The sequence below is a fragment of the Anopheles bellator genome, chromosome 2, assembly GCF_943735745.2.
Source record: "Anopheles bellator chromosome 2, idAnoBellAS_SP24_06.2, whole genome shotgun sequence".
Taxonomy (NCBI): Eukaryota; Metazoa; Arthropoda; class Insecta; order Diptera; family Culicidae; genus Anopheles; species Anopheles bellator.
Genome location: NC_071286.1, coordinates 22362661 through 22432784, shown reverse-complemented (window position 1 = coordinate 22432784; position 70124 = coordinate 22362661). Strand labels below are relative to the sequence as shown.

Genomic DNA, 70124 nt, shown 5'->3' with positions numbered 1-70124 from the left:
TTTTTCCCGCACAGTACAGCGGGAGTCGCTGCTAGCTGTTCCGGTTGTGAATGGGCCCGAAATTTAAAACCCCACTCCAACCGGTATCCGACTGTCTTATTTATCACCCTTAAACTGGACAGCTCCCGGCATGTCTCTGGTACCGTGCAGGCATAGCCAGTTTGGTGGAAAGAACGGCGCTACTTCACGCTTCGACGCACGAGCTTCGAGGGAGAGCAGAACCGGGCACCGGATACGGGTCAAGATGCTTGGAAAAGCTGGTCGAAAGGCAACACTTCGCCGGTTGCAACGGGAAAAGCTCGTGCTGCGCGGGCCCAGAAGCCCGAAATCTGCCAGAAAAGCGGCTCTCTCTCTCTCTCATGGCTTCGTAAGCTGCCGATCGTTGCCGATAAAACAAATAAGCAACGAAGCAACACGAAACAGCAGCAGCGCTAACGGTGCCGAGTGCGGAACCTTAATTCGTCTCCCCTCAACCCCGGGGCAAAGGATCGGTTTGCCCGCGCCACGGATCGCGGCCGATCCCGGAGCGAGAGATTGGTTCTTGTTTCAAGACCAAACCCGCAAGACCCCGTTAGGGGTCCGAAATCGCTCTCGGTGCGCCCGGCCGTGGCCCAATAAAAAACAAAACCGTGTGGAACTTTCCCGGATCAGCGCTGTGGCACTGCGCGGAAAACAAATAATTCGCTAAGCATCGGATGGCTCTCCGGTTCGCTGGCGGTGGATGTTTCGTCGAAGTGGAACCCTTGCGCTAGGAGTACTTTTATGTGCAACTGATGGAACTGCTCAAAATTTAAATCCCCTCCCCGGGAGCGCTTAAGAATCGAGCCGCTTGTGGCCCAATTTCGCACTGAATACGTCAATTGAAGTTGACTAGGAATTGAAGTTTTCAACCAGAAAAGTCAAACAGGTGCCCTGGTCCAATTGTGTGATTTTCCTGTTTTCACTTAATCCAAGCTTTAAGCAATCCGGCTCAGTCCAGGTCGGCTGTCGAGAAAGAAAGCCTAAAGTGGCACACAAAACAGCATACCACTAACCGAAGGATTAGAAGTAAAAACGAAACAACGCGCCTCGTGAGCCCCGGTGACAGGTGTTTCGCTGGCTGCGCAACTCCCCGAGCTGAGTCGGTGTTTTTTAACCCCATCGTTTGCCGGCTTCGATGCCGATTGACGCAATCCGCCCTCGGTTGGGTGTGTTCCTAACCGAGGACCGCTGCCTGCAGTGGCATTTCACCCACTCGCTGAAAGAACGCAACACGACAACGCGCGCCTATTGCGCGCGCGCGCACCTTGGCGAGCAATTCTAAAACCCAACATTTTTCTTGGCGAGGGCTCGGTGTCGTCAGGTGAAACCACCGGTGCATAGCACCGCTGGGCACGGGCCCTGCCAACGAGGTACTGGCGTTATCGCTCCGCTCGGCAGCTCCGTAGATCTCGTTCGGTGTAGATCATGCGAAATGTGCTCGGAGATTGTTGATCATCCGGTCGGTCGGCGGGCAGGGGCACGGTTTGTTTGTCTGGGGCCTGCCGCCTGCGGACTGGGACCTCTTTTGGACCCCGAAGGGGCGAGGGAACTCCCTTAATGGAGCAAATATTCAGGTGATGCAATTTCCACGGTTAAATGTCGGATTCGGTGAGCTTCGGTTGGGATGGGCGCAATGGAAAACCACCACGATAAAGGTCACGCCAGAGATGTTTGTCAATGGCAGAACTCGTGATTTCGCTCCGTTTGGTGGCCCGGTTTTGTGTGTCTTTCTATGTTGCGTTTTCCCGGTGCACTCGAATGGTTGACGGTACTGTACCGCTTTGTTTCCGTCTTAAGTTTTATTATTTTGTGTTTAATTCCGCCAGTTTGTAGATTCTTCACCACATTTCATTTATCTTCTCAGTGTTTCTGTTTTGTTTTTACATTTTGTTTTACAATTTGTACCTCACTTACCGTGTTTATCTTCTCCATGATAACGTTGAAGTTGTTTTTGCTGCACATGTTGAAGGCAAAGTATTTTGTGCTTTCTTTCTCACTTTTTCTTTCTATTCAATAGTTAACCGAACACCAAACACTAGCAGCACACACCCTCACCGACGACGTAATATTAACCGTGGGCTGTTTTTTCCCTCGTTTTGCTCGGTTTTATTACCGACTTCCACTAATCACTAATCACTCCAACGTTGTTGTTAGGCGCTGCGTTGAACACGCCGTTTCCCTGTTGCTGGTGTTGCTGCTGTTGGGCACGAAGGAAAATTGATCACCACTTCCCACTTTGCGACACCGAAAAGCGAATTAAAAGGGCTGCGAATAACGAAAAAACAGCGACTAAATCGATCGCAAATTTTTCCGCCATAATGTGCATCAAGCGGCACCAAGGCGTTCGATCAGTCTTCCGGTGTGCGCCACAACTGATGCAACGCATGGTGCCAATCCGGCGTAGCGCAATTGCGATCGGAACTAAATTCGAGTGACGGCCCCGGCTTAGGCTAGGGGGCCCGTGTCTTGTTTTCATTTCAAAGTGGCAAAAAGTTGGAAAAAGTGAAAAACTTAATTTCCAGTCGAGCTCAGATTGGCGTGAATTAGCTTCCGGTGACAACACATTTCGGACTTGTTGCTGGGCGCCAAATGAGGCAGGTTACATCAACAGCGCAACCGGCAGGCGTCCGCTTACATGTTACGTGCTGGTCGAAAATAGGTTAAGTTTTCCAAACATTGTTGGCCAGCGAGAAGTTTTCTTCTCGCTCCGTAAGATACTAGTTTTGAAAAGGGGAAAAAACGACAGTAAAACTGGCCCACAAGGGCCCCAAGTGGTTGACAACTTCGTTACTCAACCACCGGTCTGGCTGGGCCAGGTATCCAACAACGGCCAAAAAGGCTGCCCGTCTTTACGGTGATGCTAACGATCGGGTTTGTCTCGGTCGATAAAAAATAACTAATGTTTCTGACCGCCCCCCGAAAACCTGGGACCAGCATGGGGCGACCGGTGTTTGTTGTTTCTCCAACCGCTCAACCGTCTGGTGTCTTCTCCACCTTATTGGAATACGATCACATCGGTCGGATCACAACAAGCCAGCTAGCCAGCTCCACCGTCGCCCCATAATCCGGTTTCCGTTTTTGGGCGACCACGGACCATCGTGTGGCGCCGCGTGGATTAGCGCTCCGGTTTAACTTTTACTTTCGTCCTATCAGCAGGAGGCCCGCGTACGGCACAACCGTCACCGCCGACACGCACCGATCGAACTTTCTTCTGCTCGCGGAACCAACGGAAGCCGATCGCTAGGGATCAGATGTCAAACTTGTGGCTCCGCGGACGAGGTGAATAAATTTGCCAACCGATGGTGGCCACTTGAACGCCCGAAACGGATATCGATGCTTTCACACACTCTCCGGACAATATATTGCTTGAATATCGATCACCATGGCGATCGAGGGGCAACACTTAGCGCAGCTGTCACTTAGCGATCACAGTTGAGAGAACTTCGAGAATCGCAACTTACGCAAATCGTCAGGTAGCTTCATTACCCGAACAACACGCTTTCAGGTCACATTCCCGTGATGTGCCTGGAACTGTCAGTGCACTATGCTGTGGATCGTGTCACGGTTTGACTATGTGCTTCGCAACATTCGCGCCACACTTCGCCGCAGGTTGCGAATAAAAACAAAGGTGGTCGGAGCCTCGAGGCCGCCAACCGCGATGCGATGCGTACGGAGCCACGGATCACAACCGAATGGCGTGTGGTTCCTCGATCGCATTCACCGTCGCGAGTTCAACCCTGTTTACGATCGCCCCAACCCCTTCGAGGCTACAGGTGGTCGCCGAGGGCGCCCGCACTGAGTACCGTTCTACACTGCACCGGTCGCTCTCTCTCTCTCCTTCTGCCTTGGGAAAATGCTTCGACCGAGGAGTGTTCACGCGACACTCACCGACCGATCGCCGAAGCGCGAGTGTTCATTGGGCGATGGGGCTGATCGCGCGCACAGGGTGACCCTGTCGTCCTGAGAGCCTGAAGACAATTTTATTGTTTACCAGGTGATTCCAAATGATTATTGTTAAATACATCGACACTTTAGATTTTATTTTTTCAAATATGAAATGCATCCATATCAAATGCGACGGTCTTGTGAGGAGGTGCACCTGCTCGTGTAACAAAAACATCTCCTTATCCATCGTGTATTCAGGTTGTTAAAGTTTTAACCATAATCGTTTCAGTATTTTTAATTCGTAATGCTCGTTGGCCGTTTCGCCTTCAGGAACGAGTTGCTCGTGAATTAAACCCTTCGAATCATAAAAAATGATCGACATTGTTTTTATTCTTGACTTGCTTTTTGCTTTGTTTTTGTTTGTTTGTTTGTTTGTTTGTTTTTGACTTCGTTTATGCCACACGAAAACTCTTGCTTTACTCATCACCATCAACATGTTGTAACAAATTATAGGTCTCAGTGTATGTTTAACCAAATTCAAAATAAATTTTACTATTGGCTCTTTGTTCCTTTGTTTAATTTTTGAACGCACGTCATACGTCTACTGACACATAAATACGCATAACATTTTAGTCTGTCATTCGATTTGCATACAACTGGATACGTTTGAAAGAGGAAGAACGTACCTTTTAAACCATGTTACTAACTAACATATACTAACTAGTAGATATGAGTGCATTTGATATTTTTTTTATTTAAAATATCATTATTTAAAAGACATATTGTGTATATACGTATCGTCGATGAATGCACCGTGAGGACTTCTGGTGACGAACGATTAACTGGAGACGATTGAGTTCTCCGGGCCGCCATTCAGTTTGTTTGAAGTAATGCAACGTGTGCTGCGCTGCCAGCCGGCCTCCCTTCCAGGCGAGCTGCTTTTCGCAACTTCAAACTCAGTGCAATGCTCGATGCAATCACATAACCGGACCACGGCGGAGACGATCGACGGTTTGCTGATTGTGACCCCGAGCCCTGGAAGGCATGATGATGCATCATCGCTGCTAATTGGTTGCTTTCTTTCGACCCATGCCAAAAGCCCGCCGGACTGACCGTGAGAAGCATAGCACGGTCTGTTCGCGGCTTTTCCTGGCCTGGTCAAAAGCCAACGAAGGGCGTACGTCCCGTACGTTTCGGAAATGGTCGCCTTTCTCACCGTTGGATCTGATTACTTTGAAAAAGGCGCGTGAAAAGCTTTCAGCCGCAGCGGTAAGATGGAGGTGCAGGAGTACCAATGGAACCGCGATAAACATCTCCGACGACCGGTATGACACGATGCGATGGCATGACGACGCCGGCCAACATAATCTGGTGACAAACTCGTTAACGGCCGTGTACTTACGCCCCGGTACCATCTTTCTTCTTAATCGGCGGCGGCTGCTTTCGTCCGCAGAAGGATGATGTACCGATGAGCGATGAGAGCACCGATCGTGTCACGATGTACCGACGACGGGTGGCCCATTGCGTCAAACTCTCCGGTTTCGGGGGAAGGAAAGGTTCCATTGATGGGTCTTCGAAGTGGAGAATTAATTTCTTCATTGCCCTACCCGTTGAGGTTGAGCTCGAATGACGGATTATGAAATGTTCCGGCCGTTTCGTTGCATGTTGAAATTGACAATGTGTATTAAAATGTTTTGAAAGTGAATGGAGGGAAAACCCTGGAGCATCCACAGGAGGTGACACCTTGGGAATTTTGATTCGCATTTGCCAAGCGGCCAAGAAACTTGGGCAAGCGCTTTCACCCAGCGCAATGTGAACCACCATCATACGAAATGTTTATCCAAAATCACCGGAAAGGGCACCACAATAGATCGTTTCCTCGTTTCTTTGACAGGGCGCCGTAAACAATCGTACAAACGTGCCCTGTCCGGCACTTTGATTGAATCACTCGGTGGTGTGGCGGCCCTCGAAAGATGTACCCCCGATGTGTAATCAGCGATCAGCGATCAGCATATTCCCGAAAATAAAAAAAACACGAAGCCCTTTAAAGGGGTTAGTGAACCGAAAAGTATAGCCCACCGTGTCGGGCTCGAAAATGTGACAATATCGGGGCGTAAAAAATGGCAGCTGACGAAATTGTGCGCTCTTTCGCTCTTTCCCTTTTCGGACGAGAAAATTGAAATTAATGTACGCGACGACAGACGAGAGTGTCATTTAGGTCCACTCATCATACCGGCCGGATCCCCGGTACACGGTGCGTTTCGCCCTGTTTTGGCGCGTAATGGTGACCGCGTGAAGCGAAAGCGAAATGGGAGAAAAAGTACCAAACCACCGGTGATCGGAATAAAATCATGCGAAAGCCCGAAAGCCATGAATATCGCGCCAACGGTCTGCCGGAAATTCACGGGTCACCAAATAAAACGGTTTTGCCAACGGAAACGGGACCGAACGGAACTGATAAGCTCAAGGAAGCAATCGTCGAGTGGTCGCCGCGAAAAGTTGGCCATGAATGCGTTTCTTTTTGTAAGAAATGCACTGCGCCGATGATCGTGGTGAAGGGTTTTAAGCTCACGAAGCTGACGGGTTGGCTCCCGGTGCCGGCGAAGGATCCATCAGAAGGAGGGCATCGAAAGTCTTGGCTCGTTTTGTTGACTTTATTTCACGTCAAAAGTTCCAATAAAAAAGGGGGGAAATCGGCGAACGTTCAAAGCCTTATTTACGAGGATTGTAACATGAACCATGTCGCTTTTCTTACTAAAGAAAACACAATTGTAGTGCCGCTCTACAAGTGAGTGTTCCATGTGCGGTTCCATGTGTTCCAGGTGCGAACTAATAATTACACGATGGGGCCAGGCAGCGATTATTATTATTATAAATACCAATGCTGGGATATTGATTCTCAATTAAAGGTTTATAGTGTGCGGTTCGCATTAAAAATGCACTCCCTAAGGACACATTAAGTGCCTCCACCAACGTTTTTGTGGTGGCCTGCACTGTCCGCTGCCAACAACGTCTACAAATCCTCGTCCTCAAAGCTTTCCGACCACCGGTGATCCGTCAGCGATCCTATGCCCAACGTGTTTGACCTCATGTTTTTCCTGGCGGATGTGTACGGATGTGCCCGGTTACGTTAACCAATTTTTACACCACGAGCCGAACAACTGTCACCATCTGCTTAGTTACGTGCCGAGGAGCAGAGCAATCAAGGAAAACGAATTGTCACGAAAAGCCGATCGACAAGCCAGTCAAAGAAAAAGGAAAAAGAAACATCACCAAACAGCAAGGCAGGCAGCAACCGTCAGGTACGGGGCTATGTTCCAATTACTGGATTAATTGATGGAAAAGTGCGCCCGATGGAGCGGAGACATGTCCGCGCCGTGGTGTGTGTGGTGTTGCTGCTGCTGCTGCCATGCTCCGCGGGTGCACCACTCGGGCATTTCGAGCGATTCGAAGACTCCAAGCCACCCCAACAACATCCAAGGAATGCAACGGAACAAACCTCACAAACACAAAACTCATTGCAAATAATCACCTGCGCTTTCTTTTGACGGGTGGGTTCGTCCGGCCAGGCCGTTAAAGTTCAGGCCCGAGTCCGAGAGCATGGGATGCTGCCCGCCCAACATACCGCGACAACCGTGACAGGCGACAGGTTTTTTTTTTTCGGCGGCCCAGCACTTTGGGCACTCTCGAGAAACTTTCTCCCATGTGGCGTATTTTCTTTGTTTGGAGTTGTTTTATTTTCGGTCCAACAGTCGAACGGTGCAGTCTGTGCAGAAGTGCAATGTGCTGCAAAGTCGTTTCGGTGCTTCTGTGTTTATTTCTGTTTTATTTTTGTTTTACGGTTGATGTTTTGCCGGTTTGTTTCGTATTTTGGGTATTCGGTCATGTTTGTTATCTTGTTTTACTGTTGTTTATACGTTTCCTCGTTTTGAATACGAAAAGTGCCGTACAACTGTTCCATTTCTTTATTGTTTTGTCGTGTTTTAATGTGATCTTAACTCATTTCTTTGAATTTACTAGCATTTTTCGGTTTTTCTTTGATTTGTTTCAATTCCATCATTCATTTTGCTGCTTAGTTGAGCACCCTTGCACATAACCTCACGGACGGCCGTGTAGAAACATCGTCAAGTTCCCCCGTTTCACGGGATTTGGGGCCGGTCGACAACTGTTCCGTCCGCATCCGGCATCCGAACCAGGAGAGGGAATAAATCTCTCAGCGGTCATCGCTTAATTTCCAAAGATCACGACCGCGATCGGCGTTCGTTCGCTCACCTGCCGCCCACCGATGCCTGTTGTGATAAATTCTGATGTGTGTTTCCCCCAACGTCCAACTCTAAACCTCACCAACGACGACGACGGTGACGCACCCGCATCCGCCCTCCAAGAGAGGACGACTTTCGCTTTCTTCGCCGGCTAAACCTACGATCCTCGCTTCGCTTCCTCGACCACTTCTTCGCGGCTATTTCTTGATTTCCAACTCCGAATTCTTTGGGCCGCTATTCGTTCGTTATCTCATCCATTTTGGCCGGCATCCCGATTATCGATGTTTCTGTCCGCCTTTCTGCTGTCGCGATCCGGTTGGGGCTTTCTTTCGCCCATTTCTTCGTTTCCACTTTGACACGTCGTTCATTCATATTTGGTCTTGGGCGTAGTCAACGGGTGGCGGGTGGGCGGTCTTCCGCCTCACACCCGCTTCCGCGGTCAATCGTTTAGCGCGGTCCCGCGCGAGGTATCGCGTCCATTTATCCAAACATTGTCCCCGTGGCTATCGCCGGCATGGTCGGTCGTGTTTGCGCATTAGTTACGCACGGCTTCGATTTCGCGCCATTCGCGAAACAACGCGCCGATCGTAAATATTTTGATAAATGGATGTCATTCAACAGTCGGCCGTCGCGTCGACGGTCGCGTCGGCAAAGGAGCCCTCCCGGAATCGCCCCGGTCCAGTTAAGTCCAGTGTTCGGGTGCGCCTAAATGGGCTCCGCGTGCCCTCGTCCTGTGGAATTTGCCCGGCTTGGTACTGGTGCTGATCTGTGTGATTTGGAATTTATGATGTTTTTTCGCTCGCTCGCTCGTTCGTTTGCTGCTTGCGATCCTTGCGGAGTACGCCGTACGTAGTGGCCCGGGGCCCTGGGCCAGGGCTACTTTCTCTCATTTGTCGGTTGAGGTTACGTAAAGCAGTGACGATTGCCACAGTGGCCCGAGAGTGCTCCGTTCTGGAGCGGCCCCTTTCCGCGGTCCTTGGCTTTCGCGACCCGTGCCCGTTATCCAAAAGCGTCCTTTGACATCACCGAACCGTCCGGTCTGTCCAGGAACGAGTGTTTGAATAATTGTCACGGAGCAACGAATGACTGAACCTTTTTAAAGAAATTAACTAAATCAGTTCAACCGCCCAGCCGGCCAGTCGGCAACCCAGGACCCCTCATGTTGTAAGCAAATGTTTGCAGGGTCGTTTCAAATTCTTTGGCATTAGGACACTGGCCCGTATGGGGAAAAAATCACACATAATCGAATCATCCGTTTTTATACTTGAATGCTATCGGATGACGTTTGCCTTTATTAATTCATATTCAAAACTCGTATGTAATTAATGGTCCCATAGAAAAAACTCCTTGTTCTCTTTGAGGTATTTTGATGTAAGGCATTGGTCTATATGCATGTCCAGATTTTTTATCGTACTGTTGAAGAGGATTCCAGTATTGCCTATTTTAATGCAATCGTTCGGGACACATCCTCCGCTACAAAGCAAATCCGCCGTCCGAGAGTAGAGTAAATGGCTTCTAATTTAAAGTTGTCTAGACTGACAGCTAAATATTGATTGGAGAGATTGCCTTACGGAACAGCAGGTTTGGGATAGATAGCTTCGAGCTGCTGCCTTTATCGTTTTTTTTTCGACCCTATCTTCAATAAAGGATTTTATAATCTTCACCAGATACTGAGGAACATCCCACTCGAGTAGTTTAAGTAATGGACCTTTGTGCCAAATTGCATCAAATGTTTTTTTTTCTTGGTATGGGCTGTCAAACCCAGTCAATAATTTGTTTCCTCTACTTACCACTCTGTTTTCGGTTAGTCCGTGTAGCTCACAAACTAAGTCAAGTTATGGTTGCATAACCGTGAAAGTAAGCTTCACTGAAAAATCCCTTTCTTTAAGACCTTTACTTCAAATCCGGCATTATGACAAATGCCATTTTTTCTCTCCCTATGTTCGATCGTGTCTCCAGTTGGGTCCAAAAGGGTCCCCATTAGCAGAGCATAACTGCGAAAATGGTTTACGAAACCGCTCTCGGTTTGAAGGTGTCCCATCAAACGTACCGTGAATGGTTTAATGTCTGCGCAAAAAAGGACACCTAATTTGCCGGTCGCAGCGGGACACCAGAGTCCGTCCGTCCAGAGAAAGGAGATATTCGGCGTCGAGATAATTTACGACGCTCGACCATTAGCAGTTTGGCCGGCCACAGACCACAATGGTCAGTGGAAATCGATCATCCGGTGGGTGATGATTTAACACATTTCTTTGGCAGAAGCCAAAGCCGAGGTCCCACAGCAGAAGGCGTGTATCGTAAATCGCCAATCGAAATCGGTGAAAACTTAATCACAAAACCCCCCAACCACCTCGGATTTATTGATCGGATCAGATAGATTCACCCGCCAACAGGATGTGCGGGGAGGACACTTTCGTTCGGACGTTTTGCATGTTTTTTTTTGCATTCATAATTATGCGGAATCCACACGAAGAGGTGACAGGAGCTGTAGCATTTGGAATTTGAGCCACTTTACGTAACGTGGCGGGAGAAAGATTTTATGACCCTGCAGACCCGGATACCTCGACGAACGCACGCACGAGGTCAGCTAGAAACACGGGATAGCCAGAAAGGCGAATAGCGAGCTGAGGAACTTTAGCAAAGAGACACACGGTGACACGGCGTCTTAAGGTTTCGATTTTCTCCGCGAATGTAGAGGCCAATTCAAACCAGGATGTTGTTTTATGTCGATTTAATACGATCTTTGGCGTGGCTTTGGCTTTTAATATCTCACCTTTGGGGGTTGATGGTATCCTGTGTGCTAAATAACCTGAGCTGCTTCGTCGTTTGCACTCCCGGGTGGCGTTGGAGCACGACCGATTATCGATTAGCGATCGATCACAAAAAGGCTTCACTTTCGGTTATCTCACTTCTAGGGAAGGAGAAAGGTCGACACGGTTCATGGCACGTGACTTTCAACACACACATGCACTGATCGCACACTTCACATTGATTACACTTAAGACACCGACAGTACGTTCCCGGTGACACCACAACGTCTAGAGGATCGTGTTCCGCGGTGGACTGCCTAAGAACGTTCGATGCGTTACGATCTGTGGCATCTAGCACGGTCGTTGACATGCGGCGAGTCGAAGTGAGTCGCCAGGGTCGATCTGTAAATAGGTTTAACGAAGAAAATCAAATTAGACAGACGAGCATACGGGAGCATCATATAGAAGAGTGTTATCATTAGATAGTTTGTGTTCAATAATTGACTTTTCTGGAGATTGATTTATAAGGGCTTTGGTTAGATTAAAACTTTAATGGTTTCGAAATAAAATTTAAAAAACATTTTAATTTTTTTTAAACATTTTAAAGCATTAGTGCACGACCCGAACAACATTAGTGTCCCAACACCGGGCCGAGGTCATCCTACGGTACCTTTTTTTTTTGGTTGCAACTCACGGCCCCGTTATGGATCAGCGTATGAAGTGAAAAGCATAACCCCCTACCGGCGGTGGCCAAGACCCGACCGTCCCCCTTAATTTGTTCCATCAGGATCATGCACCGTTTCGTGCACCAATTCACCCATATTGTGGCCATTTTTGTTTTTACTATTTTCTGCTGCATCGCTATTCCTGACTTGCAATCGACTCAAAACCAGCGGAGAAAAAAAACACAAAACAAGCTGCACTAAAGAGGAATGCTGCACCTCTGCACCGTAACCACACTGGCCGGCCGGCCGGCCTGCACGGAGAGGGATCGACAATGGAACGTGACATTTTCGAATTATGCTCGCGACGAGCGTGCACTTTGGATTTCCTCGTTTCCCGACTCGTTGCCCGATGGGGGCCCGACGCGCTGGAAGCAACACGATAAACCGTCCCGTGGAACGAAAGCAACATAAAAACAGTAACAGCACATTCAAAAATAAAAAAAAATCCCATCATCATGCTGCTGGCACGACGGCGGCGGTTGCGATTGGTGTCGCAGCACGGTGGAGAAGCAACCGTCACCCGGAGTCGCCTAACGGAGTCGCGGTTGAACTACATCCATCCTGCGCCGGCCCGACGGGGTCGAACGGTTCTGGAGTTTATGTCATCGTGGTGTGATTTTTCATGTTCGCCCATTCCAGGCGCTCGGTTCCGAGCATTCCGATCCCGTGCCGGTGGTCTCTCTTACGGTAAGCCCTGCGCTGGCTGGCCTGCAACGGACTCCATTTGTCTTTATGGCTTAAGTCGGTGAAATCTTCGGTGTCACATTTTCGTGACGTTCTTTGTACGTTCAACCATCGCCTCCGGCTGCTGTGGTTCAATTTTCCTACCCCGTTTGACAGTTGCTAATGGTTACGGACATTAAGAACAGTGCGTTAGCTGAGAGGCAACGCATTACCGATCCACAAATTAAGTCCGGTTGGTGCAAGTGTATGAAAATTATTGGCCCCATTTCAAGGGTGGAAAGTGAACGAAATAAAGCAGTCAACTGTGGTAGGACAAGTGACGGTCCAATGCGGCCACAATGAGCTGTAACATACATGTTTCGATTCGAAAACGCTTTCTCCCACCCAATGTGGCGCACACAAATCATGATCAACGCCGATCATCAACCCTTTTCGGGGGCCAAACATAGAAACCAAAAAAAAAGACAGTAAAACGAACCACGTGAACAGCATTGACAACGGCGTTTATTAGCAATTAATGGTGCCATTGATTTATGGGCCACACTCTCTCACTGGGCCACCGTGTCACCGAGACACCCGAAGACACGAGCATAACACAATGCTCAGTGCCACTTGCCCGACGGCAGCAGTGCCAGTGTCTTCGGCATGAAAGCCCCCTCCAAACAACTTCGTACGATCGCCAAACCATCGTTCCGGTGAAAATGGCCCAACTAGTGAGCCGATGTAAATCACACCACCCCAGCTCCTTCCGGGAAGGGGTTGCCCTCCGGGTCCGGGAGGCAGAGCGCATACTAATGGCCTGGCGGCGGATGAAGCGAAAGTGTGCAGGCTCTCGATTTGTTTCAGCCACAAGAAAAGTTTCTGTCCGAAGTTTGTCACCAGGCCCCGGGTTTGATTTATGCCATCCAGCCCGCAGATGGCCGTGAATGTCATACGAATCGATTTCCGAAACCTTTGAAGCGTGGCCGCCCAAAAACTATGCCACCCCCGAAAGAAAACCCGTCGCCGCCGCCGAAGTTGTTTACAAACTCCTTCGTTTGCGTTGACCACCGTTGGCGGTGACGCGTGTTTGGTTACGCGCTTTATTTTCGGCCGGCAAGGGGACTTGTCGTCGTTGTTGTTGATTTGTTGAAACAATAGACACCGCGGGCGCAAAGTGAAATTCGGTAGACCCTCGGGCGCGACCAGTTGTGCCCAATAGTATGTTGCGGGCCACCGGATATTGTCATCCGCCCGTTGGTTTCGATCTTGAAAGATTGCCGGTTTCGAAGCCAATGTAGGTCAATCGGGATGTCGCAAGCCCGCAAAATTTGGATAATCGAAAGTACGGCGAACCTGTGTACTAGAACACGGTGGTGGGCATCGTAAACGTTGGAAAAATGGGGATGAAAAACTGAACCAAACACATACGCGGACATCCTATTTGTTTGGCGTTAATGAAACAGAAACATTGTTTACCATGTCTGGTTTTGGGGGTTTTTTTAGTGGGGCGTGTTTTCGGCGGTAAAGGTCGAGTTCGGGCGGAAGGTCCCAGTTGTCAGGGATGTGATCGCTTCGAGAGCAACTGTGTCGGTTGCGGTGCTAACTCAAGCGGTCTTGAAGAATAATCGAGCGCAATTTGCAGAACGCATTCGACGTATCTTTTGGTTAATTCTTGATTCGAGAAGCGTCGAATGTGTTAGGCTAAAAATTTAAATTTCTATTCTTGAATCTTTAATTGGCCGCGATACTTTCTAAGTTCTTAAAGGCACAGTACGTTGCTATTGTGAACAATTTTAGACCAACCGGCAATAAATGGTTACCTATGCTGGAATTTGACATTTTGATTTGAATACACGCAACATAAACAACATAACAAACATATCTCGACGATCACGGGTACATTTTGTGTTTGTATTGAGTCAGTTGTTCACGCGATCTAATGATAAAATGTCCGTCCCGTGTCGTCCAGCCGCAGAAGGCACCGGACACCGAACCGAAATATTTAAATGGTTGCATTGTCACATGTAATATTGTGGAACCCACGTAAACGTGGAATTGTGTTGGGCAGGATCACGGTACTGGAGCTCGCTGCCTTCAAAGTTTTGGTCAATTCCTGAGATAAACGCTGACATTGCCCAACGCGTCACGTTTACGATACCCAACAGCCAACATTTACAAAACCCGGGATACCGGGTCACAATTTACAATCAAACCCCTCACAGCGTGCCGATGCCTCACGAGCCCTGGAACGGGCCAACTATTGGAACATAAATTTATTAAAATGGCCTTAGTGAAACGGGGGCCGCCCCGGGGGCGCGCTGATTGTACAACATTTCAACGCACACACGTGGGTCTGGCAAATGGCTATTGTTTTACCGCTGCAGATGGCCACGCGTAACACCCCAATGGAAGGGTATAAAAATGCAAATGCATCGAGAAAACGGGCCGGTTACATCGACATCTCCGGTGGCCGGTCGGTCTATGGCGGCGCAGGTTAACCAAAGGGGGCAAGTGACGCAAATTAGCGTACGTAGGTGGGCCGCGCCCGAACATGGACGGATCATGATGAGTGCATGTTGCCTAGAAACAATAGGACCCGCAGGTCAGCCGTCATCCACAGAATCGAACATTTTTGGGGGGTTCAATTAATTTCAATAAAACCGATCTCACGCAGGTTTTCCAAGGCGTAATGTGTAAAGGAAGTTGATCATCTCAGATCAAATACACGCTTGGGCATGGTCCCAACCACAGCGCCGCCCCGCCAGGGTTTGCGTTGGGTATGATAAATTGTAAATTGCACCAATTGCGGCGCCAGCTACCGTTTCTGGGTCCGACTTTGACGAAACGAGAAGACACCGCCCGGCCGCATCACCGAAACGCTCCGTTGAGCCTGAATCGATGCGTGACGCTATTCAGATTCGTTACCGTCTGCTCTCGACAGCGACGCGTCTGACGCGATGCACGAGTTCTTTTGCCAATTTATTGAATCGCCGGGATGGCTCCCGGAAACGGGCCTAAAGCAATAAACCAACCCCGAAGAGTTCAACCGAGTACGGGTGCGTTGCGTGTTTACTGTAACGGTAGTGGCGCACTGACTGCATCGTTCATCTGTGGAGAGAGTGCGATTCTTTGGCAGCTTCTTCGTCTCCGTAGTAACGAGATTAAGTTCTCAGCCCCGGCCCTGCCCTGTAGGCGTATCAATAAACCATAGGATTTATGGCAGCACCAGGGCCTGGGATGGTGGCGCAAACTGTCACTGCACTGCGCTGCCGTGTTCCGGTTCTTGCACGGACCCAAATCCTGAAACACTGTTGCCCTGTTCTTTGGATACCGTTTGCTTCCCGCATCTTGACGCCAACTCGCGAATCAGTTGGGCCAATCGTTCATTGACACGCACTCCGATTGGCAACTCCTGGGCCGTGCACGTTTTATGTAAACACTTCTCTGAGACCCTGAGATCGGAGACGCCTCAGAGACAAGCCGGGCTGGGTCTTCTTCTAGCTCCAGCTTCTTATGCCGCACACAGAAAGAGCTCAACGATTAATAATCCCTTCGAACGCCTGCAGCGCGCGTCCTCCGCTTGGAAAGAGCAACAAATAATGTTACCACCTTTCTCCCCATAACTTGAGTGGCACATCGTGCTAATGACGCAACCGGAAAGTACCTCCCGGCTTCTTGTTCCCGATCTCTCTCAAAACACGCACGTATCAAGAGTAAACCCTCGAGAGCTCCTTCCCCCAGAGGATCACACGCCGGTGTCCGTCCGGATTCGTGGCCACCCACGGTGAGCATATTTTGTGGTGCAGAATGATGACATTAAACCCAGCACCGGGTGGCATGAATTTGCGTTTTATGTAGCTTTACCTCTCGGGAGCACTGTACCCCCGTGGGGTGGTCCATTTCGTGCAAAGTGTTTTTATTGCACGAATTTGGGGAAGATTCCTGAGAGAGCAAAAAAATGGCGGGATGACAGCTGTCCGAGTTGTCAACTATTTCACAGCCCCAAAGGACAAAGGTTAGGCGGCAGCATAAAGGTATGATGAACCGAACGGAGCAGGCTCTGGGATAGGGTTTAATGTTGGCAAGCTGTTACGAAACTGCTGCGCTCCATCAGAAGGTACGTTCGCTTCCGTGGCAGCATGTCGTACAAGTGTCACCTAAACCACCGGCGGTGCTGGGAGAAGCAGCCAGCCGGCGAGAGATTCCGCCAAAGATCAAAATTCAATTGCTGCCAACAACAATCGAATCATAAACCTGAATCATCGGTCGCCGCCAAAAGACGCACCTGGGCTGGCTGGAAGGTAAATACTAGAATTTGACATTTCCAGATTTGGTCAGCATGCGCAATAGGGCACCGATGACAGCACCCTCGGGGCCGTTGCAGACGAAGATTCTTCTTTTCCCGACGTCGGTTCTTTCGCTCGGGGGGGCACTTGGGAAACGTTCGCTGGCGGTCGATTGCAGAGCCATTCTGCACTCTCAGTAGACTCCCGTGCTCGTCTCGTCGTTCGGCGAGTGAATCTTCACCATATTTCTTCGGGCGTGGGGGAAAAACGTGCTCACCGATTGATATGACTCAACATAATGGGCTTTTCCATCTTTGGTAAGAATATTTTTCCACCATTTTTCACACTAAAAACGCGACACTCACACAATCGATAAAGTCGCACCGGTCGGGACTAGTAGTCTCGCTAACACACCACCTAGAATATACTACTGGCCACTGGGAAACACAGCGCGTACCGGTTTTGCAATGAAACGTAGCCACCGCTGACGCTGACATTCACAGCACCATTCGCTAATTGCACTCTCATCACCTCACGTCACGGTTCACTGCTACTTCGATTAATCTTCGTTGGGTTGGTGTTTTCGTTTTTCATTTTCGATTTCACGACACGCTCCGGCACGCTGAATTCGAATGTGGCACGACGAGTGCGGGTCCCGAAATGTGTCGGTTCGCCGAAAGTCACGCATCTCTCGGAAACAGCATCCTCCAGCGAGAAGGCGAAAGTGTGAGAAAGAGAGCGATTCACAGTAAGCAACAAGCGAACATTCTGTCCAGAATGGGGAGCATCTAGAGAGCAACAGAAAAAGGGGACACTGCAGAAGATCGAGAGATGGAGCCTGTAGGAGTCCCCCTTAACAGAGAGGGAGAGAGTGTCAAAACATAGAGAGAGCCCCAAGATGTTCTAACGGAGAGAGCGCGCGCGCGTGACCTGGCGGGCGTGTTGCATTCTGAGCGGAAACATGGGTTGCCGGCATGCAAACGATCGCGGTTCCGGCGGTCGTTGGCGTCTGCATTTGCTCTGTCACCCACGGAAAGACTTATGCTGGTGTTGTGACACTTTTTATCCACAATCATTTTTTATCACGATCTCGGGTGGGCTGCGTTGCGTGGGCCCGAAATGGGGAGAACAAATTAAAACAGCACTCTAAATGCGCCTCTCGTCGGAGTGCGTCCTCAGGGCCAAAGTTCTGGCACCACTCTCGGGGGTTTGAACCCTACCAACCTGGGGATGAGAGTTGTTTGGAAAACTATTACTCACACTCAACAGGCACATCAGTACGTGGAATAATAACAAGCGATTTGTTTTTATAATATTTTAGGGTAAATGAATGCAGCTACAGCCATCCAGGCGCAAGGCAAACACTCTGCTCTCTGAAGTCGCACTACGTTTGGCATCCAAATAAGTAAGGTAATAAGGTAAGTGCAATTTTATTTGACATTGAAGCAAATTTATTGAATGAACCAAAGGCCACTAGCACCGGGTACACCCGACTCGATTTCATTTCCCACTTTTCCAGCAGGGGTCAGTCACCGTTTGAAACCGCTCTTGAGAGCTGCGGAGTTTTTAATGTTTGGATTCAATTTTCAACGACCGCGGACGCAGCGCCAGGCTGTTGACATTTCGGTACAACCTTTTCGACACTTCTTCATCCGAAGTGTGTGTCCCTTTTTATGTGTTAAATCATAAGCCGTCCTGGTATCCAGGCACCCTGGGCCACTCGAGAATCGTCGGATGAACGATTTATGGGTGACGTATATTTTTCAAAATCGTCACCAAACTGTTACATACTGGCTGGCGGCAGGTGCTGGTAGTTTTCCGTTTCCCATTTTGGTCGGGGGACAAAATATGCGGGACGTCATTAAAATTAGGGAACGCATTTGACTTGGGACCATTTTTTTATGGCACTACACGATTTTTGTCGTGTCTTCAGTTTAACGACCGCCACCAAACGCGCACGGCCTAATGGATGGAAAATGATTGACATGGAACGAAGGGCAGAAGTCAAACGTCAGACGACTTCACGGCTTCGTTTTGTGAATCGCTTTTCCAGAGTTTTGTGGTTCATTTTTCCGGCTCCCAATCGCACATGCACCGGGCGACAGTTTCTGAAGTGGGCGACGTGGAACTGGATCTTCTGGAGAACTCCCGAACCCGAACCAGTCACTTCGAATGGCTAAAATTAGCCCAGCGACTTGACGAGGGCCATCTGTAGACGGGGACACTGAATCATTGCGTGTGCCGGGGAAAACATATTTCCATTCGTTTCACACACACCACAGTGCCAGAAGGAAAGCGTTTTCCACGAAACACTTGGCTGATTTGATGAGCAGACCCCAGCACGCGGTGGAAGGGATTGAACATCGATACACAAATCCAGCTACATGGTCTTGGTCTCAACTCCGGTCCATTTCTCTGATTCATTCATGATTTCGATCGATCGATCGATCGAATTGAATCCACTCATTCATCGTAGTCCGTGCGGCCATTTGTCCAAGATCACGTCGTAGCAGCGACGTCGTAGCTCTGGTTGCGATGGGAAGACATCGGGTCTGGCGAGGTTTTCGAAGTCACCAGCGGCACGGCACATTGCACGTGCCTTGAAACGATACACTCCCATAAATAACTCACGCGTTCCGCGCATTCCCTGGATTTCGGGGTCGACTTTTTGGGGGCTTGGAGGCAAAGTGGGTATCCCATTTCCGTTTCTTGCTGAAGCGCGAGCGGGGCAAGGCGCGCGTCGATAGTTTCATTCGAAAACTTTCTCATGAAAACCGGGTGAAAGTGTCACGGTCACGGCACTACCGCGGGGGTTCTAGGGATATTGCGTTTTCGGAGCGAATGTGAGTGTCGTCTAATTTTGCATCGATGGCCAAAGTCGAGGTGAAAGGGTTCACTCGAGGGCTTGTGAAACTCACTTTCAAAGCATCGCACGGGGCCCAATAAGCAATTAGGCTGAAATTTTTAATCTTGGTCTTGTAATGATGGTGCCAGATCGTTCGGGAAAATATTGGCAATCGAAAAGATTGACATGATGGCAATAATTTGGTTAGCTAAATAAAATAGGTCGCAATGTTTTATAAAATAACTCTGTACAAATCTTGAGAAAGTAACAGATATGGATGGCTTGCTTCATGTAAGAAGACACCAGTTCCAAATATTTTCCTTAACAACTTATCAAGCCGCATCAATTTTGAATCATTAATTCATTAAATCATAGTATAAAGTATCTTCTCAGCATGGTTCGTGTGCGGCAAGTAAAAAGTATCAACATTTTCACTGGCCACATCAAGATAGGGAAGCATCACTTTACGATAAACGCGGCCATGATGCACTTTATTATTCTTTCATTTCAACCATGGTTCCGTGGATCGTTTTACCGCATCGCGAAAACGGAACGCGACTTCATTGGTCCATGGTGCCTCACCGCCGACCGTATAAGGTTTGTCAAATTAGTTGATTAACAGTGGCGTCCCGGGATGTCGGAAGATCTTGTCAACGGATGTAAGCCGTGGCAAAAGAATTATGACAAAACGGAGTTCCGCCGTCCGCCTCGACCAGAGAATCGCCGGAGGAGCAGAAAACGTGGAAGGCAGTTCTCGCGCGGCTCTACCGACTGGCGTCCCGTGGCGTATCTTTCATCGTCGGCGGAGTCCGTAATAAAGCGAAACAGCTCCCGACTCCACTCCACGCGACGCTTATTATTATCAAGGACTCGGCGAGCATTCCGGCAGCCATTACCATTTTCGGCCCGTCTGGGTTGCAGCATTTCGCACCACGCGGCCCGGCCCTTGAAGCGTCTGCAGGAGCGGGCAATTGTCTGCTTCGGTGAAGCATAAAAACCGGCGACGGCTACTCCCGGTTGCGACAATTATCCTTCAGGCTGTGGCCCCCAGAAGAAGCTCTTTTCATCCCGTGTACAGCACGTGCTCTGGGGAGGCGTGCTCGGCCCGTGGCACACGTGTGGATGGAAGAACAGCAACGCTGCAGTTCGGTTCGGTTCGGATGCAGTCTTTGGTACCGGAAAGCAAAACAATCTGTCTTGGGCCACACCATTCGGTCGATATTAGAACCGACATGTGTCTGGCACGTTAAGGCGCGCGTCTGTGCGAAACAATTACGCAGCCACAAACGACTTTCTGCGCTCCGTTTTCATTATTATTTTCCAGTTGCCAGTTTTCGCTCCATTATGTATTGCCCATTGAATACCCTTTCGTTTACACGTTTGCTCCTTCGCTCCCTAATCATGCACAGCGCAGCGAAGGTAAGGCAAAGAGGCGCAATAGATTAATCAAACACCGGCCGTAAACGGGTGTATATGTTTCACCGAATAATGTTCGTTGCAAATTGTTGCCTTGCAGGCGGTTCCAAAAGCCATGTTGAGCGCCGAGAGAGAGGGGGTCTAAAACAAACATATTGTGTTCTATCAGCTAGAGGTGATCTCTGGTGCCCCTTTCTGTTTCATGAACCTTTCTACCTTTGCCTCTGTCATCGAAGCATTGTTCGGTGCTAGAGGTGAATGACTCTCACCAGGATGGGCCCGGTCCGTGCTGAATGAACATATCTATGCTGCGCAGCATTGCAAAAGGATGGTTCAGAAAGGACGGCATTTTTCATTTCATACTTGAACTGCGTTTGACTTTTTCTATGCGAAAAGGGTTGATAACCACAGAGCAATGAAAAAAGTAGAACGCAACTATCCCATGTGCCTGTGGTTGAGCGAAAACTGCGTAATATTATTCAAATGTACAACCTTAATTCAAAAACATCAGACAACAGACTATGTCAAGCTACACGCTTCTACGAATTATTTATGACCGCCACAAGGCGGCACACATAATCTAGTCCATGCCAAGTCGCAAGGGAAAATGGCTTTATTTATTTTCCAATCCCTTTCGGGTAGCTTCCTGGCAGCCCCGTCTGACGAAGCAGAAAATTGACCCCGAATCGGGGTCGCAAGCCACATGTGTTGTGCCGCCATCTATCCTCATCACTTCGTACCGGCACAATTGCATTGTAATCCAATTTGTTCGATACTGTGAGAAGCCTTCCAAAGCAGAGCTAGGGTGTCTTGGGCCAAGGGTCCCAAGTCCAGCTGCTCGTATACATTAACGTGTGGCGCGTGCCCATCCCGTGTGTAAGACAAGTTCTAACCGGCAACAACACCGGGAGACGACGGGATCATAAAACGAAGGCTCAAAATTAGGGGGCCAAACTGTGGCACTGTGGAACATGAAACGATATAGCACACTGCCTAATCCTAATGTTGTTTACTTCTGATGTGATGGGATATTTTTCCCATTTTCCCCATTTTGCATTTCCCGGAGCACTCTTTGAGGTTTGGTTTTATGTTTGCCTCCTAAAAACCACTCTCGTTCTCTCTTTCTCGGTGTGCAATCTGTTCAAACAAGCTATATTTTACTCAACCCAAAACCCAAGTAAACAAACACTTTAACGGTGGTCCCGGTTTGCGATGCTACTTCACCTAGAAAAAAAAATCGGGACGCCAAGAACGGAAGGGTTTTCGTTGGCTTGGCGAGTGAAGCGCGCATTGAATCGCCCGAAATGCGCAACAAAAATCTCATCCTCGACAGCCCACCGACCGCGATCCAGTGAGATCACGCAAAGTGAATGCGGACACAACATCGCTCGACCCACTTTTTGGTGCACTTTTTCGGGCGATTGTTGATACGTTGGAGGGCATCTCATCCATCGTTTCCTTATCCGATGCTACACTTACGGCTGAATGGGCCTCTCCATTTGAATGTCTGCAGTCGGACGATGGTGTAAACATGCCGGCGAGGGAATAAATAAATAAATGAATCAGACCGCCCAAAACCCGCCTTTTGGAATCTGGGAAACGGAATTGATCGGTGAGATGCAACGATGAAGCCAACACACATACACAAGACAGAAACCGTTTCGCATAAAAACAATAAACCACACTGGCCCTTCGCACTGCGAACCGCGCACAATTCTCCGCCACCATTTACCACTGAGTCTGACTATGTCTGGTTTTATGTGAAAATACTTTGAACCCTTATCCCCAAAAGCGACCCACCTGCTGCGGGTATTACAACCTTAAATTACGACTTTTGTGCTCTTTGCGATAGCCGTTGCCAACTGAAATACGACCCTTTCGCAAACCAAACGACTTTATTTGAAAACCCGTTATCATACGTTTGTTGCCCGACACTTCTCTAACGAACCCTGTGCGAACCCTCTCTGTGAATAATCTCTTCATGCATATGAAAAATGAATGCAGACCGTATTAGTTTTCCCCCCAATATGCAAAGAGCACCCTTCGGCAAACACCGTTTTGGCTGAAACCAACAAACCCGCACGGTAAACCCGTAAATCATTAACAGATCCGCAGCGACTGCGGAGAAACCGAAAGCGCCTAGCAGGTATGCAACCAGCACAGCACACCGCGCTGGTATTTGAAACCGAAAAACTTAATCACCTTCGTGACAGGCGAAACAAAAATCGTGCTCCCCCAAACAGCAATAGCCTGCCACGGCTAATGGTCCGTCTGCGCTTGTGTTGCTCGGTAACGACCGGTCAGCCTTTGCAAGTCTTCCTTTTTCGCAAAGTGACTAAGTCTTTCGAAAAACGAAGCCGAAACCGGCGACCATGTGGGAGAAAATTGTTTACATTCTATGCAACCGCTTTCCAAGAAAACGGATCAAAGTAAAAGAATACGATTTGTTTAGAATAGCTGCGCGGGCGAGGCGTTGGAGGATTTGCATTTGCAACACACCGTTCGATGGTTTCCGAGACTGACCTCCAAAACCGAAATTTGTTCGCCAATTTCGATTTAGAAGCCATTCAATGTTTTCAACGATTGACTCTTTAACGTTTCGGTTTTGTTAAGGTTTTAAGGCGTTCCTTATAATTTTGTCGGCCAGAAGACATTCGACAACAATCACCATCGTTCAACACAACGACAAGCTCAGCCAAACACCGGCAAACGACTGTTCTCGACGAAGAACACTATCCAAAACACTTTTTCGCTTATTTGTAAGCTCAACGCAATCGTCTTTAACACAACCGTGTTTGAAATTAGTTTAAATAGTGCCCTTAACATGTTGGCCGGGCGGAATTTATCGACCGATGACCGATCGCTATCGATCGTTTACAACAAAAATGGTTCTGATGATCGCAAACGGTTCTGAAAAATGTACGGTTGCCGGTTGAAAGACTAGCTGCACAACAGCACTGCATCAATACGGCGGACTTGCTCAATCAGGTGCAATAAATTTGAAACCGTTGAAACAAAAAATCGTGCTAATGAAACGAACGGTTTTAAATTAGTGAGTGCAAATGGCAAGATTAGTTTTTATTGATGTTTAGCCGCCAGTGACCGTTGACTTGTAAGTTACGCGCTACGGGCTGAGTCACTTCCTAGCCTACGTCGGCCGTTCTAAGCACAACAATAAAGTTGGCGTTTTTCTTGCCAAATACTGCACCCGGAACCACTAGAAACTCGAGGCTCCGATGCAGGAAACTCGAAAGAGTTATTATTGAACATTGGATCGTTATTATTCAATTACCTCCACGGTAATTGGTCGGCCGACCACCAACCGGGCGACCGGCTAATGCAATTCGCTACACCGGTGCATCGGTCGGTTGGTAATAAATTGGAGCAAAATGTGTTTGCCATTTTCGGTGGCAAACCACCCGCCGGTACGGGAGCACTTGCTGAGGGCATCCACGTGATGTATCATCTTCACCCGCTTCACCCGTCTCGATTATAAAAAGATCACTTTCTCTTTCCCGCTGGCACTTGCTGGGGCACGGAGAAACTAGCCACTAGACTGATGATGTACACCGATAGGTTAGCTCATGTTTTGCGAGCACATACGGGGCCAGACAGCTCGCCCGGACGGCGTGCCCGGAAGATCCGGTGAGGAGAAAAAATGGACGCCGGATCAGCGCTACTTGGTTGCGGCGTGTACAGGAGGCTCTGCGCCGTTGTCCGGTGCAATCGCAAGAAATCAGTTTTGTTTCGCTACTCTCTTCGCTAATGTTGTCTCGATATGTTGCGGGCCCGCGCGCACACCTCGCTACTTTTCCTAATCCCCATTCCCTATTCCATCACTCTTCATCATCAGCAGCGCGCGCGCGCGCCGCGCGTAATCAACCTCTCCTCGGAAGGCCCATTTGCGATTAGTTTCTTTTGGGCACCGCCGCTGGCTGGCCTCGATTACATACACTAGACATGGCGGCCCCCGGGGCCCCGTCCAAGTCGCCCAAGATCAAGGCGCATCGCGTGGCCGTAAAAACCGAAACCATCGAATTTCACCGTCGTGCGTCGTGGCGGCGCAAACAATCCGTATCAAATTTGGTTAACTTACCCGCGCAGTCCACTCGCACTCGACACTTCCGCCGCAGGGCGCTCTAGGTGTCCAAGGTGTTCCCCGGAGCGCGGAACGCGATATCCGATAGCTGTGGCCGCGTCGCGGTGATTCGACACCCGGACCAGGACAGGTCTCCACCCAGCAGAGAGCTACGTTACAACGCAGCGACCCAGCCCAGAGACACTGGACACCCTTGTGGAACGCCTTACACACGGAGCTCCTTGTGACGCAACACACACCACGATCGGCGACGATCTCCTGCGAAGGGCACTCCACTCAGTGACGCCTGAGCGCGCCAAATTTAGCGTAAAACGTCGGCTAGTAGAGGCCGAAACACTGCTAACCTAAAATTACTGTTGCACCTCGCCTACTTTCGATGGCGGCCGGCCCACCAGAGGCCTGTAACACACTTGCCGGATAATCAATTTTAATATTTTTAATTTCCTTCATCATTTCACACTTCTCGCGCTGCTCGCTTCACCACGTCTCGCGTTGGGGCTAGATGCTGGCGGTTGGACGCGCTCCAACGAACTGCGGTCCGTGCTGGCCGCAGCTGATAACTTCTCATCGATTCTCGCCGTGGACGAGCATCGTCACACGGCCACACACGGGCACATACATCGCGCCACACATACACACGGGAACACGACAGAACACAGATTGTGACGGAGCTGCGTGGGGTTCAGAAACTCTCTCTCTCTCTCTCGCTCTCCCTCTCGGGATGCTGTCGTGATCGCAATCGTAGGTGCTGCTCGCGAACTCCCCCAGGAACCTTGGCACAGGAGACCCCTGGAATGGTAGCAACAAACAGAATTAACTTCGCACATCAGACGGGCAATCGTTGCCGCGATCGTGGCCGAGATCGCGGCAAGGACGAACTTTCGCTATCCCAAGTGTCGGATCGGATCTTGCGTGCACGAGTAGTACGCAAACCGCTGCGACCCGACTTTGAACTGAACAGCGCGATTCAGCGCGGACGTGGACGTAACTCCGTTTTCAATTACACTCAATTGAATGATGGGCCGTGTCTGCGGGGTCACCCGGCTGAAGCGCATAAAATCTCGGGAAGGGATCCTCCCGGTCTCCGGGTAACGTTCCCTGGGTTCTGGAGTGGTGGTGTGATTCGTGGAGTGTCACGAGTCACGACACGGCGCAGAAGGTGAGCGGTCCGACACAATCACGGGTCGGGGATGCTTCTCCCACGTGCGATCCCCGGCGGTGCGCCCCTTCTATGTGGGCTGATCCAGTTATGTTATGGGGTCCGGTTTGCGTCGCCCCAATGCCTCGTGTGCCGGCAGCGAGGTATCAGTTGTCCTGCCTCGCCGAGAAGAACTCCCGGTGCTTCGAGATCTGGCCTGGCCCAGGGTCGAGGTGGTCGAGGTTTTCGGGCACGACTCTGTCGAAAAGAAGTGGCTGCATTATTGTTGCAGCGAAGCGGCCAGACAGCACAGGCCCTTCGGATGCGGACGGCGACGCCGTCCACGACGCGCCCTGATGCGCGGTGTCTGGCTCCTACGCAGAAAACGGTGCATTCGGTGGGACTATTTTTGTCCGGTAAACAATTAGCATAAGAACGGTATCGGCGTTCATCGGGCGAGTCAGTGTGCCTTTTGCAGTCGTTCTTGTGCCTTCAGAGTCGGCTCGAAGCCAGAATCGCGACGTTGTCGGCCAGACCAATGTTGCTGCTCCGGTCTCAAAGGTAGTTCACAAAGGCCAGCAGACCAGCCAGCAGAGATTCACGGGTCGCGGCAAATGAAATTTAACCCCTTCGTTCGTTGGCGGGCCAGTCCAATGGATGGGTCGGGCCATAAAAATGAGCGTAAATCAAGCCACAAAAGCACCGTCCACGGTCGGTTACGATGATTCCGAACTCGGACGGACGGGCTGGCCCCGAGATGCGTTGTGATTCATTTCTGGCTCTCTCTGTATCAGTTCTGGTGTCTGTGAAACAAAGTTGTAAAAATGTTGTGGTGCACTTCACCATTAGGAATCAATAGGAACCACTTTTCAGCGAAGCCGTTGTCCAGTGCTCCTTGTGCGGCTAATACTTCTAATATTAGAAATATTACAGTCTGCCAGTCCCGGTTCCCGGGGGAAATTTAAGGTTGCAATAATGACCCTCCACAGCACGCGACGCCATTCTCCCGCAGCGGATCGTAACATAAACACATCCATCACCCTAGGTGGATTGGCGCAGAGAAGGGTGCCGAAAGCCAGTGTTTGGCGCTTGGTCAATACCGATGATGGCGCGCGACAGAAGACGGAGAGTCTGTGCGCAACGGGTCTACCACGTGGTTCGGTACGCTTCCTGTTCGGTCCCAGCTTGGCCAAGTAATTGCTTTACCAACTGCGCTGCCGGACGCGGCAGTCAAATGTGGTTCGCGGCCGGTCAAACTCCTCGGTATTGGAAATTGGCAGTCGTTCAGACATTCTTCGGTGTGGAATTTGAAGCCATTCCGGTAACAGTTTTCGTTCGTGGGTTACGACCTACTGTTCCACCGGGTCCGTCTATGCTTTTTAGTAGGTTTATTTTTGAACTCGACCTTGCGACACAGCTCGAGCAATGGATTGACCGCAGGAAGCGGTTGGCTAATTGAGACGGACAACTGTACCGGGACGGCCCTTTCTTTCCCCATCGCTCGGAATGGCTTCCGCGCCCCAGCGAGCATACCGGGCACCGATCGGGCATCACCTAAAACTGTTTTCACGAGAGGTAAATAAATAAATGAACCCGTGAAAGTCCACAGGAAGCGAACCTACGGACGGACGGACGCACGGAACGAAATCAAGACGTGCGGTGGGTTCAACACGGTTCATTCCAATTCTCACCGGGCACACCCGAAGATGGATGATGGAGGTGGCCTGGTGTGGTCCGTCGGGGAACCACCTGGGAGTAGGACGTGCAAACGTTGTGCCCCCTGCCGGAGTCAGCCATTGTTGGGGCTCGTTGGTTCGTCGGTCGTCGGAAATATTGCGCAACAAATGCACCGCGATGTCGGTAACAGATTACCACCGATTCTATCGATCAACCCAATCGCTGATAAGAGTGGAAAGAAACCTCGTGCGGTACGGGGTGTCCCTCGCCGAAGTCTACTGGTGGCCGCCGCCCAGCTGAGAACATCGCCAACAACCGCTGGCCCGGGACCCTGCGGGTAATTAATTCAACGATTTCGACATTCGCACACAGCGGCGTTGTCCTAATAATCGCCATAAATTACGGTCGCTAAGTAATGGCACCGGAACGCAAGCACCCAGCATGGGTCCATCGTAAGCATGAGCGTGGACTTCACAGGTTTGTCGACTATTGGCAATAAACCCCCGAGTACTGCTGGCATTAGCAGAGGAATAGTGCTGGAAAAGTTACTGCGTAGTTTGCTAACCTCCTAAGTTAATTAACTAAATTACAGTCTTTGCAGAAAACGTAAAGAAAGTCCAAAACGTGTTGAAGTTGACGTGTGGATGGGTAGTATCGAAACGAATCAGGGAGTATGGTCACCAATTCAGATTCCTGCGGCGCTTTGCAACGTTTAGAGCAGGACTTTATTGTCGCTGTGAACATAACGGTCACGCAAAGTGATTGATACCAAGTCCCGCATATCCAGGCGGGTGTGTCCCACCGATATCGGGCTGTGGAATCTACAGCAATTAACCCACAGCTAATGTGCCGGTTAACCCACGCTTTTCCTCCCAAAAACCAAAGGTCAGCGGGCAATGGCGGGCGTCCTTTTCGAAACCAGGGACTCTTGACATAAATTTTCATTGCTTTGTGTCACTCCCTAATGAGATTAGTTCTGATTGTACGGCAACACTGTTACGACGGTTCGTCACTTTCGCTGGTAATTACGTTGGGTGAGGGTTTATGAGCGTGAGACAGTAAAAGAGTGTTGGCTAGAGAGGAAGCTGCTAATCAGCTGCACAGCTGCCACTCGATGGCCAACGATGGGGTGTGTTTATGAGTTTAGCAAAAGCCCGAAACGCCTGCATAATTTTCACGTACTTCCGCCTGCATGCAAACCCATCCCGACTGGGTACCAATTCTTGATTCCACGCGCCAATCAGCGTTCCCTGGCCGTCAGCTGACCGGACAAACACCAAGTCCACAGTGTGGAACCGCTCTAATGCCTCGTCTAGGCGCTGCCTGAACAAACCTGACCCCTCTCCGAATGACAGGCTCTTAATATTCGGCCACTCTAATTCGGAACCTAACCCTAGTTGGGTTGTGTTGGCTTCAAATTTCCACCAACCCCGGGCCGGGGCCATCTGTGCGGTCCCGTAATCTGCCCGCAGAGTGCCAGAGTAGAGAGTACCATTCGCTTCCCGAGTCACGGTCACCGGATTCGATACAATTTCGAATGGTGTTTCTGGTTCTCGAAGTCTACCAATCGATCGACTGCCGTTGAAGAAGTGCCCCATGGCATGGCAGCAGCATAAGGACTCACAGGCACACCCCTGTGCGATACACTTGAATGATATTGTCGATTTAGTGTGTTTCTTTTTGCTCTTCTACTGCCTCGCTCCAGGTTTAGAGGATTGGCTTCGGGAGCATCGAAGAAGAGCAATGGTGCCACAGTTGGGTGCCTCTCCAGCACGAGTCTTCGCATCGTTTGGCTCGTGCACGGCACGTTGCATCTGAAGTCCACTGAAAAAAGGGGGCCCGCCGGTCGCATGCGTACTGCTGTGCGTACGGGAAACGCTGGAAAGATACTCCGTAGCAGCGTTAACCATTCGGCGAGCTCACCGTGCAATACCACCGTTTTGGAATTTATAAATCGAAGCATTTTTGGGGTGATTGTAACGGTGGATCAGTCACGTCAACTTGTTTGGAACCATCCTTCACCTTTTAAATCTCCTTCCAAGCAGCCGTGCCTGATGGATCCTTTTTCACTGCGATGTTCTGTAGATCTCTTTGATGGTTCACGGTCAACACGGAAAGCAGCTTCAACGCCACAGACTTTCAAGATTAACGGTGCTCCGAGGATTCGGATAGAATATCTTCCAAATGACACGCACAAAACAAAACTCTAAGGAAACCGCTTTTCCCGTTCGCGTCGAACGCGTGCGAAGGAAAATCTACTACTGACGAGGCCGGTCTCAGTTGGCTTAGGATGGCATACATCTGCGTCCCGTGAGCATATCGGCTCGCTGTTTCTCTTTCACACTCCCAACAGCGGTTTGAGCTGTCTCTGTCTGGCGATTCGTTTCACTCACAACTTGTGCGTGGTCGTGACCGTTGTTTCGGTCCCATCGCACGCTCTCTCGCTCTCTCTCTATCACAATCGTTCTCTGTTGCTCTCCCAGGATGGAATCTTTTATCTTGCGCACGAATTTTCTCTCGTGAGTTTTCTGACACTCTCCATCTCGCCCTGGCGCACGTTTTACCGATGCGGGGTGCGTTACCGGAACGCGGCCACATAAAGTGCATTCTGCATCAAACACACGTTCAATAAGTCAGCGAGAGAAAGAGCGAGAGAGAAAATCCCTGTGAGAGAGTGCGGTGAATGGAATTTGTTCTGAAGGAAAAACTCTCTCGGATTAAAACCACGCAATGGGAGCGAAAGAGAAGCACCGGCCCGCTTGGATGCAGCGAAGACCTTTCGCTCTGTCACCCTCGTCGAAAAGGATAACGCACCGGACCGGAGGAAAACTGCCCTGGCACGGCGTAGCGAAGGGAACTCCGGCTTCGACTTGGCCACCGGCTGCGTTAGGGGTTGATCCACCGCTTTTTAATTTTCTCCATTTCCACCGGCACCGACCGGAGGAGAGGTGTCCGTGTAAATCGGCGAGGGTTTGCCGGAGGCGGTTTAATGCCAACAGAGACCGAAAGGATATGCGGGGAGAACACGGCCACCACCGGACATACGGAATCCATCGGGAACGCTGTTGGCGTTTGGGGAGTGAAATGAGTTTCGTTCTGCATTGAAATGCAAAAATGAGAAGGGCCGGTTGCCGGTCAGCTGTTACGTTGGGCTGTTATGCAGTTAACGGTCGGAATAGAAATGTTCAGCAACGGATAGTAGAGGGACAGAGGAATTTAAGGACATTTGATTGCGATTAGCGATTGCGATTGATTGCTTAGGTTAGTTTGTTGAAATAGTGGATAATTCGTATAGCACAATGACTCCACTAACATTGTGCCACACCCCAAATATACGCCTAATATGCGCTTTTCGAACCAAATAACTTTAGGTGAGACTGTTTCGTTTAAATTTCAAGGCATATTTGTTTATCAATTGGTAGTCTTGATTAGCCAAGTTATGTTAAATAGGGATAAAGTTTGTCAACCCCTGTGATGGCTTTGTACGAATTTTATAGACATCCGAAACCCCGAGCTCGCCTGCTGGTTGGCACATACATTTGTTTTTGTATGAAAATAATGTGGAAAGCGTTTTATCAGTTTTACCCATCAAAGTGGTCCAAATTAAAATATTTGCTATCGAAACACTCTTCTTCTTGTGATAATAAACAAACTCCGTCGTGCATTACTCATCAGGTACCGAAAAACGTTCGGCGCTCTCTCTCTCGGTTATTTTGCTCACTTGGCCGGTGGGTATTTTGATAAGCCATTCTCGGATAGGCAAGTGCAGCTCATCGTGCACCAAATCCTGCCACGGACCCGGAACATGCGCACTGCTGGCGGACTGCTGCTACGGACTGCCACACCACTACCACGCCCCAACAAATGGCCATGGCAGGCCCTAAATCCGAGGTAATTTTTTTGTTTCGCCCGATATGTAATACTACTGCAGCGAAAGCACACGACATCCGTCTGGTGTGTCTATTTTTATTCCCGGCGGAAGTCCCGCTCGCAAACCACCGAAAGAGTCACGCACAGCAGTCGCTCCGGCGGCTCCACCCCTACTCTGCCTCGCTGCCTGAGCTTTTCGGGTGTGTCCGGATGGTAATTTAGTGCACCGTCCTTCGCCGCCTTCAGGAACCTTCAGGCAGCAAGGCAGACAGACAGACAGCCTTGACAATGCTGTTGTGGCCCTGGCGCTGAATTCACGGCACCGAAAAGCGACACATCCATTTATCGATCGCTTTCCGTCTGGATCGAATGCGAGCGACGCTAGGCCTTTGCCAAGCACCAGTGCAGGACCACTTGAGCGGCGCAAAGCACGGCTTATCATCATTATCCACCGTTCTTCCCGTTTTGTTCGCTGGGAGCCAGACGAAGGATACTTCGTTGGTAAGGATACGTGAAGAAAGTACGGCATTCGGCATGCAGAACACAAACACTTGACGGATGGGAGCCCCCATTCGTTGCAGCCTCTCACTGGCCGTGCTTGGCCAAGATGAGTCTGGGCTCATCATCTTCGGATCGAGTGGTGGAATGAAGCATCCCTGAATGGGGATGTACCGTAGACTATTTACAAACCTCCACTAGCAGCCGTTGTGAACCAACGCTTGGCACATTTACACGGAACGACACAGTTTTTTCATCAGCCCCGGAAAGAAGTGTCCTTTTCTACGCATTGCACGGAGCACACACAACACAAACGAACGGAAAGCCGAGTGGACCGTTCCGGGGCGCCACAATCTCGGTCGAATCGCGCGAGAGAACTGACAGTTCCGCGATGGCTAGTCGCTTCACGGATCCGTTCTCACGTGCCCGCGTGGACCATTAACGCCACCGTCGTCACTTCTGGCTGCTACAGAGCCACTCTCCCTCTCGAACTGCTCTCTCGGCGGAGGCCAACGTCAGAGAACATCGCCGGCAGCAGGAAGCACCGTGCGTTGGCTGGCCTTGTCGGCTATCGCAAAAGCGCTTATCGCCCTCGGGCTACCGTTTGAATGACAGCCGCCCTGATAAGGGCCGGCTCGGAGCGATAGGCACTTGCCGCAGGACGAAAGCCGAAATCGAGAGGCAGGATGGCAGGAGGATGCCATTGCCGAGAGCCGCCAAACGTGCGCCTCTGCACTTCGGATCGTTTGTGCAAACACGAACACGGGCAGATGGCAGCTCTTTATTGCTTTGCTGGCCGGTAGCAAAGGAAAAGATGGCAATGTCCTTCAGGAAATTGCATTCTGTCTGGCGCATTCATGCTTTTTGCGAGCCGTTCTCATTAGGACGCATTTCTGGTCGGGGAGCTTTTCTACGAATGTTGCTGAAACATTTAATGATAAAGGTTTGCCGTAACATTGAAACCATGTTCAAAATACCGTTTTATTCGTTTACAAGCAACTACAAAAATAACACTTAGTCACTAACAAAGTGGCATACAACTTACGCTCTGCGTTGTACGTAAGCCGAGCCCTCAAACAACAAAATCTAGCACCTAATCGCCGGTTCCGCAGTCCAGCTGCAGATTGATGCCACAGTCACCCTGCGTTTTGGCCTTCAGGAACACCAGCTCGCGGCTGCTCAGTGCGATCGCCAGATAGTGTAGCTTACACTTGAAGAACTGTGCCTGCGGTAGGCGCACGGCCGCCATCTGCACGCCGGCCGACGCCAGGTTGAAGCTGTTCCAGTGAACGAATCCTTTCCGCCCGCGGTACGTGTACAGCTGCACCTTCTGGCCGTGCTCCAGGAACGCCAGGATCGTCTCGTCGCGGATCTCCAGCACCGCCAGCTGGCCGGGCCGGTAGCTCGGAATGATTTGGTAAATGTGGCCCTGCAGGATATCGCTATAGATCCGCACCGAATCGTGCTTGCCCTTGATGGTGGTCTGGAGGGTCTGCGTGACCGCGACCAGCGTGTGCCGCTGCTCGCCCCGAAGGCCCACCTGAAAGCTCAACACCTCACCGGTGGCCGAATCAGGGAAGTGCTGGTTTTCCGTTGTCCTAATGCGCCCGAATGGCACCTCCTTCGCTATCCGCGGTTCCAGATCGGTCGCCAAAGTCGGCTCCCGAACGTCGGGTGATGATTGGCGCGTCTGTATGATGGTCTCGTTACTCTCCTGCACCGATCCGATCTCGTTCAGTGGATCCGGTTGCGTGAGCACGGGTGCATCCTCTGGCAAGTCACTGTCGTGCTGCACCCCGTAGGTGTTATCTTCAACCCGGTGGTTCGTGTGGTTCCGCTGCATGTGGTCGTACATATTATAAGGCAACGCAAACAGAGCAAGATTCACCTGAGGGTCTTCGTTCGATCGCTTCCGACGTATGGGAGGAGCGGACTCATTACGTTCCAGCACCGCGATCCTTTTGCCATCGGCAAGCGCCAGTCCGATGTTGAGACTGTTCGGTAGAAAGGCTGCCGTTTCAAAGATTTTCGACAAATTCCACTCATCGGTCACGTTTCCCAGCAAATCGTACTCCTGGACGGTCGTACGTTCCAGTGCGTAGAACCGATCCCGGGCCCGGACAGCATCGACCAGCAAACTGTCAACGTCCTTGTCGGGGAAGTTCTTTACCAACTCCAGCGATAGTCCCTTAAACTTCCAGAGCGAAAGTCCACCGACGGTGCACGCCTGGTCGTGCGGAGTGGACCGAGTGATCAGATGGATGCTTCCGCTACCGTCGCCTTCATTCTCGGATGTTAGCGTTTGCCACTCAAATATGTGGCCCGTGCCGGTCTCGAACAGGGCGACAAACAGCCGATCGTGTGGGTTCCACTGGAAGAATTTACTTTCGCACCCATAATTGACCCCCAGGAAGTGGTTGCCGTGCTGTTCGAAGGTCCAGAACGATTGAATGTCGCGCTGCTCGTTGATGGTTTGGCGCTGCACGAAGTAGTTGAAGAAGTACGTTCCTTGCTGGGTACCGTTGATGAGTGTTTGTGTTTCGCGACACGCGGCACGGTACTGTGACCGATGCTTCGAAAGTGCACTCTCCGCGTGCTGCTTTTCCGACCGAAGCCGCTGTGCAATGACGCTTATCGGATGCCCATTGATCGTGCCGTTCCCGATGATGGAACTACGAAACACGACCTTTCGAGCGCGGATCTGGCCGAGGTAGTGCTGGTGCTTGCGACCGTCGGTCCACAGGCACTGATCGTACCACTGGTCAAAGTGAATTCCTCCTATGGTGTCCTCAGTGTACGCCTCCTCGGTGGCGATCTGGTAGAAGCTAATCGGTGAAGATATGGTCATTTCGGGTGCCAGCTGTACCGGTTCACTATACGGCACACCGTTGAGGATCGCCGGAAGAGTAAGATTGTTCAGCACACGTACAAAGCTGAACACCGATGGAGCCTCAATAACTTGATCGCCGTATCGCTGCGCGTAAAAGAAAAGAAGGACTTGCACTGAAGGTCTAGATAGGGATAGATAAGAAAGGAATGATTACCATCACCGTATTCTGGCGTTCCGTGCGAAGATCCCTTCCATTGACGAGTCCCGCGACGCTCAGTGGATGGTTTACAATAATTTCTCGAACGTAAACCGAATGCTCTATCGTTTGTTCCGTGTGCAGAGTGATGAGATCCTTCGTCGGCAAACCGTTGATATACGTTGCGTTCAGGTTGTCGCAACTGAAGGCACCCGGTTCGAAGACGACTTTTTCTATAAAACAAAAAAAACACCGGTTACGGTTACGTATAACGATTGGCTTTCGTAACGACAGGCAGTTGCCAGAATTTACCTAGAATTTCGTAATCTCTGTTTGTCAGAAGAGTTCGCTTAGCAAACTCATCCGGATCGATGCCCTGCAGATCTTTCCCAATAAGGTCACCTTGAACGTGGACTTGTTCGGCCCGAACCTTCCCGAGGAAGTTGGCTTCCTTGCCGAACACGATCGGTTCCCGCTGGTCGTAGTACACAATTTCGTTGTGCACATTGGACACATTGTACCCGTTCAGAAAGTCGACTGTGAATCCGTATTTAAAGTGGACCTCATTGTTGAAAGCGTAGCGCCCCTTGAAGTGATAGTCCTGATCGGTGCGTATAAGCGACGCCAGTTTCTGCGACACATTGGTCAACTCGTTCCAGCCACCGAGCGCCTCCAGGTGGTGGATCATTTGGAATCCGCCCAGGTACAGGTCTCCCTTGACGATGTGCGTATCGGTTTGGTTGTCGTACGCGTAGTACTTTTGCACCGGTTCGAACGACTTCCCGTTGATCGTGTCGCTCACGATCAGCTCCTTTACGTACACTCTTCCCAGCGTAACGGCGTCACCGGTGAGGGACACAGCATCATTCTTAAGGACGAAATCCGTTACCGGCGCGTTGTTGATGGTGGACGCGTTAAGGTTACCTCTTACGTCGAATCCGTGCGTGAACAGTTTCGGGCCCGCGAACTCGATCACGCCGTCACTCTTGTACACTACGTCCGCGAGAAAATCGTTGAAAGGTATCTTGTTTAGCCTGCCCTCGAGGATCAGGTCGCCGTTTACGGTCAACGGCTGTTCGAACTCCAGCAAGCCTGGCACTGCGTTCGGTCGATCCAGCCAAATGACGTTGTCCAGGAAGTGGGCAAAGTCAATCCCGTTCAGTGTACCGATCTCTAAATCTCCGTCGATGTGAATTGTATCAATCATGTGCCGTCCGCCGAGCATGAAGTCATCGTTCAGATACGCCTCGACGTTTTCCTGAAGCCGCGATAGATCGTACCCGTTGAGGTAGTACGCGGACAGTGACTTACTCACGTAGAGCGTGTCAATGTAAACGTCGTGGTTAAAGTGCTGTGACTTACTCAGGCTGAATCGGTTTGCGTCGAACGTTGGCAAGTGAACGCCGTTCAACATCTTCGCTTTGCCGTTGACAGAACTGTACGTCAGCTTCATGCTGTTACTGTACAGCTCCCCCACATGAACGGATTGATCCTTGATGACCACCTCTTCATCGATATCGTAGAACCCACTGGCTGGTACACCGTTCAGGCTGCCAACAATGTCTAGCTGCTTTGCATATAGCAAGGAGTAATCCGAGCAAAACTCCAACGTCGCTTCCGTGTGCTGATCGCCAAATACCTTGATCGAATTCGTATCCCAGTCGGTCACGTTGTTGCCCCCGAATAGACCATCCGCCTGTACCCGGTTGAAAAACACGTTCCCTACGATCATGCTAATATTGAGCGTCTGGTCGGTGCTTTTCGTGAGCAACTCGTCCAGATGGATCTCGCCCAGCATGTTGGAGTCGACGCGTATCGGCTCGATGAACCGCAGGTTTCGGTAGTGCTTCGATGCGTTTATCTCGACGTACGGCTCGTCGTCGTAGACCACGTTCTGCAGGAAGTCATCCAAATCGTACCCATTAAGCTCGTCTATGTAGATTGGCCCATTAACAACGAGTTCGTTGAACTCGCACGATGCTTCGAGTGTTTTCGTTTGCACCAACGATGGGTTGTCTAGGAACTGGTCCATGTGTTTTCCCCGCACCGTACCACGCACGTCGAGAGATTCCTCCACTTCTAGCGACTCGAACGCCACGTTGCCCGGAATGTACTGGTCCTCGTAGAGCGTAATGAAATCGAACGGATTGATGCCGTTCACGAAACCATCGATATCAACCGCATCCATCGCTGGGTGGGAAGAGAAAGCACAGAGCCATAAGCACGACCAAACAGGCCACAGTTGGATTCCACTTACTCAGAGGTCCTTTGAACCACTTCTGACCAGTAACGATCGTTTCCCGACGGCCCTCCGTTAGTATGTAGTCGTCCGGGAAGCGTAGCCCATTTAGGAACTGTACGGTAGCGTCACTCCCGAAGGTTACATTCTGAGATAAAAACAGATTATAAGTTAAGCTTAGCATAGTTCACAGCATCGTCCAGCCATCGATCGCTTACCCCTTGCACGTATAGTTGGCGCAACCGCAATGGGGTGTTTTTGAAGATGAGCCCATCGAGGAACGCTTGCCACGGGATGCCGTTGATGCGTTCGAACGTGAGGTCACCCTCGATGTCGAGGCTTTTCGTGCGCAGCACCCGCACGTGCTCATCGACCGCACTTCTGAGTGACGATTCTGCCTGCTTCAAATCGATGTGCGCACCATTAATGCTCTCCGCGACGTGTATATCGTCGACCACCTCGAGCGATTCGAATGTTAAATTTTTCCATCTTCTATTTTTGCAGTTAAAATAAACCAGCGTCTCGCTCAGGTCCATCCCGTTGACCGTACCACCGTCCGGAAGGATCACGTTGTTCGTGTAGAGGTCACCGACCACCACCAGCTCGCCGTCGAGTTGGACCTTTCCGTCGACGTTATACACCAGGTCCGTGGCCGGCACACCGTTGAAGTAGTCAAAGTAGAGCTGCTCCACCGACAGTTCCTTCAGATGGAGTTCCTTCAGAGGTGGCTCATCGGCGTCCCGAATAAATCGTGCGTGACCGCTCTCCTGGGGCTGCTCGAATCGCTGGATGTACATATCGTCCGCATGGAGTGCTCCGTCAACGTACAGCTTGCCCTGCACCTCTACGGTGCCGTTGATGGGCAGATCGTGCGATCGTGCGTCTCGCCGTACGCTATACTTGAGCTCGGCCAGCATCGCGTCCACACTTGTTTCGATCTGCTGCACCATTTTCACGGTGGCCCCCAAATCGACCGTCAAATCTGCCTCGCGCCAGGTATTGTGACCGATCGTGAGCGTCGTCGCGGACAGGTCGTACCCATCGGCAAACCGAACGTGGGGCGTTTCCACCGTTCGTAGCTGTTGCCGCTTGAGAACCACCGGATCACTTTCCATCATTGCGACGAACGATTCTGTCTGTTCGATGACCGCGTTCTGGTGGTCGATAATCTTCGTGAACGCTTCCATCGTTTCCTTGATCTCCTGGATCTTCATCAGGATCGGGTGCTCGCCGGAGAGGAGCTCGATCGTGAGATGGTACAGGCTGGCGTGCGCCTGGTGTCGCGGTACGATAATCGAGATGGCTTTACCCCGTTGGACGATCGTCGCCCCGAACAGCCCGTCGCTCCGGTCGGGATCAAGCATGCAGCTCGCCTCGTGGTCGATGATTTCGTTCTCCACCATGCACGGAATGTTGGTGGCCAAATCGAACGACACGCCGTTCCAGACGAGCGCCTCCAGGCGCTGCACCTCGTGCGTGTCGAAGATCATCCGGTGTTGCACCAGCAGGATCATGTCGTCCCGGAATGTGCGCGCCGGTATTTCAAAGAAGGCCTCCACGATCTCGAGCGACTCGGTGGGTATCTTTTGTGCGTAAAACTTGCCCTGTTTGTAGCGCAACACGGCCGGCGACTTCCCGCTGATGGCGATGTACGAGTAGCGCCCGATCTGGAACGCGTACACCGAGCGCAGTTCCTCCGAGGTGTAGTTCCCGACCAAAGTGAACCGGCGCCGGTTCTGGTCCCCCACCCGGAAGGTGTAGATTTCGACGGTTGAATTCTGCGGAAACGCTACCAGATACTCCTCGCCGGCCACCACCAGCCCAACGGAAGGGCACGGCCAGGCCAGACCGTGCTTCTGCATCAGCCAGAACTGCCGCGCGTTGAACGAAAACTCGTACACCGTGGCCGAGACGGACTCGTCGCGGTTCGGATGGCGCCCGATCAGCAGCAGCGCATCGACGTCCTGCTGGCGAAAGAACTTAATCTGGGTGATGGTTTTGTGCAGTGGCCAGCGCCATTCCTCCGCCAGCTGATGGCCGTCTGCCTCTCGCATCGTGTACCACACGAGAAAGTTGCCCATCGATACCACGACACAGCCGACCGCGGACGCCTGTTCCGTGTCCCACAGGGTCAACACCTCGAACGCGATCGGGGGAGACTCTAGCACCAGCTCCTGTTTCACGCTGTACACTCCACCATCGGGCTGCTCCTCCACCACCAGCAAGCTGGTCTCCGTTAAGCCAACGACCACGTGCCGTTTGGCGTTCTTCGGGCTTATCGTTTTCCATTGCCCCACCTGCTCGCCGATCGTAAAGTTCAGATCCTCGACAATCGACCGAATGGTCAGCGTGTCCCGTTTGGCATCGTGCACCTTCGGTGGTTCCGACACGGCAGCCAGCGTCCGAATGAAGCTCTGGTCGATTAGCTTCGCGTCGATCGCTTCGTGTAGCACGTTAACGTGCGTCTCCCGGATGGGCTGCAGATCGTTCTCGCTGAAGCTGTCCGGATCTTCTAGCAGCTGCTGCCGGCGCAGTTCGTAAGCGGAAGGTGGTCGCACCGACGGAATCACCGCGTCGGTACTCGAGTTTCCATCGACTGCGGGAGGAGGAAACGTTGCCGGACCAAGCTGTGAAGCGGGGTCCGGCGTAGTCCCAGTGTGATGTGGTTTGTCGCTCGTTACGGGTGCGATTTCAGCTCCACGGCCGCTGTCTGCCAACTGTGTAGAATCGAAAGCACATGGTTAGAGCATCGGGCCGGGAAGAGAGGCACACACTTTTTAGGTTATTACCACAACGCAGCTTACGAGCACGAGGAGACACATGGAACCGGGCATAACGCACAGCGATGCACAGTTCATCGTGCGAGGTAACATTATTTTAATTCCTTTTTTTTAAAACGAAGCAATCATTTCCGAATTGCGGGCGGAGCGGCCTTTTCTGGGTTGGCGTGAAATGATAATGCAAAAACCGAACGCAAGATGGAGAGGCCGAACGTTCTGCGGCAACGGTACTCTTCGATGAACTGATAATGGAACTGCCAAAAACACGCTATCAGAACGATCGCCTTTGTGTTATCCATACAGTGCAGGGCGAAAGACTAGACACGACAACTTTTTTCGCATCATTAATTTATCATTAGCTATCGACAGATTGATTCGAGTGAATTTTACACTTTGGGTTTTTATTGATTTCTAATTTCTAATAATTAATTTGCTTTTAGTTGCCTACAATTTGGCCTGATTTGAAACGTAAACAGTCACGTTCATTGAAATATTCGACGAAAGCGCTTTCATCGTTTCAGTGGTGAGTTTAAATTGTGACGCCTAAAAGTATGCAATCGCCGTACATCAGAATTCTGGTTTGCGGTTTTTTACTCAATCTACTATATTATTATATCTATAATAATATAGTAACTATAATATCTAACAAGTAATAATATACGTAAGGGAAATGATAAAAACAATCACCTTATTGCACTATTCACTTAAACATCCAACTACGCTTGAATGTCTTATTACCCTAGGTTTCCTCGAAAGATTCTGATAACAACGAGAACACTGTGTACTTCTTTGACAACCTAACTACACAAAGTTTACAAATCATATCCTCCAAATTAAATATTCTTATCGGTCCAAAATATTCCAAAACATCAAGTTCTGCCGTTGCCCCTCAATACTATGAATATGCATAGCTTCTGTGGGCAGAAGGGGCCATACACATGCACTGCAGCTATCGAAAATGTAACTACTTGGGGTTTGTTGGGATCGTCGGGGTTTGCACCGTCCTGTGAGCAGGAACTCCAGCCAGATTTGCAGCCCTTGGTTCGTGGGCTGTGTGCATCAGGATCTTTAAGACGCTTCGATCGATCATGCTCTACAGTTTGGACCAATCGTTTTAGAGTTCGTAGAACTGGCTTCTCTTTATTGCTTGTGGCGCTAGGTTGGAGATTTTCCCGTTCTTAACAGTTTTCCTTTTTGTTCTCGCCGCAATCCAAACATGGCATAACACAACCGACATGACGATGCAACCACTGCCCCCAACATAAAACAATACGAACGCGCGTGCCCGAGAGAAAGAGGGAGAGAGAGAGAGACGTGCTGGGGGTTGCACTTGCCACAGCAAACAACCCCGCAAGACGCCCGGAGTGGGGGCGACGAGTGAAATGGTACGATCGTGGGCTCGGCAGCGGATCCAGCGGATCAGTTTTCAGTTTGTGTTAGACCTCCGCGCAGCTCGCGCGCTCCGCATTCGATCCGTCAGCAATTTGCCTTTCGCCGGACGCGCACTGGACGTTGATTGATTTGATCGGTAAGCATCGATTTCCGGTTGCCCCAGTGAAACGATCGCCGCTCGTAAAGTACCGAAACCAGCGTGCTAAACGCCACCTGTAAATAGAAAACAAATACCACGCGCGCCGGAGAAAGTTGTCATGTGTCCGGCGGCCGTACGGCGGTGCGATCGGTTCCGGTAATTCAGCGGCCGATAGTGCGGTTCGTGACACGTGCGTGCAATGCTGCGTTAGACCGGTTAAAGTGGGATCTCGCAATCGCCGACGAGTTTCGCAATGGTGATCATCGTGCAGAGTGCCCTCGCCCAATCGGTTACGTGTTTGGTTAGGCCGTGGTGACTAAATCGGATTATTAACCGTCCAGGATTTCCTGGGATTTACCGAGAATTGGAGCGCCCCGCAGGAGTGATTCAGCAGCAGAAAGTTTCCTGACCCAGTGATTTGTGCTTTTGTGCGCCGCCGACATCCAACAACGACGAAAACGGCGGTCGCACGCGCTCGCTCGCGTCCATTAATTCGGCACCTCCTGCGGCCAGTGTGCGTATGTGTATGTGTGGATAGCGTGAAAGTGAAGTGATAATTTTCGACCAACTTTCGTTTGTGTTCCGAAGTGCCACAGCGGCCACAAAGGCCGCAAGCAATGAACGGAACGGGAAGCCTACCACCGGCCGTACGACGTTGATCGTTCGGCAGCATCAAGCATCACACCATTAATTGCGATCGGATGCTGTAGCCTCTAGGCTCCACAAGGTTTGGTTCTGTTTCCTTTCCTTTTGCTTACGGTGGCCCATCCATCTTACCGTGCCAAGAAGTCGACCACCGGGCATCGCTGGGAAGAAATCGAAATTTGACTCCATTTTAAACTCCGGCCGGCCGTTGCAATCGCCCGAGGTCAGCTGTTCACGTCGATTCCAGTGCCGCCATGTGAGTAGTCATGTCTTGGGTTTTGTTTTTGTTGGCGTGTTGTTTCACTCTTAAGTTTTCCGTGTGCCAAATATTTTCTTCCTTTTACTTTTATCGATAGCACAACTTCACCAGTGGAGTGGTGAAAGTATACATTATTCATTTTCCGTAACTTACAACCCGCCCGGCGGTGAAAGATTTCTCGAAACTGTTGCGCATCTTGCAAAAACGACACCGATCGTCGTGAAAAATCAAGAATAAGCAATAGAGCTTTCTACTTCTCTCCGATCAACCGTAAAGTTTAGTGCAATCAACGTGACGCTTGACCGTCGATACGAAACCCCACCTAATGCATAATTCATGCATTCAACATTGTATTATCGTGGCATCTTTTCGAGGTGATCAATTAATAATTTGGAATATCGTAGGTGAGTGAAGGATTTTTTTATTGTCAGTCTTTGAGAGATTGATCAATGTCGAGTGTGTGTTCATTTAAAACAGGCAACGTGCGAGAGTTTCAGCGCAGGTTTCTGATCATTCATCAGCCCGTAAGGAAGCCCGCCTTTGCAGCAAAGTGACTGTCTTTGCTTTAAAAACCGGCTGTCCTTTCATCGGACTCGAGCCACACAGGTCCGTATTTGCTTCGGCGTTGCCTGCTAGTTACTATGGCCACTACTGGCCATAGTCGCCAGTAGTGTCAGCTGCAGGGTTAATTACTAAGAAACCCTCGTATTTCTGCTACCGAAGGCGACCCGTTGAAAGTAAATTACCTTGGCTTCGGCGAAGGTTTCCGTCGCTCGGGGAACGGGTTGTTGTCGCCAGCTGAGATGATGAATGGGCAGCAAACGATCCTAAGACACTAGCAAAGCATGGCTAATCGGCAGTTAACGAGCTACTCGAGAGGCTATTTTATTCACCATTCTTTCGATTAGTTACGAGCTTATTGGTTGGAATTTGGTAAAACAATTGCTTTGGAATTTGGTACAACATTTGTTCAATGTAATATGTATGCGTTTACTGTTCCCCTCACTAGATTCCTCCCACTAGAGTTGCCCCCTTTTGGCGCAGTTACTTTGCGAGTGCAGTTACATGAAATTCGGCACATGTTACGCAAAAGCAATGACACTTGCTTATCACCTCCCGCGGTCGAATTTCTGCGCCCAAAGCTCGTGGAATTCGATCATTGGTGCCGTAAAAGCTTGCCGGCAGCCTCGGGCACATTATTCAATTAAGGCTTATACAATTGGCTAAAGAGGGGTATGATAAAAGTCGGCAAGCGATTCGTGTCGATTCCGACAGGCAGACAGCGATCCGCCGATTGATTCGCGATCGCCCAGGATAGACCCCCCCAACCCTGCGTGGCGCCGCGTTGTACAATAGAGGCAACCATCAGTCCATCAGTCACAGCAACACCCTGCGCACACCGTAACGGCCATAACGACCCCAATTACGTGCGCACCTTCGTAAAAATCGCAAAACCGTGCCTGTGGTTTGAGATCGCCCGACTGTTTGCTCCGGTGCAACACGCCACCGTCGTCCATCGAATGCTTCACGAAGCTTTTCGCACCGAAAAGAAGGTCAGGGCGTGGAGATTTTTACCAAACCGTACCCCGAAACCGATCGGTTGTTTCCCAGCGCTCCCAACAACGCTCCACACTGCGCGAATGCGCCCGTTTATGGGTCAAGAATATGCAGTCATTGACGTCGGTGCTGTGCGGTTTAAATCTGTTCGCGAAACCACACGCGGCTAATGGCGAATGCGCATTCAACGCACGTTCCGTGCGCTTCGACTTTGGTCGGCTTCACTTTCGTGACGGGTTTTCGCCGGGTGGCTCACTCTCTGTTCTTAACGATCGGTCAGTGTCAGTGTGGACGTAAATCTTTGCTGCCCATAAAGTGTGGCTGTGCTTGGAATGTAGGTTGATGTTTCGCGGAGTGCATATGTGGCCATTATGCTGCTCAAAACGTTGCCAGCTTGTTGGTTTATCTTTTAACGCGTCCGTGAGGATCTTAATTTCCAGCGCCATCAAAGAGAAGCTCCTCTCTAGTATCGGAATCATAATTTTTTGCTGTTCGACTCCGCTCGAATGACAATTATGTAAACTGGAGATAGAAAAAGTACACTCGCCCCTCGGTGGTGTTTGGTGACCTTTTGCTTTATTTGGAAGCCACCATTTAGGGAACCACAAAACACATGGGCTCACCGTGGGCTGTTTGACGATAAGCATTTCATGCTTTAGAGCAATCGGGTTTCGAAATCGCACATACGACTTCAAGGCGCGGCAGTAACTAGCCATGACGTCGACCACGGGGTTCATTTTTTGTATTGTACCCCCAGCATAAACTTGCATAACTCCATTAGGGCGGCCTGCCCGTGGCGCGAGTAGGTTAGGGCCGCAAAAATGGAAGTGACGAAGCTTAATGGTGACTGCTCGCTGCCGCAGGAAGGATAAACGATAGAGACGCGGCATGGCCGGTCCGGTAAAATGGTCTGCGGCTCTGGGGCTCCTTGCACGCGCCCGGACGGTTGGATGGGCAACTCGCCGCAAGTGTAATCGCGAGCCGCCGGCGTCGCCATGATGCAATAGAGCCGGGAGCTAGCAAACAAAAAAGATCGTACCTAGCTGTAAGTACAAGCAACAACAGACATTAGTTTCAAGCACTGCGGATTTCTGCGCGTTAGGCAACGTGACGGCATCCGGAAGGCAATCATAATCTATGTTGGAGCACCTAAACAATAAATTTCTTCAGAAGACCCCAACAAAAAGTGCGCCGGATCTTCAAGTTGCGTTATTGGCAGATTTTTCCATCGACTTCTAGAGCCGTCTGTTATGTTTTCCTGCGTCTGTTTCGGATCTAGCAACCCATTTGATTGATTTGGGATCGAATCACGTTACCACATCCATTGGATTGCTCGACGCTATTCGACACTTTCTGTCCGTCCTTTCGTCGGAACTTTTTATGCATACGGTTTACGCACTTTAGCACCATAACAAAGTTTCTTCATGGTTAAAGTATCACACTAAATTACTTGTACTCAACTTGTCAGCTAAAACACTTATCCTGTAACACTTTGAACGACCACTCCATTGCATTTGGTTCATATGTTGCAATTATATTGGACTCACCGTATCGTTGAATCTACAGTAGGACATTCACTGCATGCTATTTTTTCTCTCCACCACACATTGCGATATTTTGGGGGTTTCAATAAGCGATTCTAACCAATTAACCAATTAGCGACAAATAAAGCACAACCTAACCTCTAGGTCTGTTGTGTTCTTATGCTGTCATTTTTTACGAGAATTTTTTCATTCAGATATTGACAGCATCCACGATGCGGTTGTGTTCGTGATGCAAAGATTGCTCTTTGTATCTTTAATGGTTTTTTAACCAAATCAGAATTTACGGCTCGGAGCTTATTCCCTCTTTCTACAGATGCAGCTTCCATTGTGTTTACTTAACACCACGTAAGAACTACTGTGCAAACTGTATTGCAAGGGTATTGCGCCCTGTGTGCAAACGAAACGCCCTCTCTGGTGCCGTCCCTTTCTGTCACCCCTCTGGCTGCATAGTGTGCGTTTCATGCTGCGCGATAAGCCTTTTCCCGTCTGTCAAATTAGTGTTAGGACGATCAAGTCGGTGAAGGTCCACCATTGCGTCACAGTTAATTTGTGTGCTCACGCGTGCCAAAATGGATGAAGCAATGCTCCTGGCCAACGACATTGTCGACTCGGGTTCCGCGACGAACCAGCTTTTCGCGCAACCGGGCAGGTTTGTTTGTGCTTCCGTGGTGTTCCGTGGATTCGACGTGGACTGCACAAGTTTTATTCTCTTTCTATCAGCAATGTCGCAAGCAGCTTCACCGAATGGGACTCGTTAAATGTTTCATTGGAAAATTCGGTGGCGATGAATGAGCCTTTGTACTGTTATAATTGGGAACCGGAAGCGGTCCCAATGGAGGACGGCCCTTTGCCTGAATCCATGGTAGCAATGGAACAGGATGAAGAAGAAGCGATGCCACTACTGGTACTGGGGGAACCAACCGAACATACCGATCTTGTACTGCGTGAAGCAATCAACAACGGGCTACTGGAGGGCAATTTGATGCTAGATTGGATCTTTCCAGCAGAAGAGGAGGAGAACGGAGGAGTAGAGGAAGTGACGGTGCCACTGCTGGTCCCACCAAACTTCTTGAACGCTTCCGGAATCAACCAGACACTCGAACTTAAAGACTTTGTACTGCATGAAGCAATCCACAACGGAGTGCCAGAGGACAACTTGTTGCCGCATCGGATGTTTCAAGAAGTAAAGGAAGTAGCGGTGCCACCGGAACTGGTTCCGGAAGGGTTGGTGCAGGAACCGGCCACTCAACCCACCCCCGGCAACCCTGCCGAGGTTCCAGAGAACATGAAATTCCGCGAGTGTGTGCTGCGTGAAGCAATCGACACCGAAGCCGAGCAACGGCTGCTCGAGGGCGACTTGGTGCCATCTTGGATGCTTCGGGGAGCGATGTCAAACTTTGTGTACATTAGGAAGAGCTTTGGCACCAAACCGTATTCTGAGTACTATTGTGTCGTTCCGGCCGACAGCAACGAACGTACCGAACGTGTGCCGAATCGGTTACCGAAGCCGGAGTTGACCGAGGATCCAGTTGTTATCGAGTTGGTCAACGATCCGGCGGAAGAGTCAGCCATCGTCGATAGAATGTTAGCCCGTGCGGACGATGGTGCTGCTTCCGAAGCGCCGCAGGAATCGAAACCGGAAATGTACAAGTATTACAATCTGAGTGTGGTTGGCAATATGGCGGAGCCGACGCCGCCGAAACCGAGCCGGAAGCGTCCACGAAAGCGGATGGTGTTGACCAAGTCGCCCGATCGCCCGAAAATGATAAGCAAAATGCGATGCTGAACGAACTGAATGAACCCCGGTCGGTTACGTTATATTTACGGTTTACAACAGTGTTTCGCACTACGGTCAAACGGCGTTACTCTATAGTCTTAAACGAATGAAGCACATGCACTGATTAAATCTAAGAAAAATGGCACAACCTATGCCACATTTTGTTTTGTTCGTTCTTTTCGTTTCCCGTTCCGTCGGGAGTTGGTGCTGCGAACGACGGAAGGTCCTGTAGGGTCCTCAGTACACCCAGTCCCACTTGCTGTGGGTGTGGCCCTCGTCGAGCGCCTCGAGCGCCGTGTAGCGGGCGTTGACCTTGCGCACAAACACCCGCCGGTTGCCGATCGGTTGCAACGACCGATAGTTGTCTACCATCGGTGACCCGTGAATCCCCGTGTCCAGCTGCAGGGTTTCGTGGGCGGAGGGGATTAAATTACGGGTGCGTTTGTGGTCGTGTCGGACTTACCGTACGGAAGCGCTTCATCTGGTGCACGGACAGCTCGAGCAGATCGGGGAAGACGACCCACGTGACGGCCTCCGAGCAGGGCGGGGTCGTCAGGGAGCCCTTGTAGGTGTAGAACCGCGTCGTGTCCAGGCCGTCGATGAGCGACTGGAGCGTGAACGTGTGGTTCAGCTGGATGGCCTTGTCGTAGTCGGTGATCAGCCCGAACGAGCGCACGAGCCCGTTAATCTCCGGGCTGTCCTGCTCGGTGACCTGATAGAAAAAGCCCAGCACCGTAAGACCGTCCGAGTAGCCGAGCGCCTCGGCCACCGACTTGTACTTCCGGTTCCGGTGGATGATGTGCATCTCGAGCGGGTACCTGGTCGGGACAGACAGTCGGGTGACTTGGGCTCTTCAGGGCTTCGGATCTTCGGCCCCGACCTACCTGACGTCGTTGAGCACGTGCTCCGAGCCGCGGTTGTTCTTGTCGCCCCAGTGGAAGTGCAGTCCTTCGAGCTCGTACTCGTTCTGCAGCTTACCCCCGAAGATGTAGGGATGCTTACCCTTGGCGGGATCCGTTTTCGGAATCGCGAGGGACACTGCAACGGGCGGGATCGCGTTATAGGAGGCGCAATCCGTGCTACAGCCCCGCCTCGTACTCACCGGAATGACCATTGTTGTGTACGGTGATCGGCCCCGGCAGAAGGTTATTGTAGCCGACCAGCTCGATGGCCGGCATGTAGAGCGGTAACGCCCGGTTGCTGCTGATCGCGATCGGTGACTGGTGCTTGCCCGCACAGCTCTGATGCGCCTTCGACCAGCGCCGCTGGTCGGGCTTCGAGTAGCCGAACCGATGGCCACTCGCCGCTCCGTTCGGTCCTGTGTGGGGCAAAAATATTGACCAATCCGGTTAGCATTGCGGAACGCGAGAAACGATGCTCTCGAAATTGGCAACCCACGTCGCCACCGAACGGATGCTGGAGAAACAATCGTGATCGCACGTTTTACATTGTGTCCCGTATTTTGAGTTAGCTCTCCCGCTCTCGGGTGGCAACCGGGGCGGCCAGCAAAAAGGATTCGGATTTCCGAATCCTCCGAACCTTATCACTAGCACCGTCACCGTAATCGATAATTGATTCGTCGACCCCGGCGCGCATCCATAAAACTATTTACAACAACTTGCGCAGCCCACTAGAGGGCATTTCGATCGTAAAATTGACTTGTTGTCATAGGGTAATGTTTGTGTGGCGCTGCCGCTTGTCTGTTTGACTGACCCCCATATGGAAGAGTCTTGCTCGCGCGAAAGCGAACAAATGTTGACGGATGTCACGACGATGCCGGTGCAACAACAGCGCGAGATAGTGTACCGGGTGGAGTGGTGCACCTCCCGTTCGCTAACAAGCAGCAAAGTGGAGTCATATGACCGTAGACCGTTCGGATGACACCACGAGCCGGGGGCCATGAGCTCCGAACGCCGAGCTGATTCTTCTCGGGAGAATTATCCTTGTTCTCCTTGTTTTCCGCGGGGGCTTGGTATCTGCGATCTCTTCTGCACTGTTCTGTGAAATGTCGCGACTAGAGCTTACAAAACTAACCCTCAGGGTCCGCTTGACCAGCTTATCAGGCTCAAACCAAGTGAAGTGGGCCACTAATGCGGAGGGCACGTCCCCAGCCTCGACGCGGGTTCGTTATCGGTTCCGGAAGATCAAACTGGCTTACCGGCGATTAGCAGGGCAAACAGGAGCAGCGATACCGTCACCATGACAACGTGCACCAAGTGTCCTAACGGCGGTGAAAGTTGTGGCATGATGAAGCGCCGGGGTTCTACTAGTGATCCAAGTAAACTGTTGATTTGTACCACTTTCATTCACTAAAACTGCCAGGTCTTAGTGAGCACACAGCTCTCCTCGCAGCACCGACGATTGACTGAAGGGCTAAAAACTTCACTTCACTGGGCAAGGAACTGGTTTTCGGGGTGCATCGACTTCCCGCAGGACGATCAGCGTACGCGGACGCGGGCTTGCTCTTGGATCGGGCGCTCGAACACAACTACCTGGCCGGTGACACTCGCGACGCGAAGGTACAGTCCCTTTGTCTGGCTCTGATTTCGTAACCAGCAGCAGTGATCGATAGGATGAAAGTTGTACGAATCCCACGTGGGCACCGCGTTACACCGTTACCGTCCTCGTGACCAACACTCCGGATCTACCACGACCGCCGTCAACCGCCACTGAGCAGGGCCACTGCGAAATCCCCGAACCCCCGTGAGGTGCGCTCTGCCCGCGCTCGGAAGCCGGCGACTTGGTAGATAGACCGAGAGAGAGAGAGAGAGAGACAGAGGGAGAACGAGAGAGCTGATGTGGCTCGGCTGATTACCGACCGGCGACTGGTACTGGGCGGCCGGTGCTGATAGTGTTTTATAGAACGTACCGCGGGTACTTCACCTAGAACGTGCCTCCTGTGCGCGGTGAGGGAGACTCCGTTTGGTCATTAAAATTTTAAACGCTTTTTCGAAATACCCCAAACTCGGTCCCTGATCATCGGCAGCGCAACCTGAGCCAACGCAAGTACCCGTCGGATCATCCCTCGGTGGCGCAATCTGCGATTCCTCTGCGTGTGTGGACAGCAAGTCGATCGAAGGAGGCGTGCACCTTTTGCGGCGCGGGACACTTAATTGCCAAACGTGTGGCGCCTCGGCCTAGCCGGGAAGTCGAGTGCTGCGATTATGTCCGATTATGGAGAGCTGCTGGGTTTTAATTACCTGTCGCTGTTGCTTGGACGGTATCGCCTGTGTACGGGCGCTCGAATCGTAATGGCTGTGTTTCTCAAGAAGGTACTTTGGGCAGGAAGAAGCATCGGTTTTATTTTGGGACTAGTTGGTCTGTACTAAATGCCAGAGGAAGTGATATATACTCTACTGTAGTTTACCGTTTTGTTGGACTACAGAGTTTTACCAAGAACCTCGGAATGTGCCAGCATTGACCGAAGGGCGCATCTAATTGTTTGTAGGATCAGTCCCTCAGACACCGAATCAGAAATAGGTGTAAATTACTCGCTCACAGTGGCACAGTTCGATATGCTTCCGCTGGCCTCGCAGCAGCCATCGACTAGTGTGCTGAGTAGCTGATCCACCCCTATACCGATTAGAGCTCCGACGCGATCAACATTAGGTGCACGATCGAGTGTGATCTACCTTGGCGCGATCGTAGCTTACAACTGCCAGCTGGCTGCTGTTGTCAACGTGCTGTTCGTCGGTCGGTAGGGACTTTTCCGGTGAGAAAATACGCCCGCGGATCCCACTGGATTCTACGACGACCGGCTGGTGCTATTCTTGCCTAGCTGAACGATCGTGAAAACCGAACACTTAACGCACAGGTTGCAATAAATAAACGCCGTTTCATGGACTAGGAGTGGGAATTTTTCACTCAACTTCCAACCGACGTCAATCGTGGACGTACACGAGGGCTCTGCGTACTTCTTGCGCGACAATTTTAGCCCTCCATTCATTACTATGCCACTGTGAATGGCTGACCGAGGCGCCAATTGAGGTGCTTTCGTTGAAATATGCTGAACATAAAAAACACATCTTTATTACCGTACGCAACGTGCGTGGAATGGAAACTTCCACTGGACGGTGATTCAATTATAGTTACAGCTTCTTATTTATGCGAATAAAACCCTCATTAAACGCTACACGCATCATCGCCCCTTCACGAGCAATATTGATGGTGCGCGGTCCGGACGTGAGTGAATTTTTTGGGGGGAACCAGCGATTGCGCTGGTGTGCTCAACCTCTCGGTCGTTCTATACCGTCCACCATCGCCTACAAAATATAATGAGCCATTGATTTGATTACTCCCACGAGCCGCGGATGGGCTTTTAATTTGTTTTAACCATCGAATCGCCTTCGATCCGGAACAGCCGATTAGCCGGGGGGAAACTGTGCCACTGGTTCTCCCGATTCTGGAACGCCTCTCAGCTCGCGGCCATTATCGGGCGTAATCAGGGACGCTCCGATCGGAGATCCAGATCCCGAGAATCCCGGTGCACCTGAAATGGCCAATCAATTCTACGCGCTCGCTCTGTTTGGGCGAAAAACTAGGCTCCAATCGGTTTGGGTCCACAGCTTTTGAAGTTTGACCCAGATGCCGGGAAACCAGAACAGAAAACGGGTTTAATGAGAAACGAATTGGTGGATTTTTCATTTACACTTTCGGTGCGTCCGAGGCGCAAAGAATCTGTGGTCCAGCCTTCTCTTGCGCTAACCAGGCGCATGTTTGTGCCGGAGCGAGTGCTGGAAAATTGATGGGTCACGTCGTCGTCGTCGACGAGAGTGAATTTGCATTTAGAACTAGACGTTTTGCCGTCACGAGCCGCGCCTACAGCACGTTCTTGTTGTGACACGGATGCTGTACCGCTGGCGTGATAATATGTTTTCGCAATACCGTTCAATCTTTCTAACATTGTTGTCTTCTGCCCGAGGACCAACTCGCTGAACAATGCGCCGGCTAACGATTGCTGCTGAATAGAGTGAATTATTTCCTTCCGCCAACCTTGAACCGTACGGTGCAGCCGAATTTTTGGCGAATTGCATGTGAAGTACCAGTTCCAGACGTTGCGTGTATCCATCCTTCCTTCCTAGACACTAGAGCGTAGAAGTGATGCTAAATGCGCGGGTAAACTCTAGGCCGCCCAACACAGTTCTTTGCCGAAAACATCGGCACGTTCTCTGCGGTTGCAAAAAGAAAACCGTACCATTGGTTTGAGAGGAATTTTGCAACCGAAACAAGTCGTCAATAGGTCTAATCTACACCAATCCCATAGACAAAGTCTTATCATCAATGCAAACTCTACACCTCCATGACCGCTGACAGTGTACTGAGTTCATGTTCATGCGATTCCTACTTCTTGGTCCTGTCCAGGGCCTACTGCTGATTAGCGATTCGCATATGAATTGATCTTTTGCAATTGTACAACGGCCATCACTTAAGACATACTCGCCTAAAGCACCTTCTTCTCCGCTGTTTCTCATTGACTGGTGGAAGCCTTTTGTTGTCTTCCGGGTGTATGTGTAATGTGAGCAAATACTCTTTACATTAAATTTGTTTCAATTCGTTCTCAAATTTCTGAACTTCTTCTTTCCTAATCCTTAACATATCTGATGCTGCGTGGCAACAGAAAGCGAACCCTACATTTTCAGTTTCTTTTAAATCGTCTTTTCAATCGCATTCCATCGACTGATGCCCGGAATGGCGGCTCAAGACTAACGTTTACTTTGCTGGTTGATTCGCTCTCCTTTGAAGCGTTTGAGCCACTGGTTGCTGTGATCGGTTGCCTGCCTGTGTCTGCTTCGGGTGTTTATGTTAAATAAAACTAATTAGGAGCATTCTACCAGAAAATGACGATTTTAGATCGAACTTCTATTGCCAAACATTTGACACATATTTGGGATATGGTCAGGGAAACTGCGCTGCCACGGTGTGCTAATTGGCGAACTAGGTGAGCCGTGACTCATGGCCAGACACACCGAGTCAGCATGATTGGCGGCTTCTTAATTGAGGTAAATAAGCCACGCGCGCGCACTACCTCCGTTGAACTCGCTGTTGGTTCGTGGTGGCCTGGAGATGATGGTGCTCGTGAGCTAGCTTACAGGTGTGGACCTCAGCCGCACGAAGAAAAAAACTGAGGCCAACGTGCCAACGGTTCGGTTGGAAAATAAAATGACGAAAAAGATCGCGATCGTCTCGGCGAACGTTGAAGACAATGTTACGTTTTTTTGTTTTCGTCTTGCTCGTTGTTTGTCTGTTTTTATTGCGACTGGCCGGGCTTGTTGTCTAATTTTCACCATTAAATTTGTGTTTGGCCATTTAATTGCTATTAATTTGACGCCATAAAATGGATAAAACAAATTAGTTGAAACTGCAAAATATCGTGTTGCGGTAAATCTCGCGCTGTGGGTTTTATCAATTGACAATAATAATCAACCTTTAGCATCACTTTAAACACGAATCGCGTTTCATCAATGGATTACGGAAATAACTTCACAATCATTCATAAAATTGAAAACGAGCCCTGCTTCAGCATGGTGGCGGATCATGAATGGTGCGTAGCTCAGTTGCGCGTTCGAAAAACGTCTGGTGAAGTGCATCTGCTGATCCTACTCGTCCCATCGTCCCCCCAAGTGCAGGAGATCTTCGTTGACACGAGACGAAACTCGAAACTTTTTTCGACACACTTTCCGTCGTCCCGGCCCCGTGCCCATGCCCCGGTAAAAGTGTTTGGATTCCGCAAATTGCCATCCGGCACTCGAACGAAGGGCGGTCCCGCCATCATCGTCATCACCGTCGAGCACCGATCATAAGGGGGGAAAGTTGACGACGCGAGCCTGGTGACGGTGACCATCTCGGAACCATCGGCCGACCGGAGTGGTCGAGGGTGCAACCCATCCGCGTGCAGTCAAGCGGCGCGCGGCCAGCTCTCTGTTATCGCGCCGCGTCCTATCGGGGGTTCCGCTCGCTTGCCGCTCGTCGCCCACTGGCTAATGTCCAAGTTTTCGGTGGCCCCGCGTGGCCCATCCGAGGTCGCCGAGTGGCCTTAACGAGTGGCTGCGGTGCTGCATCCATCATCGATCGCCGTTGTTTGAACTTTCCTTCCAACTCCCGCGGTGGCTCTCCGGTCCAGACGCCGGAGCCCGGGACGGACTTCTGGCGTTGAGGGCAAGTGAAAGTCCGCCGCTAATTGTAGATCTCGCACGCAACCACCACTGTGGGCCGTCGTGGGTTCCACGATTGTGTCTCTCGATCGTTGCTGGGCCGGGCCCAGAGTCACATGACCGTGGCCCTTTGAGCTCTCCCGGTAATGCACCTTACGGTGCGGTGCGCTGCACTTTCCATCAGTTTGCACCGTCGTCGCCGTCGTCTGTTCCAGAAAGCGCGTATGGCCCCGTGTGGCACGGCATGTGGCAATGAACTGCAACGCAACAGCGTAGATTATGATCGCCTAGCTCATCGCGGCCAAGGGTTGTGCGCATGCGAACTGTATGCTACTTAACGGTGGGCTTTTATCGTAATAAGTGACTTTGGCTGGACTCTAATTGCTTCTGCAAGTCTTCTTGCGCAGGTTGAGATATTTATTGAATCCGTTTTACAAGCTCAACCGGAGCACTGATAGATAATGGAAGTTAGTGTTCGTTGAAAGTAGGATTAATAAAAACTAGAATAAAAACAAATTTGTCAAACAAACAACAGAACAACAGAAGAAAGAAGTTAAACGAAGTTAAAAACAAATTGAGCAAAGAACAAAGGAAACTAAACAGAGATACAAGGACCTAAAGCAGCAATCACTTTTCGAATATTGAAAGATTAGTAGAACCGTTTGTGGCTTTAAAAATCCTAAAAGTAATAATCGGAAAATCAACTTAAGCAAAAATCAATGCAGACTAAAGCAGAATTTACGAGCTATGAGATGTAACTTCTTCATTCGAGTTCGTTCGAATTTCCCAACGAAAGTGCCCCTAAAGCGGCTTACATTAGTTACACCCGCCAGTTTCTCGCGTCCACCACCAATCGAATCATTGGCGTCACGGATTCGCATTCGCCATGCCCTTGACTCACTGCGAACGGGCAGCAACATAATGATGGGACAGATGTTTGAGAGAAAAAAAAAGTGCGTTCCTATGGAGGTGCTTTCGTTCCATTTTAATGTCCAACTTCACCGAAACCTTGGTAGAGGCCTCGCCGCTTGAAAAACACACACTGGCCGCCGACTGTCAAAGTCAAGCGGAAGGTTAACTTCCCCGCCGGTGGTTGGCCCTTGAAGTTCTTTGAAGTTGTTCAAGATGAGCATAAAACGAGTCTCACCGCCACGCAGCATCGTTACGGCTCTCGATGCCTACCGTGCTTGCCAGAGTGAGCAGCCAAGTGAACAGCGCGTCTCTGACATGATCGTGAACTGGTTTGTGACGAACGTGGTGAAGAAAATTTCACTATTACGCCACCGTCGACGGCGGTTTCCTTCGGAAGCCGGTTTTCTGTGCTCCGGCCCGACCGTAATCAACCGAGATGCTCCTGCGGCCTACCATCCTACGCAACCGGTCCACGATCGACTGACCACGGATTGCGCCGTCAGGACGACGGAGCCCCGGTTTATAATGTCGGTATCGAGCTGTAATGACTGTCATCGGTAACTGGTCCCGTGGCGAGTCAATAAACTTTGTGTACGACCTCTTGCCGTGGAAAGTTCTCTGTAACTGTTTCTTATGGGTTCAGAATGTATTACACTATTTTATTATGCTCGAAAACCGCTGTTTCCAAGTTTAGTACACTTTAGTATACAAGCTACGATCGTGCTGGAAGCGTACTCACTCGCATTTTTCTATTATCGCCCCGTTATTGGCCCTTGATTTGAAGATATTGCTGCTGAGTGGCGCATCCTCGAACATCGAACACGCGCACCCAAAAAATGAAGCTATCGCCAACCACTTCATCGGTCGTCTGTGTTCAGCCTTTTTGGGGGAAAGTGTTTCCCTCTGAGCCGCTTATCGATCGCGCATCGGGCGCGCGCGCTAAACAGGCGTTAACTTTCCGTCCGCTATCGACAGTGAACTGCTTTCGAACCGGTGCTGCTGCTGGTGCGCGTCGTGATTAGGGACCGCAAATTCACTTCCTAATTGAGCGGTTGAGACGTGTGGTGCCTAATGTGCAATTCGCTTCAAATTCGCAATCAACGCCTCAAATAGAAACGTTCGCCGGATTGCTGTTACTGTTTGTGATCAATTCCATCAAGTCGCGCCACCGCCGTCGTCGTCATCGTGATGATGGTGAAATATCGGCTGAACCACGTTCGATCGGGGGAAAATCGAAAAATAGGAGTGGACCCATTCAGTGGTCCCAATTTTTTTTTCTGGCTCACTTACCCATTTTGTTTTCTGCATTTTCACTGCGATGGCGATCAGGGGGGGAAAAAAAATCCCTCTCCAAATGAAACATTCGAAATCGGTGTCCGCACCGTGGCCCATTATGATCGTGCCGAGAAAAAAAAACATGAATTATTATTTTACCCTCAATTGTGACAGTGTGTGTTCGGACAACCAACGGATCTGAACTGGTTTCGGAACTGAAACCGATTTTGCAAACCTCTTCTTATTCCACCTTCCACTGTTGCGGGCGTCGTCTGTTTCATTTCGATGTTCACCTTGATTCAGTACCACCCCCCACGGACACGGCCCACGGGGGTCTCTGCTCATCCGGTCCCGTGCGTGCGTGTCCCAGTCCCAGGTGTGCGGGTTGGGCCACTTTTACCGCGCCAAAGGAAGCGTGGCGGATGACGCTTGCGTAATCGGTGGTGGAGGTTTTATTAGTATTCGCCGTTTTTTTTATTTTCGTTTCTTTTGCGCTTTCAGTGCCGCGTTCGAACGGTGCATGGTGCTGGTGGTTCAAGGAGAACCGAGTAGAAGGGTCCGAGTGCTGCTGCATGGTTGCATTTCGAAACACAACGTCAGTTACTGTGCGGGGGGTCTTTATGCACCACACAGCGATCGGTTCTTTCATTCGGTGGCCTTCATTCGCGCCACGGACACGGAACATTGGAGTTTGGTGGTTGCGCCCACTCCGGCGGAAGAAGCTTATAGAAAACCCCCCAAAGAAAGCGAAACTAAAGGGGGCGGCCGGTCGGTATCGGAAAGCGAATGCGGAATAGAAGCTTACGTTCCTGGCGGTTTTTGTTTTAACGCCGCCCCGAGCGGTGCAGTTGTTCAGCATGGGACTTGTGGTCCAAATTATGTAAAAATGTGTTTCTCTTTGCCATTTGTACTAATGGAAATTGTAGGATAGCCGAGTGAACATTTTGTCTATAGTTGGAATGATTGAACCCATCGTGGGAATTCCGTGCGATCGTTTTACATCACCAAACGTTTTCACTATCATCGTTTGTTTGAGCCTCTTCGAGTCGGTCAGATTTCTCTGTTGAATATTTTAATTTGCGGCGGTTGAGTTCGCATGAGAACCCCCACCAATCTCCACTATATTCATATCTGGCACTCGAATAGCCGGCTTTTGAAATCCGTAAAGTTGTCACTCCTTGAACGCCGCGGAAAAGGTGCCAACATTTTTTAGAACACCCATAAAAAAGAAAGGTACGTCCACTAAAGAAACGGCTTCAAAGTTTTTTGCGCGCCAAGTCTGTGACACTATTATGTAGCGTATTCGACACCCATTGTCTACCGTTGCTAGTGTTGGCTAGTAGGTGAGTACACAATGTGACAATACGCGGGTCGCTGAATGTCAATGAAAAAACGTCTGCGACCCGGTGAAATGCCAGCGAGAGAGCGAAATTACGAAACGATGACGTCCAGCAGTGGGTAACACCTCGCGACGAAAGGGGCACCCAGGTGAGGGTGAGTAATGTGAGGTGGTCAAATAAACCTCCTACAACGGGCCACGCGGTTGGTGTGGAATGTCGGTTCAAGCCAAAAGTTACCCACGAATTCCCTCTTTCTCTGGTTCGTCGCTTCGTGTTGAAGCGTTCAAGTCTTTCGTATCGAAGCGTTCCGCGTTCCCTAATGGGTTTTACAGTTTCGAATCCGCTTCGCCATGGAGAGACCACCAAGGACGTGTGGGACGAGTTCCAAATATCGCACGGAACAAGGATGCTACGAAAAGATTTATAAATTAAGACACACATATACACGAGCGCTGAGAACCACTTTCACTTGATTTCGGAATCGGAATCGAGCATCATTCGGCCACCGACTGAATCACGTCGCCATGACATACAAAACCAGTTTCGCTTTCGTTCGACGCGCATCATCTCACAGTGGGACAGCACCGTAAGGCAGAGCGGTCAGAAATGTTTCTCATTTTAGCTTGGGCAATCAAAAATCTATTTTTTTATGTGCCGTTTTTCTGTGTACTAATCGTTTCAATGGGAAGGGGCATTACATAGTATATCCGATAAATAACTGAATTTTATCTAAATGTCTATTATTATTTTTTAATTTTTTTTTATTTTAATATTAAAAAATCACCGTCGTTTTCGAGTGAAACGAGTCTTAAACTTATTGACTTTATTAACATGTTTTGCTTTACTTACTTTAGGTTTGCTTTATTTCATTTTTTTCGCTTTTTAAGAGGTTTTGTTTTAACATTTATAGATACAGAGATACAGTTCTGAAAAAATGATTTCTTCTTTTTCGTTTTCTCTTATCTGAAAATACTTCCCCAAGAACTTTAAATTATAAATAGCGTTCGTCTATTAAAAATAAACATTCCCGAAACATATTTTCGATTATAGAAAAACAAAAAGTTCAAAATAAGTACAACAATAAACATAATTATGCCAGAAATAATGACGATCCTTGTTCGTCCAACTGTGCATTTCTCAGTAACGGCAAAGGAAAACGCTTCGCTGTGATAAATTTCACACGAAATTGGTTTGGCTTACACCAAATTTGCCTAAAAGTAGGCGCATGCCGTCGATTGCTGATCAAATCTTTTCTGTTTTCCCTTCCTTTCCAGAGCCGAACTTTTCCGAAATGCCGTCCACAGGGATTGCGTCGTTGCTGCCGTTTCTGTTGCTCCTGCTTGTGACGGTGCTCGAGCACGGTTCGCCCGTCGAGGGTTCTCCCTACCCGAGGCCATTCCCCCAGACGATGCGCCGATTTCCGCGACGTAACGATTTCGTCGCCTACAACCTACACCGCATCATCCGACCGCGTGATGTGAACGACCTGGGTGTGGACCAGGCGCGGAAGGCTATGCACGATGTCCACGAAACGATCGCCGAGGTGCAGCGCCTACTGGCTCTCGATCCTTCGCTTCCCAGGCTCACAAGGTAGGTTAATGGTTTGGCTTCGGACCACCAAAAGAGGATGCTTTCCGAGAATAACGGCTGCTTAATCAATCTTCCAGGGGAGAGATCGAGGAGCTGTTCGAGAACGTGACGCGGGAGGAGTTTTCAAAGTCGTTGCGCGCCGGCGATCACACTCGGGCCCAGCACATGCGGGCCCTCATGCTCGTGCTGCCATACCATGCCAACAACATGTCGCCAGAGAGCCTGCAGCAGATCTACACCCGTCCACCGGTGACGAGGATCATCGGTGCTGCGGAGCAGGGGCAACAAGCACCGGTTGCCCTGCCGAGTGTTGCCACGACCACCACCACCACGACGAGTACGGTTCCACCACCGGACACCACGACCGCTACCATCCCGGTGACCACGATACGCTTTACGACACCTCGGCCAACGACCTTCCACCCGGCGCTTCCCGAGCGGATGCGCAACCCTTCGGCCGGTTCGGTACCGCTACGTCCGGAGGAACTCAACGACATCCTGTCGGCGATCGGACTGTCCCAAAGTCCTCCGCCATCGTTCCGACCGATGCCCCCCACTACCACCACCAGTACGACGACGGAGCCCACGATCAGTAACTCGATCAACGTGGACGATCCGAAGGTCGCTCAGGAGCTGAAGGATCTTCTCCGCTCGTTTGGCCTGCTTAAGGACTCGAATGACGATCGCCAGAACCTCGGGGTTCCACCGGCCGGAGTCGAGCTGCTGGCGGACATCCAACCGTCGGCACTCGTGCTGCACGAACCACTGCGGGTCGAGGAGTCTTCTCCGATGATCGAGGAACCCACGACGACGACGACCACGACGACGGTGAAACCCGCCGCCGTTGGCCTAACGCAGGCCAGCATCAAGGCGGACGACTACATCGCCTTCAAGCCGCTCCCGGTCGTCGACGAGGGAAGTGAGCAACAGGCACGGGACGAAGAGATGGACCAGCTGCTCCGGTCGTTTGGGTTGCTCAGCCCCGGTCGCAGCAAGAAGTCGATGCAGCGCGCCGAGGTTGCGTCTCCGGCAACGCCCCCGCCAGCAATGCGTACGATGCCGGCGATCGACGCGGACCTCGTGGCCCCGCAGCTCATGTCCGTGCTCGGCACACTGGGCATCCACACCCGAAACGGTGCCGGTCTGAGTGAACCAGTGCCTCGGCGGCAGAAAACTGGCCGCAAACTGGAACCCCCGAGTGGACTCGCTGATGACGATCGGTTCCACAACCACAAGCCTTCGGCACGGTTTCGCGTCAACAACGAAGACTACCGCAAACTGGAGCAGCTCTGGCAGACGGTGAAGGAACTGGAGAAGCTGAACGTGAACCTGACGGACGAATCGCTCGACGTGCTCAACCCGAAGCACTACGACCTGAGCCCCGGACTGCTGGCCCACGGTCCCGATCCGCTCGATGGGGTCGACGCGAACGAGGAGCGATTGAACGAGATCAAGAAACGGCAGCAACCGATCCCCGATCAAGCTACCGAGACGACGACGGTGGCCTCGGATGACGCGCCGGTAAGGTTCAGTCTGGAGCTAGACGCCTCCACCAGCAACGGCACCGGAACGGAAGCTACCGTTGCATCCTCGTCGGAAAGGGAAGCCGGAACAACTGCGGCTACTTCGACGACAACTAGCGCCAGCAGCAGCAGCACCACCACCACGACGGAGAGTGGTCGCAATGCTGCGCTAAAGGACTCGTTTCCGTCAGCCGATCTGGCCGGTGACCCGGTGAACGAGGAACCGTTGCCGCCACCGCGCCGCAACGGATTCTACTTCCTTTACGACTGGAACTCGTTCCTGGAGGTGGGCGAAGACCCAAACAAGGTCATCATTCGGTACAATCCGCAGGCGGGCGATCCGAGTCGGTTCCTTCCGGTGACCGTGCCCTAGTAGGGGCGAGCCGCCGCGGCGGTAGTGTTAGTGTAAATAGTTACGGACCCTCGAGTAGTAGAGTTTGCCGCAGGATAAATTATCCTTGTATTTATTGTGTCGGACCCCGGCTTTGAACTGCACCGGTAGGCGGCCACGTAGGGAGTAATAATGTTAGCTTACGGTATCGGGGAACCAGGTGATGGATTAGTTAGTTTCGAGGCAGATTTCCAGACACTTACGGAGATAGTGTGTGGTAAGCTGCGGCGCGGTACGCTCCCCTTTAATTTTTTTAACAAAACGTCACGGTTCTTGTAAATTAAATCACTAACGAATGCAATTTCTCTAAAACATGCTAAATTCTATAACCTGCAATAAATAACCAGTGCGCGATGTTTACTTTAACCGAAACGGTCCCCGTCTGTCCTTTTTTGTTCCGTCGTCAAAAACGAGCTCCGAAAGAAATTCATTCAACGAATCATTACGATCCGTGGAAGAAGCGTAAAAATTAAAAGTCCTTCCTCCTTCCTCGGGCGCCGTCGAAATGTAATCGAAAAAAATCGACGCGATGCGTCGAAATCGTCCGACAAAATTTTGCCTCGATTTCTACCAGGAGCGCAGAAGCCGCAACTGGTGTCGTCGTAACGGCCGATGTTGAAGTTTGACGCTGACACTGACGTTTGTCAAGGAGAAATACTCTAAACACACACACGGCTATTCAATGCGTCATATGTGGGCTATTAGTATTCGTTTTATATATCAGTAATTTTATTATTAAAAATAACGTTTCCTTAATCCTAAGACAATCGCTGATCGCGATTGGCCCCCTTTGGTGCTCTAAGCCGGCGCTGCGTCGCTTTCTTTAGCGCTACCGTAAAACTGCCTTCCGAACCATTCGTCGTGCGCTTCAATGAACTCAGCGAAGGTGTCCAAAAACTTGAGCAACAGTTTCAGCTTCTCGTCCATCATGGCGGTCGCGGAGAGAAACTCCGGAAGTTTCACGATCAGCCGTGCCAAATGGATTGCACCGTAAATCATGGATGGTTCAGCCGGTGCATTCGACGGTAGGATGCGCCACCGGAACACGTCGTCCAGAATTTCCTTCGCTTCGCGCGATATCGTCACGTTCTGCGGTAAAATCGAGCGCAGGATGTTGAGGCTCGTGCCGAACGGTGATAGATTGCCGCGTGCCGCCGTCGGTTGCCGACCGGATACCGTGCCTTGCTGGAGTGCCGCAAAGTCGAGCACAAACTCGTTCTCCTCGTTTTTGTGCGAACGCAACCGACGGTGGCGGCGTTCTTCGGCCAAACTGGCCGCATTCGATGGATCGGGGTGTTCGCTCGGTGGCTGCATGTCGGCCGTGGGTGACTCCAGCATGTCGAGGGACAGGTTTTGGGACGCGATGTACGTGAAGTTCGACAGATTCTCCTCGGCCAGTACCAGCTGCGCTTGTCCCTTCTCCTGCGGGTACAACAGGTAGTCGACGAGCGTGAAATCGAAGTACAGCCGCAGACCGTCCGCCACCTCCTTGCAGAGTTCCACGTTCGTACGAATTTGTTCGTAGTCCCGCGCTTTTTGTTCGCTGCGCAACGCGGAACTGTTACGCCGGCGGGTTTTCAGCTGCCCCGAGTGGCCACCCTCGAACAACTGTCGGAGGGTGTAGTAGCGCACGAACGCTTCCAGAATCGTCACTACCGGCAGCTTGGCCGGTAGCTCCGCCAGCGCACTCTCGGTGTGTACCATGCGATGGTCGAACTCAAGGTGATTCCGCAGTTTACTGCCAACCTGTAGGTACACTTTGTCCTCCTCGTGGGCGCTCTCCACCGAGCTGCTGTAGTATTCTTCCATATCTACGGAATAGGAATTGTGTACGATTACTTGTACTTGCTGCACCAAAAAGGGCGTAATATTACCGTCAATATTGTAGTCGGTATCGTCCCGACCGAAACCGGTACTACACGAGCTGCCCTCCTCCGAAGATCCGGGATGCGGCTGTACCTTCGCATTCGTCAGACTCTCGATGCGATCTGTCAAACTTTTCGCTCGCTGTTTTTTCCGTTCCTTCCGATACAAGTAGGCGCCCCTGCGGATCACCAAGCGAAGCGATTATGCGAACGGGTTCGAAACTTTGTGGCGTCTACTAGATGCGCAGGCTAATCAACACTCACTGATAGAGTTGCGATTTTTCGGCCAAATCTTTCTGCAGCTGACGGTTCTCCTCCGTGTCCTTTAGGATGAAATCCTCACTCACCTTCCGGTCCCAGGACGAGTTCCAGCCTTGAAAGTGTATCAGGTACTCGATGATACGTCGCCCCCGCTTATCTTTGCCCTCGGACACTTCCAGTACCTTCAGCAAAAATGGGAACAACACACTAGAAGGGTAGCTTTAGAGCCAATATCGGTACCATTTACCTTCGAATCGTACAGCACTTTCGCTTTGGTAGTGTCCGGTTCGTAGCAAAGCACCTTTTCGCCATCGGAAAATTTGTATTTCGTGTGGTGGCGGGTCGACACCATGCTGGACGAATCTATCTTGAAGCCGTTGGGAACGTTGTCACTGACGATGGAAAACGGCAGAACGCGGGCTTGGGTTTCGGCGTAAAAAGGGACCCACTATGTTTAGACAGTTCTGTTGTTCGTAAACAAACGGTTGGCCTTGGGCGCGCCCTCAAAGTTCACGATCGGGTGGTTCGAGTGCATATCGTAGAGCCGGATGTGCTGGTAACCACCGGCAGCCAGAAGATTTCGGGACTTTGGGGATATCTCTGGCGTGTTCACTTGCGAATCGGTGTTTTGCATCGTACGCACGGAGGAACTAGAAAACGGAAATCGTAGCCGCCGGTTGCTAGGATCGGTTCCCCGTCAAATCGGATGCCATTGCTGAATTCAATCACGCGTTGTTTCGTTGAAAATTTTTCACCAGAATAAGTAGCCTGCTTGTTTTTGCTGCGAAAATACGTTTTGATTTTACAAAACTACAAAACACTCACTATGAGTCTTTTCTCACTATGAGTCTATGACTCTTTTCTCACTATGAGCTTTTTCTCACTTGTCAATGTATGTTTTGTCTGTTGGCAACACTGCCACAGACACAGTGCTTGCTGACAGGTACGGAAACGTCAAAACATTTGAAAGTACCGTTGGCAAAACCTTAATTCGAAACTCCAGAAAAGAATCAAACCTCCTGTTGGCCGCAGCAAAACATTACGGTTTCTTTCGTGTCTCCCGGTGAAAAAAAAAAACAGTTTGCGCTTATAGTACAAAATGTATGTCACTTTTGTTATCGCCTGCTGACAAACTATTCTTTTCTATTCGAGCAACAGCTGTACGTAGAAAGGGACGAAAATATGAATGTAACGGATTGATACGAAAGTCGACTGGAAATCTGGACTGGAAGGGGAAAAATTGAGAAAGGGCAGGCAAGGCAGAGAAAAACAAATAACAACCCGCAACAATACAATCTTACAACCATCGTCGTTTTCTAGCGAACGTTAACTTTTCAAAATTCCCTAACATTTTCACACTTTTCCCGCTGTTTGTTGTATTGTCCTTGTGTCCTCCGTTTGCGCCGAGTTAGTCTAACGGATTAGTACCTAGCGCTCTGCTGCCGTTGGGGTTTGATTTTTAACAGCGATTAAACAGGACAGCTTCCTATTATTGTAACAGTCGATACATTTTGCTTAACGTTTGCAGTATTATTACAGCCTGGTGTGAGAAACGTCCTCCCCAATTTGGTGTTAACTGGAAAGAAGCACGTTGCTCGCTTTTGACTGTTTCATCCGCATTTTTTTTTGTTTCATACAACTACCCATTATTAAATTTTGATTATAAATTTTGAAACGCCGCACCGAAAGAGTTAAACATAGAGCTTGACATATGATTTAGGCAAACATTCGTACGTCCAATTGGGAAAGAGTTAAAGGAAATGCCATTAAATTTGTATGTTGTTAAATTGGTTAGAACTGGTGTTTGGAATCGAAAGGAGGAAGGACTTTTCATTTTTACGCGGTCTTTTACGCTTCTTCCGTAATGATTCGTTTATCTCCTTCTTGTTTTTGTTGATTTACCTAACATACAAAACCGATTCACTACACGATTATTACGATGGCCTTTAGTTCATTCGTTGGACGCGATGACGGGGACCACGAGGTCCCATCGTATCCACCCATCGCTATCTGGTACTTCGAACCTATCTACTTTTCTACTAACGATATTTATATATGCTATATGTTTACATTTTAATCCACGATTACGGGGTGGGGTGCCAACGATTTAACGCGGTGCTGATCTATCTGGCTACGGGATGGCCGGGCGATGGCCGAGAACCGATCACCGGGATCTACAACCGGAATCGACGGACATCTCAGGCACGGGGACATGTAGTTTGGGTAAATAAATAACGCCTCCTAACATTGCTAACAACGCGCGCCGCCGCTACCACTATTGGTCTGCAAATATTCGATCAGTTCACACTAGAGAATAATACTTATTTCGTTGCGCTTCGTAGGCGCCTTCGCTGTAGCGCCATGCGTTCGAGTTCGAGAGCTACAAGAGTTGCTACTAGTTGCACCTTTTTTATCGCTACTGTCGCTATGATTGCTGCATGCAACAAACGTTAAACATTCAAAACATAATGGCGCATCCGCTAGAGAGCCCGACGGACACGACCGCTGGGTGTCCTCGCTCCTGGCGGGAAAGTAGCATAGTTTCCTACAGTATAAGCGTATCGTAAAGATGTCGGCGGGGCCAGCGGGAAGTAACGGTTGGTCGGATGCGATACCGCTAACAATGGCATGGCATGACTTTGGCCCGGTGGTGGCCACAGAATTCATAATCCCTTCACTGCGCCCCGAACCGCAAAACTCAAAATACTTCGTTCCTTCCTCACGGTAAATACAATAAAATGGACGGTAGTTTCGCAATAAAAGCAGGGAACTGCAAGCCACTGCAAAATCCTTAGAAAAGCGGCAAAACATGGTGCAAAAATAAAGGACCAAACCGGTCCCTACACGTTTGGCGGATACCGGAGCCTTACTTTCCCTTCACTTTGGTGGCACTGGAGGTAGTGGGTCGCATGAAGCCCCCGGTGGCCCGACGGCCCGCACCCGCCACCGGAGCCGCCCCACCGGCCGACGCACGTCCTGAGCCGGCGGTGAGGGGCGTGGGGCTCACACCACCGGCCCCGGATCCGGCCAGACTGCCACTGCTGGTCGACTTGCTACCGACTGACGACGCAAACCGCCCGTTCGGCTGGTGACTGCTGCCGTTGTGGTGGTTCTCCTTAAAGCTAGCACTAGCGCCGAGTGAACTGGCCGCCGAGCGGGTCGGTGGTGGCTTCCGGACGACGACCGCCGAGGGCCCGATGCTCGAGCCACTGGAGCTACTCCGGCTGGCCGGCGCTCCCCGGTGAACGTTGCTAGTGGCCGTTCCGAGCGGGCGCTTCGAAGGGGAACTGTTGGCGGACAGTGTGGAAGCGGCGTGCAGTGGGCTCGAGTTGTTAGAGAGCGGCGTCGTGGAGCCCTTGCCGCGCAAGGCCGGCACCTTGCGCACGGTGTTGGTCGACACCGCGCTGCTCAGCGACGAACGCGACGAACGCAGGCTCGTCCGCGAGTTGCTCCGTTCGACGTCCTGCGATAGGGCGGCCAACGCGCGTAGTCCGCTGCCGGCCGTGGAACTCTCCGGCGGCCCACCCGTTGTCCGGCGCATCGAGGCCGTTCTGCGGGGCAGGAGATTCTTGTTGCCTCCGCTGGCTGAAGCCGGCGCCCCAAGCGGTGCGCCACGCAGCGAACGGCTACGTTCGAGGCCGGTCGTCGACGAAGGTTGACCGTTTTTCACCATCAACAAACTGGCCATGCTCGGGGCCCGGTTCCCGGTGCTGGTGGTCACCTTACTCCGGCTGAGAGGTCCTCCAGTGGTGGAGTCCGAAGACGGGGCCATCTTACCACCGCTCGGCACCGTCGATCGCTTGCTCTTGGTGTCGGAACCGTAATCGTTGCATGAGGACACACTGTCCTTACCCTGGGACGGTGTGTCCGAGACGAGGCTTTGCGTTTCCTCGAACCCTTCGTCGTTCAGCTCGTGGGTTGCGGCCACCTTCGCCACGCTCACCAGCCCCGAGTGGATGTCCTTCGTGGGGCTCCAGGTGCGCTCGGGTGTGGGCGACTTGAGGCCACGGATCGCCTCCCGAACGTCCTCCTGGCTGATGCGGCTGATGGTGCGACCGATTTTGCTCGCCCGATTCAGCACGGCTTCGGCGTGCGATCGGGGCGAGTCCCGGCCACTTCCCGCCACCGTCGACGGGGTCGTCGTCGTCGTGGTCGTCGAGGACGACTTCAGTTTGTCCTGCCACCGTTTCAAGCGTTGTTCCTGCTCCTTCTTCACACCGTCCTTCCCGGTTGTTCCCGGTACGGTTCCGCGGCTCGATACACTGCTGCCGGGAAGCCGGAGCGGACTGTCCGGCAGCGATTCCGGTGACGGGGAAGCCGTCGTCGTCGTGGCCGTCGTAGTCGTTTCGTTGCCACTACCGGCCCCGGTACCCAGCTCGATTGGCCGCTTGAAGCGTCTCGTTCGACGGGCGGACGAAAATCGATCAAACTGCCCATCGCCGAGAACTTCCACCAGGTCGACGGCGGCGGCGGCGGCTGATGTCCCGACGGCACCCGCCGAAGAGCCACCCTTGCCGGAGTCGTTGAGCGTAGCCAGCGACTCCTTCGAGTCAACCGAGTCTCCCGCACGGCTGGCCTGGTGGTGGTGCAACCGGCGACACGACCCTCCACCGACCGTCACGCTCGTGCTGCCTCCCGGATTGCGCCGGACCGAGGGCGGTGTCTCGATGTTGTCGGAATCGATCTCGATCTTGTTGTTCGTCGCGGCCGTCGGCTCCTCGTACACGTGGTGGGCACGGCGCGTGCGTCGTGGCAACGGTGGTGCCACGGCTCCGGCCGAGGAAGGTGACGTGCTGCTGCCACCATCGGCAGGCACGGGCAGTTCCGAGCCGGAAGTCATGCTGGTCGTGCTGGACGATACCGTGGACGACGATGGAGCGGCTTCGACCGGCCGAACGTAGATGGATTGCTTTTCGGCGCCCGGAGCCCGAATGTAAATCGACTGCCGGTGGTCGTCTCCGCCGGTCGACTCGATCGGAACCTCCGTGCCACCGTGGGTGGTCGGTGAGGGTCCAGCACTGTCCGGTTGGTTGTCGGAACCACGCCGGATGTAGATCTGCAGCCGATCGGACGGGGGCCGTTCGCCCAGCGACTGAATGATGTTCTTGCGCTTGTCCTCCTCCAGAATCGACTGCAAGCTGGAGCTCGGGTTGGGCCCTTCGCGTGACCGCTGCCGCCGATACCGCTCTCGGTCGCTCTCCGTCGCCGTCGTCGGCGAGGTGTTGAGCATCGATTTGCGCAACGACGACTTGTCCGCATCCGGTGAGACCGCACCTACGGAGAACCGGGTGACGTGTGGTAAGTACCCCAGCGAGGAGCCAGCACAAGTCTCTCTTACCTGTTAAGGCCTCTATCGTACCAACGATATCGGTCGGATCGGGTCGGCTCTTGGAGCGCCAAGGCTGGTACACGGGCCGGTACGGTTTGGGTTCCCCGCCGAACATCCGCTGCTGGTCCGCAGCCGGCGCCCCCGCTGTTGCGCCTGAGCCCGTGGTGATGATCCTCGGAACGGCCGCTGGCTCCGGCGATGCCACCGTCGGTGGTTTCTCCTCCGGCAGCGGGTCCAGCTTGCTGCCCCGGTCACTCTCGTTATCGGTTTCGTACGAGCGCCGATTGGCCGCCACGCGCTTCAGCTTCAGCTGCTTGTAGTCGTCGTTGTGCCGATCGTCCTGTTCGTTCGCCTGCAGCCACGACTCGATCTTCTGCCGCCATTCCCTGGAAATTCTGGTCGGTTGGTAAAACGAAGAAGAGGACGAAACCGCCGAACCGGCCGGAGCCGGAAGCGGACACAGAAATACATGCGTCAAGCGTCAGTAAGCGCGTACTAAATACAGCGGATGGTGTTATGTATTCACCACACTGAGTGGTGAAAAAACTTGACGTTTGTCAGAGTGGTGAATAATTGTACGACGTCATTGTTTTCGAATCTAAAATTCCCTCGGGAGAGCTAATCGAAACTCAGTGGCCAGTAATGGAGTGGAATGGATGGCGTTAGTCCTCGTTGGAGGTGCGCAAGTGAAAGCCAAGCTAAACAGGCGCAGATTAAAGCAACGCGTGCGTTCGTACCTTGGTTTTGGTTCTTCCACAGCAAGCGGCTTCGATTCGGTCTGTGGCGACGGCGAGCTGGGCCGCTCCCGGTCGGCACCGAACTGCACGTTCAGCAGATCCGGACGCTTCTTGCTGCCACTGCCGGATCGGGCCCGACGTGCCCAGGAGCGATCAAGGCTGCCGTACGCGGCCGACTTGCGCTCCCGGTTGCTGCTCTCGTGGCCGGACGAGCGCAGAAAGTCCATGAGATTACTGTCGTCCTCCTCGGACAG

General features: G+C 51.1%; 5 protein-coding genes across 5 annotated transcripts in view; 1 reads left to right on the top strand and 4 right to left on the bottom strand.

Annotated features, from left to right (window-relative positions):
* Nucleotides 1–33231: 33231 nt before the first annotated feature.
* LOC131207189 (uncharacterized) lies at nt 33232–40261 on the bottom strand. The gene is made up of 6 exons (XM_058199801.1): nt 40208–40261; nt 37622–40120; nt 37422–37551; nt 35477–37354; nt 35183–35397; nt 33232–35112 (listed from the first exon to the last, which is right to left on the bottom strand). The coding sequence occupies exons 1-6, from the start codon at nt 40259–40261 to the stop codon at nt 33232–33234; spliced, it is 6657 nt and encodes a 2218-aa protein (XP_058055784.1).
* Nucleotides 40262–47517: 7256 nt separating this feature from the next.
* Nucleotides 47518–49766, bottom strand: LOC131209355 (carbonic anhydrase 7-like). Its single transcript, XM_058202408.1, has 5 exons — nt 49655–49766; nt 48599–48814; nt 48381–48534; nt 47960–48314; nt 47518–47895 (listed from the first exon to the last, which is right to left on the bottom strand). Exons 1-5 carry the CDS (start codon nt 49740–49742, stop codon nt 47734–47736), a joined length of 975 nt encoding a protein of 324 aa, XP_058058391.1. The 5' UTR covers nt 49743–49766; the 3' UTR covers nt 47518–47733.
* A 9699-nt stretch (nt 49767–59465) lies between these two features.
* On the top strand, nt 59466–61914 carry LOC131210986 (mucin-2). The gene is made up of 2 exons (XM_058204320.1): nt 59466–59764; nt 59842–61914. Exons 1-2 carry the CDS (start codon nt 59466–59468, stop codon nt 61658–61660), a joined length of 2118 nt encoding a protein of 705 aa, XP_058060303.1. The 3' UTR covers nt 61661–61914.
* A 516-nt stretch (nt 61915–62430) lies between these two features.
* LOC131209762 (protein male-specific lethal-3) lies at nt 62431–64185 on the bottom strand. Its single transcript, XM_058202896.1, has 4 exons — nt 64052–64185; nt 63808–63986; nt 63553–63722; nt 62431–63489 (listed from the first exon to the last, which is right to left on the bottom strand). Exons 1-4 carry the CDS (start codon nt 64154–64156, stop codon nt 62477–62479), a joined length of 1467 nt encoding a protein of 488 aa, XP_058058879.1. The 5' UTR covers nt 64157–64185; the 3' UTR covers nt 62431–62476.
* Nucleotides 64186–66610: 2425 nt separating this feature from the next.
* The window catches only part of LOC131209399 (uncharacterized), a 12866-nt gene continuing 9352 nt past the window's right edge, over nt 66611–70124 (bottom strand). Inside the window, exons 10-12 of the mRNA XM_058202458.1 lie at nt 69871–70124; nt 69143–69528; nt 66611–69078 (exon numbers count right to left, since the gene is read on the bottom strand). The exon at nt 69871–70124 is cut by the window's right edge and continues 209 nt beyond it. Of these exons, the coding sequence (XP_058058441.1) occupies nt 66671–69078; nt 69143–69528; nt 69871–70124 (3048 nt within the window). The 3' untranslated portion in view covers nt 66611–66670. The remainder of the gene's footprint in view (nt 69079–69142; nt 69529–69870) is intronic.

Coding starts and splice junctions, on each gene's coding strand:
- LOC131207189 (XM_058199801.1), bottom strand. CDS start 40,261: ATGAACTGTGCATCGCTGTGCGTTATGCCCGGTTCCATGTGTCTCCTC. Junction 40,121..40,207: donor CCATGTGTCTCCTCGTGCTC/GTAAGCTGCGTT, acceptor GATTCTACACAG/TTGGCAGACAGCGGCCGTGG. Junction 35,398..35,476: donor CAGAGATTACGAAATTCTAG/GTAAATTCTGGC, acceptor TTTGTTTTATAG/AAAAAGTCGTCTTCGAACCG.
- LOC131209355 (XM_058202408.1), bottom strand. CDS start 49,742: ATGCCACAACTTTCACCGCCGTTAGGACACTTGGTGCACGTTGTCATG. Junction 48,815..49,654: donor GTTTGCCCTGCTAATCGCCG/GTAAGCCAGTTT, acceptor TGCCCCACACAG/GACCGAACGGAGCGGCGAGT. Junction 48,315..48,380: donor CACGTGCTCAACGACGTCAG/GTAGGTCGGGGC, acceptor TGTCCCGACCAG/GTACCCGCTCGAGATGCACA.
- LOC131210986 (XM_058204320.1), top strand. CDS start 59,466: ATGCCGTCCACAGGGATTGCGTCGTTGCTGCCGTTTCTGTTGCTCCTG. Junction 59,765..59,841: donor TCGCTTCCCAGGCTCACAAG/GTAGGTTAATGG, acceptor TCAATCTTCCAG/GGGAGAGATCGAGGAGCTGT.
- LOC131209762 (XM_058202896.1), bottom strand. CDS start 64,156: ATGGTGTCGACCCGCCACCACACGAAATACAAATTTTCCGATGGCGAA. Junction 63,723..63,807: donor GAAAAATCGCAACTCTATCA/GTGAGTGTTGAT, acceptor GGTGATCCGCAG/GGGCGCCTACTTGTATCGGA. Junction 63,490..63,552: donor TACCGACTACAATATTGACG/GTAATATTACGC, acceptor CCTATTCCGTAG/ATATGGAAGAATACTACAGC.